At 56.6% G+C, this 62868-nt stretch overlaps 3 protein-coding genes and 1 pseudogene across 7 annotated transcripts; 2 read left to right on the forward strand and 2 right to left on the reverse strand.

The window, feature by feature from the left end:
* Window positions 1–240: 240 nt before the first annotated feature.
* ABCD1 (ATP binding cassette subfamily D member 1) lies at window positions 241–18806 on the reverse strand. The gene is made up of 10 exons (XM_045802414.2): window positions 17470–18806; window positions 14584–14764; window positions 8599–8741; window positions 8346–8514; window positions 7686–7780; window positions 4679–4824; window positions 4202–4347; window positions 1974–2058; window positions 1582–1707; window positions 241–1442 (listed from the first exon to the last, which is right to left on the reverse strand). Exons 1-10 carry the CDS (start codon window positions 18367–18369, stop codon window positions 1232–1234), a joined length of 2202 nt encoding a protein of 733 aa, XP_045658370.1. The 5' UTR covers window positions 18370–18806; the 3' UTR covers window positions 241–1231.
* Window positions 16165–47454, forward strand: BCAP31 (B cell receptor associated protein 31). 4 transcript variants are annotated; one of them, XM_087859703.1, is made up of 8 exons: window positions 16165–16261; window positions 20285–20420; window positions 21940–22040; window positions 27529–27676; window positions 44009–44144; window positions 44983–45106; window positions 45854–45954; window positions 47068–47454. In XM_087859703.1, exons 2-8 carry the CDS (start codon window positions 20329–20331, stop codon window positions 47104–47106), a joined length of 741 nt encoding a protein of 246 aa, XP_087715829.1. In that variant the 5' UTR covers window positions 16165–16261; window positions 20285–20328; the 3' UTR covers window positions 47107–47454. The 4 variants fall into 4 exon arrangements, with proteins under 4 accessions (XP_087715829.1, XP_087715827.1, XP_087715826.1 ...); XM_087859701.1 differs by lacking the exon at window positions 16165–16261 and adding an exon at window positions 18929–19123; XM_087859700.1 differs by lacking the exon at window positions 16165–16261 and adding an exon at window positions 19156–19258.
* Window positions 29525–29674, forward strand: LOC123795587 (U2 spliceosomal RNA; annotated as a pseudogene).
* Window positions 47455–51165: 3711 nt separating the features above from the next.
* On the reverse strand, window positions 51166–60137 carry SLC6A8 (solute carrier family 6 member 8). 2 transcript variants are annotated; one of them, XM_045802416.2, is made up of 13 exons: window positions 59790–60137; window positions 58008–58139; window positions 56720–56969; window positions 56076–56208; window positions 55057–55191; window positions 54864–54967; window positions 54651–54775; window positions 53976–54088; window positions 53726–53863; window positions 53526–53607; window positions 53341–53441; window positions 53090–53260; window positions 51166–52724 (listed from the first exon to the last, which is right to left on the reverse strand). In XM_045802416.2, exons 1-13 carry the CDS (start codon window positions 60049–60051, stop codon window positions 52584–52586), a joined length of 1887 nt encoding a protein of 628 aa, XP_045658372.1. In that variant the 5' UTR covers window positions 60052–60137; the 3' UTR covers window positions 51166–52583. The 2 variants fall into 2 exon arrangements, with proteins under 2 accessions (XP_045658372.1, XP_045658371.1); XM_045802415.2 differs by having other exon boundaries at window positions 53526–53628; window positions 59790–60133.
* Between the last annotated feature and the right edge of the window lie 2731 nt (window positions 60138–62868).

Raw genomic sequence — 62868 nt, forward strand, 5'->3', positions numbered from 1 at the left:
GGAAGCTCTCATGCAGGGACTGGGCATCAGCCCCCTCCTCTCCACCCCAGCACTGGCCCCGAGATTGGTCCAAAGTCCTATTTGTGCTTAGCCAGTATTTTTGTGAGATGTTGTTACATCTACCTCCTCACTACGTCAGCTGGAGAACACACTGAACTGTCTTTGGGTGGGGGCAGGCAACCTGATGCCCCTCCCCATCCCCCCCAAGCCCTGCCAGACAAAGAGGCCAGGAGGCAGGACTGCACCTTCTGGGGGAGGCGTTTACTGAGGGATTGAGGGATGCTCCCCGGCCAGAGGGCTGAGGACCTAGAAAGGCACATGCGGTGGCTGTGGTGGGGTCTCCCTCTTAGGTGGCGGCTGGCTTTGCAGACACGGCTCCCCTGGCTGACCCCTCTTTGGCACTGAGTTGGGCACACAGGTGCCCTCACGCCCGGCAGCCCCAGCACCCGTTTCCCCCTTCAGTGGGCCTGTACCCCCCCACCCCACGGAGGTGGCTGGCAGTGTAGGCTGGTGGGGCAACAGGCGGCTGGGGGCTGGCTCAAGGGCTAGGTCACCTGTGGGAGGACCACGGCCCAGGCCGCCTTCCCTGCTGGCAGGGTGCTCGTGTTGGCAATCGAGATGGCTCCAAACAGGAATCCAATAAGTTAGCTTGTAGAAGGAAAGAAGGCTAGGGGCCAAGAAGGTCAGGGGCTACATTCTTACTATCACTCGCTAAGAAATGCTGTGCAATCCTTCCTCCCTCGGGCTCTTGGAGACTACTGGCAGGGAGAAGGGGTGCACGCAAGGGGCCCTGTCTGGCTGTGGGTCCTGTTTGGCTGTTTCTATGGCAGGAAGGGTGTCCCGTGGGATGGGAGCCTCGGTGGGCCATTTGGGTGGTAGCCATGGATGGTCCGTAGGGTCTCCAAGGGACTGAAGACGAGGGAATAAGAGGGACTGCAGCGTCAGGAGAGCAGGGCTCCCCACATGCAAGACTCCACACAAACTGGCTGGCGGTGGGCTGGGGGCTCACCCCCACCCCTTCCCGCTCCTGGAAGAGAAGAAAAAACCACCTGCCCCAGCCAGGGAAGGGGGCCCAGGGACAGGCATGTGGTTTTGTTGGCAGTCCTCTAGGCAGGGCAGGCCCGTGGCCAGGAGGCCTGGGAAGGAAAGGCATGCAAGGTAGGCCTGCGGCAGGGCTGGGTGTGGGGGTGGGTGGGCAAGTGCTGCTGTCGCCTTCACGTGATCCCAGGGCTCAGGGGGGAGCAGCACCCTGGAGGACCCCGGAGCCTTGGCCCAGGATCTGGCAGAGCTCCTGGAGGCGCCGCTGCATCTTGGGAATGCCTGCCAGCTGCTGCTCAAGCCGCTGCTTCTCCTCAGTCAGGCTCAAGCGAGCGGCGGAGTCTAGCTTCTCGAACTTCCAGCCACCCTCCCCATCGAACTGCAGCAAGTGCGTGTGGTACTTCCTAGGCCAGGAGAGGGACAGGAGCTGTTCAGCGGGAGACACTTGCCGGGCGTCTGACAGCAGCACTGCCCCCTCCCCGGCCGCCAAGCAGGCAGGGTGCTCCGTCCCCTCAACTCCATGCGGGAAGGGCAGGCACCTACCACAGGGAGGGCCGGTGGGTGATGGAAAGCAGGGCAATGCCAGCATCCTTGGCCGCCTGGAAGATCTTGCCTTCCACGTCGATGCTCACAGCGCTGGTGCACTCATCCAGGAGGGCGTACTTGGGCCTTGGAGGTGGGCAAATGCACTAGGCTGTGGACCCTCCTTCGCAGAAGCCTTGGCCTGTGCCACCCCGCCCCCACCGTGGGAACCCCGATCTCCGTACTGATTCTGCTTCTCATGGCTGGGCCCAGGCTGGGGTGAGGCCTCCTAATGGCCGCAGGGCACCTGGCTGTCCTAGTCAGCCCCCTGGGAACACGCAGGCTGCCCTTTTGTCTCTGCTGCTGGCTCAGTGCTTGAGGGAGCCTGCCTGCTGCCCGCCAGCCCGGCTCACCTGTGGTAGAACATGCGGGCCATGCCGATTCTCTGCTTCTCACCCCCTGACAGCACATCCTTCCAGTCGCACACGGCCTCCCAACCTAGGCAAGGGACAAGAGGCTTCTGTTCACTTCGGCAAGGGCAGGGCTGCACCTGCACAGGGCCCAGACCCAGGGGCAGGGGGAGGGGCTGAAGAGACCGGTGAAAGTGGGATACAGGGGCATATGTGACTTTGGAGAAGGCTGGCCCCAGGGTCTACATGCCCTGGATGCTTATCTATCTGGAGATGATACTTTAATAGTCAAAAAAGACTTGCGAGCAGAATTGTGTCCCCTCCAAAATAAGGAATGTGGGCATCCTAGGCCCTAGGGCCTCAGAACGTGACTTTATTTGGAGACACGGCCTTTAGAGAGGGGCAGTTATCACGAGGTCACGAGGGTGGGCCCCAATCCAACAGGACTGTGTCCCTATGTCAAGGGCAAAACTGGAAACAGACGCGCACAGAGGGAAGGCCACGTGAAGACACAGGGAGAAGGCTGCCACCTACATGCCAAGGAGACAGGCCTGGAGCAGCTCCTTCCCTCGCGGCCCTCAGAAGGGACCGACCCTGCCGACTCCTGGCTCTTGCACTTCCCGCCTCCAGAACGGGGACACAAGACATTTCTGTTGCTTGAGCCACTCTGGTACCTTGTTGCGGCAGCCCCAGCAGGCGCCTACAGGACCTAAGAAAGTGCTAACAAAGAGCCAGCCAATGCTTCCATCCGTGGGCAGCAGATGGTCATGGCAGAGCCTCTCCAGAAGGCTTCTCACCTGCAGGGCCTGGGTGCTTGTGTCATTGCCTGGTGCCACTGCCTCAGCAAGTCTGAGCAGAAACGACTCGGTGTGTCCTACCTCTGCTCTGTCTTCCCATGGGACTAGAAGTTTTGTCAAGGCACGTGGTCACCCACAAAAAAGACTCTACTCCTTAGCGTGCTTTGAGGTGAGGTGTATGGACCATGGAACTGAACTCTGGCCAATGTGTGTATAAGTGTGTTCCACACGTGTCAGCTTCTGGAACTTTCTTTAAAAGACAGATGGCAGGTACCCTTGCCCCTTCACCCCTTCCTCACTTTCTCCATTCCATGGCCTGGGATGTGATGTGATACGCAGAGCAGTCATCTTAGATCACAAAGTGACTTTGGGAATGGAGGTCACACATAGCTGAGCGACCTGAGGGGCCTTCACAGAGCTGGGCTGCCTCTGTCAACTGTGGTCTGCTTTCCTCAGGACTTTTGTGTCACAGTAAGATAAACCTGTAAATGATTTGAGCCACTGTTGTGGGGAGGGGGTTCTGTTATTCCCAGCTGAACTCAATGCTAATAGGCTGTGATGGTAGGCCCCAGCGGCCCAGGGCACTTAGGGGTGTCCTGGAAGACAGGAGGAGGGGTGCACTCCCAGGTGCAGGGTGGCTGGTCAAGCTCCCCCTGTGATGGAGGCAGGAAGTTGAACCCTGCTTTTCAGATTTCACTAAAAAAATTGACTCCAGCCCCACCTTGTCCCCCCCACCCCCCGCAGCTGAGCTGCTCTCCCCTCCTCCCCTACTCTGGGCACAGCGGGCATTTGCAGACAAACCTGATAAGCCCCTGACCAATGCCTTCTCTTGCTATTAGCCTTCCCTCCAGTCCTACAGTGTCTTTCCCAGGGGATGTCACCTCCTAGGCTCCAGCCAGAAACCCAAGTGTCCCCTCTGGCTCTGTGCTGCCTCCCATGCTAGAGGCCCTCTGTACATATACCCCGGGCTCACCCTTTCCCCAGCGGCCCTGCTCACGCCCAGGGTCTGTCCCCTTGCTAAAATGTGACACCGACCTGTCACTTCCCTGCTTAGAGCCTTCCAAAAGCTTCCTTCACTGTCAGGGAAAGCCTGGGCTCTCCTCACCTGGCCCACAGGGCCATCCCTGCCACTGAGCCCCAGAGCCTGGAGAGGGTGTCCGAGGCCGGAAGTGAGCACCCCCACTGGATGTCTTCTGCTGTGCCTGGCCTCCCTTGCCTAGTGAGCTCAGGGCTCCCCTGATGGGTGGGGCTTTCCAGGGCACCTAGCACTTTGGACTTCTGGATGTCGGGATTATCTTCATCCCTCGGGGGCCAAGAGGGAGGCAGGGGCAGGGGTGCCAGCAGGCGCCCCAGCTGAGTCTTGGGGCAAAGGGCAATTGATCAATGGCACCCTTCCTGGCGCCAATAGGTGAGATGGGCCACGTCTTCCCCTACCTCCTTCCCGCTGCAGGATGTGGTTCAGGTGCACGATGTCCAGAATGGCTTCCAGGTGCTGCTCCGAATAGCCTTTCCTTCGCATGTCCTCCACGGAGTCAGGGTAGATCACCTGGTCCCGCAAGGAGCCCACAGACATGTAGGGCCTGCAGGAACGCCACGTATCAGGAAGGGCAGGCCAGGCCCTGCTTCCCTGCTGACGCCCTGTGCCTGAGCAGGCTCCGTCACGGGCCCTGGCTGCCAAGGGCAGGGCCAACCCGAAGCCTGCAGATCCCCACCACAAGCCCCCCGCACGCACACCACGCACTGTGCACACACACCCCCCCCGCATGCACAGGTGCATGTGCACGCATCAGGCACACTCACACATGTGCGCGCACACGTCACGGCTACGAGGCTGCTCGGGGGAGCAGAATCTCTCTATCCTCTCCTGACGCCCCAAGCCCTGCCATCTCCGGGCACCCTCCCCCCCCTCACCTCTGAGGGATGTAGAACATGCGTTGTGGCGGGGGCTTGTAGAGCACGCCACCATATGCGGGCCAGAGACCGCCGAGGACCCGGAAGAGAGAACTCTTGCCGCAGCCGTTGGGGCCCGTGATGAGCAGGTGCATGCCCTCCTCCACCTGTGGAGGCAACGGTGGCAGCAGTGGGGCCTGGCAGGGGGCCGCGCGGACCTCCCTCCTCTCGACTGTGGCCCACACTCGGGCTGGTAGGTAGGCCGCTCTTGGTCTCTTGGTAAGGGGCAGCAGGGCCTGAAGGATGAGGTCGAGCATCCAGAGCCCTAACCAGACACCAGAGAGCATGGGGCCAGCACGACGAAGACCCCAGAAAGCCAACGTCGCCCTCTCTCCCCTGCCGTCCCACCTCACTAGGACTCCCAGCGTCTCCGCTTCCCCAGCAGAGTTGCTCTCCCTTGAGGAATTGTCTCAGGAAAGGTGCTTTCTTTCGAGTTTGAGGTGGACAGTACAAACCCCCAACTCTGTCTGTTCCTAATGCCCGGCCAGTCCTCCTGTCCCCGTGGGCCTCTCACTGTCCCCACAGGTACTAGGGCGCTGGGCCTCAGGCTCCCCAGTGAGCAGATTAGATTACATGGTGCCCGCTGGTCTTATGGAAATGCCTGCTGTAGGAAAAAGGCCAGATGAGCTTGGGGGGAGTGTGCAGGCAGGAGGGGGTCAGATGGCAGGGCACCTGGGGCACAGCCCCCCCATCACCATGTTCAGTTCCACTCTCAGTGACACTACTGTGCAGTCCCCACGACGCCTGAGTGAGGCGGCGTTACGGATTGAGCGGTGCCCCCCTACCAGATGCGTGTTCGAGTCCTAACCCCCAAGACCTCAGAATGTGACCTTATTAGGAAAAATAGTCTTTGCAAATGTAATTAGTTAAATTTACAGGAGGTCATCCTGGAGTGCGGTGGGCCCCTAATCCAATGTGACTGGTGTCCTGATCAAAAGGGGTCATTTGGGGGCACCTGGATGCCTCAGTCAGTTAAGCGTCTGCCTTCGGCTCAGGTCATGATCCCAGGGTCCTGGGATCGAGCCCTGCATCAGGCTCCCCGCATCGGGCTCCCTGCTCGGCGGGAAGCCTGCTTCTCCCTCTCCTACTCCCCCTGCTGGTGTTCCCTCTCTCGCTGTGTGTCTCTCTCTGTCAAATAAATAAAATCTTTAAAAAAAAAAGGGGGGGGTCATTTGGACACAGAGACATGTACACAGGGAGAGAAGGCCAAGATTGACATGAGGCTTCTGCAAGCCCAGGAACACCACTGATGGCCAGTAAAGCACCCAAACTGGGAGAGGCCTGGAGCAGACTCTCCCGCAGTTCCCTGAACACCAGGAGAGAAGCCACTTCTGCTGTTTGAGCCCCTCACTTTGTGGTCCTTTATTAGACCATAGAGGCCCTCTCAGGGGGCGGGGGGGACTGGGCCTCCCTCCTCCATGATTGATGTGCAAGGGCCAGTGTGTCAGTCCTGGCTCTCCGCCAGTTAGCACCCCAGCAGCCTCCCTGGTCCCCTTCCCTGGCCTCTCCCTCTTCTGCCAACCTTCTTGCCCCACCACCTAGCCGATCATGACTGGAAACCGCTCCCCTGTCTTCCCCAACATCTCCCAGCCCCAGAGCCCGGCTTCGGCCTTGCCTCCCACCCCTGCTCTTCTGTCCCAGTCATCCCTCCTCACCTGGCCTTGCTCCCTCACCAGCTGTGCCCTGGCGAGCCAGGGCCCCTGGTCTTTGCCTACTTGGCTGCCACGGGGCCTGCAGGGAAATCGTTCGCCTTGGATAAACCAGCCATTGGTGGCTCCCTGCCACACCCCAAGAGTGACCACGGCCACGGGCAACGGGGATCACACCATTGTCCCGTGCTGCTTGGGGTAACGAAATGGTGCCTGGCCTCCAACTGGCTCTCAGGGCCCCTCCCAGCACAGAGGAAAGGAGCCTCCACTGGCACCACCAGACACTGACCCTCCACTTGCCTCTTCCCAGTTACTCCCTGCCTAGTCATGGCTCCAAGTGACCCAGCTCTGCAGCCAGGCACACAAGGCCCCTACGGGACCGGCCCTGAGGTCCCTCAGCTCCATGCTCCTGCTACTTCACTGCCTTTCCTCTGCCCGCCTGCTGGGGGAGCCCTTCTTCCTCTATCTGCCTAGCTACCCTGAGGCTTCTGGGTGAAGCTTCAGGTGATCTCTACTCACCTCAGGGATGGGACCACCCTTCCTGTGGCCCCCACAGGATGCTGGGCAGCTGACTGGGGACCTTTGCAATACTTTAGGGGACCCAGTGTGGGGCCTTCCTGAGGGCAGTGCCCCTCCAACTTACCTCTGGTTCCCAGCGCCCAGCCCAGGGATGAATGAATGATTCCTTCTGGCTTCTGACACTGACCCCGCCCCCACAGGCCTCTCTGTCATTCCATCATTCCTTGACCCTGTCCGAAGCTCTGGGTAGGGACACAGGTGACTGGTGGGGGTTGGCCACCAGGGCTTCCTTTCCCGAGACAGCCTCTGTAGTGGCTGAGAGCCCTCCCAGTGGGCCAGGCTGTACCCAGCACACACCTACAGTGGGGCCTTCTTGAAGCAGATGGGTGGGACCCTAAGCCCAGGTCACTGGAGGAATCTATTCCCCCATAGTTGGAGTTGAACCCGAGTCCCCAAGTCCTGGGCTTCTCGGGGATGGAGGTGGGAGGTGGCAATGATGGGGCCAGGGCCAGGAGCCCTTGGGTGACCCTTGGCCACCCTTGGTAATCTCCAGTCACTTTTATGACTCTACTGTGACAGAACCAACAGTCAGAGACACGTTGGCATTTCACCTGGACCTTAGCCCGTTTGCCAAGTGGATCTGGGGAATGACAACACACGCAGGCCCAGGAGGCTAGATACCAAGGGTTGGGGCCTGCAGATGCAGAAGGCCAAGCCCAGGGTCCTGTAGCTCAGACCAGCCCAGCCAGCACTCCTGGGTCAAGCAACAACCCCCCCCCCCAATCCCCCACTTGACCTACCCTGATATTGAGGCTGGCCACCACCACCTCTCCCGTGGGCGTGATGATGGGGATGTTCTCACAAATAATTCCCTGTTCCACATCTACCACTTGGCCTGGAGAGAGAATGCAATGAAGGAATAGAGGGAGCAGCAGCACCCCTTCTGCCTTCTGGTGGATTCCACGTGCCCCCCCCCCCGCCAACAGCACACCAGTGTGTGGTCCGGGGCCCGTTGGGAATATGATGGGTCTTCCATGAGCCTATTCCCAAAAAGTGTCTGGTGCTGTGCTCTGGGCAGGGGAGGGGCAACATCAATTCTCTGGCTTCTGGAACCTGAGACATGGAGTCCACCCTTGCTCTGTAAAACCCTCGGCTCCTGGCACTACTTTAATGGAGGCTTTGACACTTGGGCCCCTCTTCCATAGTACCCTGGCCCCTGCTGTGGTCTTGAACTTTCTCTTGCTGCCCACATGGGAGAGTGATCCCCTCTACTCAGGGACTGCATCCTTTGCAAACAGAAATAAGAGAAATGTCAGCCAGAACCCTGGGAAGGCACTGGCAAGTGAGGGGGTTGGCTAGCAGCTACTGCTCTGGGAAAGAAGGCTGCAGGGGCCTCCCTGGGGCACAGCTCAAAGATCCTGCCCTCTGGGTGGGGGTGTCTGTGGGGAGGGTGCCCTTACCTCGGATCTGCAGGGGCCCCTCTACACGGACACCAGACCTCGCCACAGCCCCAGGCCCTGCCTGAGTGTCCTCCAGCTCCCCGGGCCTCTTGAAACGGCAGTGCTGGACATCTTCGAATACCTGGAACATCTCATGTACTCGGGCTGTGTAGCCGGCCAGCTCTGTCACCTGCAGGGAGGGTGGCCCTGGTTCAGACGCTGCCAGCGGGGGGGAGGGGAGGCACGGCGGGGGGCAGTGCTGGGCTGGGGGTACCTCCTTGTAGGATGACATGATCCGCTCGATGGCATCTGCGGCAGCCGTGAGGAGGTTGCGGGCAATGGTGAAGGCCTCTGTGCGCTCACTCACGAGCTCTTCCTCCTTCATCTCCAAGGCTGCCTTCTTCACTGCCTCTGAGTCTACAGAGCATAGTGGAAAGGAGGGGACCGGGGAAAATCAAAATGGACTCACTAGGGGAAAGACAAGTCTCTCCAGCAGATGGTGCTGGGACAACTGAGTATCCGCTTGCAAAAGAATGACCCTTACTTCACACCACCTACAAAAACTAACTCATGTAAGAGCTAAGACTATAAAACTCTTACAAGAAAGTGGCCGTAAGTCTTTGTGAGCTAGGATTATGCATGGCTCCTTAAATATTACGCCAAAAGCACAGGCAACAGAAGAAAAACAGATAAATGAGCTTCACCAAAATTAAAACTTTTCGGGCATCCAAGGGAACCATCCAAAAAGCAAAAAGACAACCTACAGACTAGGAGAAAACATCTGCAAATCACATACCCGATAAGGGTCTTGTATCCAGAATATGTAAAAACAACAAAGAGAACCCAATGAAACCATGGGCAAAGGATCGGAATAGACAATTCTACTGTATTTCCTAGATCTCCAAATGGCCAGTAAGCACATGAAAAGACGCTCAATGTTAATAGTCATCAGAGAAACCACAATCAGCTACTGCTTCACATCCACTAGGATGGCTGGTGGGGCTGTAAAATGGAGCAGCCCATGTGGAAACCAGTCTGCCAGTTCCTCAAAAAGTTCAACAGAGTTACCATGGGCCCCAGTAATTCCATTCTTGGGTATGCATCCATGAGAAACAAAAAATACACGTTCACATAAACACTTGGACACAAATGATCATGGCAGCACCATTCATAATCATCAAAAGGTGTAAACGACCCAAATGTCCATCAGTGGACGGATGGATAAAGAGACTGTGGCACGTGTACATAGTGCAGTATTATTTGGCCGTAAATGGTGGTGATGTGCCAATTCATTGTACAACGTGGGTGAACCTTGAAGACGTGACGCTGAGTGAAAGAAGGCCGACACCAAAGGCCACAGATCGTGTGATTCCATTCATGTGAACTGTCCGTGAGAGGCCGATCCACAGCAACAGAAAGATAAGCGGGTGCTGGGAGCCGGGAAGTGCTGGGGAAGGAGTGACTGCTAATGAGTCCAGGGTTTCTTTTTGGGGTGAAGATGATGTTTTGGACTTAGTGGTGATGGTTGCATAATTTCGTCAATATATTAAAAACCACTTAATTGTACACTTTAAAAGGCTGTATGGTATGTTAAGTACATCTCAATAATCTGGATAAGAAAACGAACCATTAGGAATTTGGCTTTCTTTTTTGGCACGAGCAGCTCCTTTCTCCTAAACTGCCCTTGCTCTATATCTTACACTGATGACGGTCCAATGCCCAGAGCTGCTGTACCCCCGAGTCTTTCAACACGAATGTCCGTTTTGGACCTTCACTGCTATCCCCATTTCTCCCTCATCCCATCCCTCGACACTGTATTCTGTGGCCTGAGAACGGCCATGCTTGATGCCCCTCTTTCTCCCTGGGAGCCTGTTTCTGTCTTGACTTGCTTTTCTGTTTCAGTCTAGACCCTGTGGTTGCTCACTTCAATCAACTTCTGTCAGTGGTTTTGACTCCCTTGACCCTTAGAGCTCCGACGAACAGGGCTTTCCCACAAGGAATGCTCTGGAAATGGTGATGGGGAGCAAGGGGGCGGCCGACTCTGAGGGTCTTAAGGTGTGGGAGAGTGAGCAATGCCCACTGGGGTATCCAGGGGAAGCTGAGGCTCCTGGGGCCAAAGTGATAGGAAGGAAGGTCCTGGGAAGGGCCCAAGGACTCTATCCAGGGGCATCTGTTAATTCAAAGTGAAAGCTTTAGGGATATGATGGCAGGGGTGGGGTGGGAAGGGGCAGGAAGCCAGCTCAGGGCAGATGGCCTCCAGGGCAGTACCAGGTGGAAAAGGCATGGGATGGATGGTCTGACTGCCTTGCATTACCTTTTCTTGGGCCTGGCCCAGGAATCCAGGGAACAGGACCAGGGGTGGGGGACGGTAAATCCTGACAGTTTATGGTCCTGGGCTTGCCTTCCCACTGTGCCCACAGGGACATAGCCCCCCCAAAGGCAGGGGGAACATAAGCTGTCCTGACCAGATGTCCTAAAAGCCAGAGAGTGACTGTACACAAAGGGAAAGGGTTTTCAGTTGCTGGGGACATCCTGGCAACAGCTGGCACCTCCCTAGAGACAGAACTGACTGCCTTCTATAGGTTCCCTCAGAGGCTCAGGCAGCTAAGACCAGGGCCCTGCGGCAGGACACCAGGCAGCTGTCCACCACAAGGCAATTCTTCGGCTGGGCCTTCCAGCCTTGCAGCTCCAGCAGGCCAGAAGGGCAAAGGTATCTAAATTTTCCCCAACTGGTAAGTGTCTGCCTCGTCCCATAGGTCCCCAGGGCTCTCATTCTCCTCGAAGCACCCAGAGCCCTCACTAGCCACCGGGTACTGGGGACACAGCAAGGACAAAACAGACAAAAATCCCTGCCTCCATTGAGCACACACAGCCTAAAGTGGCAGAGTGACAATAAACTAAATAGAGAAGTAGAGTAGACAGGATGTTCGGCTTTGGGAAGGGGAAGGGGAAGGGGATGGCAGGGGCAGGGGCGGCAGGGGCAGGAGCGGTGGTCTTGTCAGAGGAAAGAGCATTCCCAGCAGAGCTAGCAGCACTTGCAAAGGCCTGGAGGCAGAAGCATTGCTTCAGGGGAATAACAAGGAGGCCAGTGAGACAGAAGTAGAGTGAGCAAAGGGGGCAGGAGTGTTTCACATTTTCGCAGGTAACTAACTATAAAGGGCCACGTAGCCAGGGACTAGAGCTCATGCTTCTTTGAATTGCCCACACGGTCTGGTGTAGCAGAGGTTCCAGAAAGTCCTAGGCTTTCACAGGAGAGGACTCGGGGACTAGATGGGCCCCAAGGCCAGTTAGGGAGGAAAGTAGCTGCAGGCACTTCCTCACAGAAATCACAAGTAGGTTTCCTCGTGGGTGGATTCCCATGCTCCAGGCCAGGGGTGCTGACTGGGTCTGTCACCTGTGCCTCAATCAAGGCCACCCTTTATGTAAGGCCTTCGAGGTGGAAAGTAATAATCCCCCTCCAGTGAGATCCTTTCCCTTGGGGGCTACCCAGAGAAGGACAGCTGAGGGTACAGAAGTCCCAAGGTAGAGACACAAATAGGGAGAGAATCAGAGAGACTTCAGCTCTGAAACAAGTCAGGCTCTCTCTCTTTATATGCAATTAAAAACCCTGTTACTGGGCTCCTGGGTGGCTCAGTCAGTGAGGCATCTGCCTTTGGCTTGGGTCATGATCCCAGGTTCCTGGGATCGAGTCCCACATTCGGCTCCCTGGCATCGGGGGCTCCTTGCTCAGCGGGGGGACTGCTTCTCCCTCTGCCTGCTGCTTGCCCTGCTTGTGTGCACATGCTCTCCCTCTCTCTCTCTCAAATCAATGAATAAAATCTTAAAAAAATTAAAACCCTCTTACTACCAAATTGCATAAAATATAACACCTTTAATTTTTTTATTTTTTTTTTAAATATATATATATTTTTAAGTAAGCTTGACACCCAGCATGGGGCTCCAACTCAGGACCTGGAGATCAAGAGTCTCATGCTCCACCAACTGAGCAAGTCAGGTGCCCCAAAGTATAACACCTTTTCAAGCAGAGCTGTGCTCCAAGGAAAGCAAGGGAAATTTCCAGGAGCACAAAGAGAAGCTAGCAACCAGGTATCCTGTGAAATCTCCAGACATGGGAGAAGACAGGGAAGTTTCTCTTGTGCAGCTGGGGCTCTAGGCGCACTAAAAAAAAGGTCTCCTTTAAGAATCTGTAATTATGTGTCTGGAGTTCAAATTAATACCGCCTCCAAGTTCAGGAACCCCTCTTCCCCCAGCTGAGAAGCTAAGGTAAAATGGCTTCCAAGTGGTTAATTAACTGGGCGGGCATACGTGGCCCAAACAAAAGCGAATACACACTGCGCTGGGGAATGACCCCTCTAGTTGAGCTACTCAGGGTTCCCAGGAAGCCTCGTTGCAAAACCCACAGGGAAACAATCCACCATGAATGAAGAGCAGCAGATGGAAGATAAAGAATTCTGATAATCAAATAGTTGGCTAGAGACCATGGAGCATAAAAAGGAGCAGTCCAAAAGATGAGAAAATCAGACACTCACGAAAACAGTTTAAAATTCCTATTTGAAAAGAAAAATGTCTGTTTCCACATTTCTTTTTTTTTAAAGATTTTATTTATTTATTTGACAGAGAGAGACAGCCAGCGAGAGAGGGAACACAAGCAGGGGGAGTGGGAGAGGAAGAAGCAGGCTCCCAAGCGGAGGAGCCTGATGTGGGGCTCGATCCCATAACGCCGGGATCACGCCCTGAGCCGAAGGCAGACGCTTAACCGCTGTGCCACCCAGGCGCCCCTGTTTTCACATTTCTGTGCGAAAGAGAAGCAAATAGAACTTACAGAAATAGTAAAAAAAAAAAAAAAAAAGAACCTGTAGAAATAGTCACTGGAATTTTTAAAAAATTTCAAATCAGATGAAGCTGAAGAGAAAACTGAAGGACGAGAGAGCATAAAAGATCTGCAGAGATCGCCCCGAATTCACAGTGCTGGGTGAGAGACAGCCAATTGGTGAAGAATTGCAAAGGGGAGAGTGAGAAGAAAAGAGTAAAAGGACAAAACCGAGGCACTATTTGAAAAGATAACAGCTGAGAATTTTCCAGAACGATGGAAAAAATCTGAATATATGAAGGCCATACAACAAATCTCAAGCAGGACAAACAGAAACCTACAGGTAAACACTTCATAGGAAAACTGCAGGATGCCAGAGAAGAAAGTCTAACCAGAGAGACAATGCAGGCCACCAGGGGCACTGAAGCTGATAACAGATTGTCCAACAGAGACAATGGGATAGTGTCAACGGCTGAGAGGAAGTAACTGTTCACCTGACTCCCACACCCAACTAAACTTTAGTTTGGGAAACGAGTAAAATAAAGATGTTTCAGACAACAAAATAATCTCAAAGTTCCCATGACGAAAGGCTTGCAGAAAGAACTTCTAGAAGATACCTATCTGGAAGAAGGGAACTGGGCTGTGGAAAATGACCCATGAGCAAAAAAACCCAGTAACCAGACGGGTGAATTTAAACACACAGCGACCTGATAAAGCAATAGCCAGGCATAAAAACAGCAAGAAAGCAAACTTGATGCTAAGGTCCATCCAACATCAGCATCGCTGGTCCCTGAGTTAGAATGTTCTAAAGGCTAGGTGGAGGAGGAGCTACTGATTAACAGGGACTCTTCGCCAAGTATGCGTGTTAATCTTGCAGAGGGTGACCACGAAAAGACTACCAGTAGGGGGCCGAAATGGGAATCCTATGTCCCACTAGCTCAAGTGACAGGCAAGGTGGGCTTTCCTGTCTCCACTCACCCCCACCCCAGGCCTTAGGGCCAAGGTCTCTACCTGCTGCAACCTATCAGAGTTGTTGTTTAGGCACAGGAAAGCCAAGGCCCAGGAGATGAAGGAGCTGAAGCTATTTCCCCATCCTCCCAGTCCCAGGTCGCAGGGAACCAAGGCCAGGACGGGGTGGGCGAGGGTGCGTGTGTCTGAGGAAGGGACACAGGGGCTTCCTGACTCCTAGTCCCCAATCTCAGCTGAATGGTACCGAGGAGTGTGAAATGCTGTCAAGGGAAGACACATGCCAAGCAAAGGGCAACCAGGAGCTCTAGGAGACTGTGACATTTGCTGAGCTCAGGAGATCAGGTAAGGGCCTCACGGCCCTAGCAGAAGAGGCAGGCAGGTCAGCCGAACACCAGGGCCACCCAAGCCTACAGCACTCGGTAACCCAGGAGGACAAGAGAGGGTCCCCGCCCCCACCCCCTTGGCGGCCGTGGCTCTCACCTGACTCTGAGTAGCCGGTGGCGGTGATGATGGGCACGGCCACCATGAGCAGGCCCGAGGCACTCCACACATACTTCATGAGGAACTGCTCCAGCATGATGTACCACAGGCGCTCCAACAGGATAAGGTTAATCTGTGAGGCCAAGTCCTGGTAGGAGTGCTGCAGCAGGGCTAGCTCCACCTGTGGGGGGCGAGGGCAACAGAGCAAGACCAAGGGGCCTCGTGGTGACTACTGCGGGGGCTGCAAGAGTCTCCAAGCGCCGCTCACACACGCTATGTCATTTGATGGCCAGGACAAGGTCAAGGGCTGGGGGTTACAACTGGGCCATATTGACTGGGGCCAGTTTTCAAACTTTGGGACTGCCTGATGTCCTAGTACCAGGGGACAGTCACGATGAAGAGGGGACTCACCACCCCCACCTCCCGAGGCCCATTCCCATCCCTTCTTGCCACTACCTCTCTAGTTGGGACACTTACCGTGCCCCTCTCTTTGCCCTGCGCGGCTTCGGGACATCTTTGGGCAACTGCGGAGGGATGCTAGCCTGAACTAAGCAAAGGGCAGCACAGGAAAGCAAAAGGCAATACTTGGTTTTGAGTAACTTGGTTCCAGAGTCTCTACTTTGGCCCCACCTCCCCAGCCTCCCCAAGGTTCCCCTGGATGAGGACCCTACACCGCACTCTCCCACAGAAACCTGCCCTTTCCCCCCATTCCCGCACAGGCCACACCACCTGTGGCCTCAGGCTGTGGACAGCTGGGGAAAGGGGCTCCTGCACGGTCTGGAGAGGGAGACGGCAAAGGGAATGAAGGCACACCAGAGATGTCAGCAACTGGGTCATGGCAAGGTGGCCATTAGGTTGTGGGTTTCTTGGCAAGTTATGGGGAGGGGGGGCGGGGGGCGTGCCCCAGCCCTTCCTACCATCCCCAGCTCAGCGCAGCTGCCCAGCCTGGCACCATCTCCTTTGCCAAGTACTTTCACACCTGACTCTCCGATTGACTCTCATCACATGCAACAGTATGTGTACTCTCACTTCCACGGTACTGGGGACGCCAAAGCCCAAGAGGCAAAGGGACCTGCCCGAGCTCACACGACTTGGAGGTAGCAAGAGGTGTGCAATTTGGACCATCCTAGCAGAGCCACTAGGAGAGAACCAGATTCTCATAAATGACGCTCTGACCTACTAAGAAAGGTTTACCTTGTTCTCAAGCCAGGAAAAGTTTGTATGTATATGTGCGCGCACACGCGTGAATACAATCTAAATCAGCCTTCTCTGTGAGATCTCAATGAGAACAGAACACTGTGTTGTCTGCCCTCCAGCCAGCCAGTCACCTCTGCCCTAACCTGCTGAATGGAGCCTGGGCCAGCGTCCACAGGGACACCGGCTGGTGGAACTGGGGCGAGCCACAGGCCTGCACAGTGTAGGCAATACACCCCCACCCACGAGGGCCCATCACCCCACACCGCTTTCCAGACCTTTAGCCGAGGTCAAAAGGGACAGGCTGTGGACATACACCATGGTCCTCCTGCCCCCACCATCCAGGTCTGGCACATTGATTGGCTCCGCATTGAGTCCAACCCTAGTTCCTGAAGAGAGCACGCCTCCTCTGAGCACCCTGGCAATCCAGGCTCGTGCTGGAAGCTGGCACAAGTGCCAGCCGGGGCTGACAATGTAGCTGCAGGTAAGGTGCCAAGCCCTCACCCAAGGCCGTGGCTGCCTGCCAAGGCCCTGCAGTCCGGCGTGTGGGAGAGGAGATGGGTTGTGGCTGCAGACCAGGCATTTTCTCCCAATCTGGAGCCCGGCCTACACCCGGGATGCCCCCTCTGCAGAGTTTAGGGACAAGCCTTTTTTTAAAAAAAAATCACAGCCTCTGCCCAATGTGCAGCCAATGAGACGAGGTCTGGGGACAAGAGGCCACCTGACAAAGAGAGGACACACAGGCCTTCAGGAGGTGGATACCACTGTGCCCCTCCCTTGAGAAGCCCTCAGGAACCGAAACCGGAGTCGCAGAGAGCAGGGCCGGAGGCAGCTGCAACCCCCGGCATGAGGAAGGGGAGGGGCTGAGGCAAGATAAAGGGAGCATTGGCCCGGAGTAACCTTTCCCAGCGCCAGGCTCCCGGCAGGCCTGGCCCACTGGGGAGCTGCGCGCCTGGAACCCGGGCGGAAGGGCGGCCATGCGGGGGGCAGGGTGGCCGCTGGGCGGGCAGGAAGTGCGTCCTGCCGCGGTGGCGGCCTGGGCCAGGCATCCCCGGCCCCGGGCCTGGGGAGGCAGCTGAGCCGGTAGCCAGGCTGGCCTGTGGGCTCAGGCGGGGAAGGCTTTGACCCCAAGTACCTAGCACTGCCACCGCTGTGGCCGCTGTGCTGGGTGCTGCTCGTTAACCCCCGCTTGGGCTGAGTCATGCCCATAATGCCAGCCTGCCTGGCCCACCAGCTTGGCCAGATGCCGGCCTTCAAAGGGCCCGGGGGAGCCTAGGAGGGGCCAGGCAGCTGGCCGTGTCCCACTGCCCCTGCTTCCAGATATCAGGAGCCGCCTCCTGGCTGGCTGTAGGAGTGGAGCAAGCACAGAGCTCTAGCATCTGAAACCGCTCAGATCCACAGCTCCAAGGCCAGGACAACCACACCGAGAGGGTGAGGAAGCAGAAGTGGCCTGGAGCAAGCCGACAACCGGCCCAGGGCAGTCCCCACCCGGCCTTCCTGCTTCTCCATTTCTGAGCCTAAGTCTGGGCTCTCCCAGGCCCTGCCATCCCCAGCCTTCGTCTTCCATGACCTCCCCACACCCCTGCCATTAGCCCCAGCCAGACCTGGGCTTTCCATGCTGTCCATGGCTGCCTCCCCCTGGCCTCCCAGCCACAAGCTTTCTTCTGTGCCCAGTACCCCGACCTGCCCCACCTCGTGGCCCCCATAGAAGGCGATCTCTTCTGAGTTGGCCACCACTCGAGAGTGCATGTAGCGCAGCTCTCCCTTCCTCCGCGCCTCCTCTGCCACCAGCTCTCCAAACTTGGGTGAGAAGGCTCGCAGCACGTTGGCTGTGAGGAACACAACGAGGCCAGCAATGGCCGAGGGCCAGGCTGTGCCGGCCCCACGGGAGCGGGCTGCTCGAAGCAAGGTGTAGGCGGTCACGGCAACATCCAGGAGCGGCTTGGTGAGGTTGGAGTAGAGGTGGGCCACGGAGGCAGCAAAGGCCACCACGTCCTCCGTCAGGGACTGGTCAGGGTTGCGAAGCCGCCCATCCATGTTGCTGACTCTGTAGTAGGTCTGCTGGGAGAAGTAAAGGCTGTAGGCATGGGCCACTAGACGGCTGCGGAAAGACAGGGCCAGTTGGCCCTCTAGGTACCGGATGGCACTGTTGATGAAGGTGGCAGGGAGAGCGATGAGGAGCCATTGCAGGAGCTGCCAGCCGAAGGCCTGTGGGTCCTTGCGCACGATGCAGCGGGCCAGCCGACCGTCCAGGCGGGCCACATATACTGACAGGAAAGTCCGGCTCACTAGGGAGGCCGAGTGCAGCGCCAGCAGCCCCGTTTCCCGGCACAGGGTCCTGGGGAAGAGCAGCCGCAGGAGCCCCAAGAGCCGCTGTAAGAACACCCGGTTCACGCTAGCCTTAGCCGCTGTGGCCCCAGAGATCTCCTGCGTGGCCTCCCCTGCTGGTACCTGAGGGCCCCTGGTCGCAGCCAGGTATTGCCGCACCAAAGGGTAGATTTTGTGGGCTCCATAGGCTGTGAGGGCCAGGACCAGAGCTGTGCGCTTCAGCGTGGTCACCCGGGAGGACCGGGGGGTGGAGAGTACCGGCATGTCACCTGGGTTGGATGCACAGGGCTGGGACTGGTGCCTGAGGCAGAAGTCGAGGCAGGTGGCTGGAAGGGTTGTTGCTCTGACCCCCAGCTCCTTGTCTAGGCAACTGGAAACCTTGCAGTGGTCCCTGAGACTGTCGCGTTAGGCCACCGGGGCGGTGCTGGGGCCCCTGGTGCGGTGGGCTCAGGGCTCTCCAGGGTAGCGGCCTCTTCAGGCAGCCAAGATGGAGAAACTTGTCAGGCCCCTAGCCCCTGGGGTCAGAGCCTCGGGGTGGGGGGGGGGTGTCAGCAGAGAGGGCGTCTCTTCCTCTCCACCTCCTTCTCCGCCTCCGCCTCCGCCTCCTCCTCCTCTCTTGGTGGCGCCCCTCCCCGGGGCACCAGGCGCGTCCGTCCGCTCCGCAGCCTGGCTGAAGCCGACAGTGACTCCACCACCCACCCCTCCCCAGGGGCGAGTCGGGGGGAAGGGGAGGAGGCGGAGGAGGGGCGGGAGGCGGAGCCCGGGTGCGGCGAGCCCCACCCCGTTCTCGCCCCACGACTGGGCCCCGCCCCTTCCCCGAACCACAGAGACGTGGGAGGACCGCGCGGGCAAGAGAAGCGGGCCCTGGCTTTCCCGCCAAGGCCCCGCCCCTCCTATCAGCGCTCCCGAGGCGCGTCGCCCAGCCTCGAGCCGCCTCTTCACCTCCTGTCCTGGGCCTTTGGAGCCTGGGCTCGGGGGCGGGGCGAAAACGGCCGTGGGCGGAGTCGCCGGGACCTGGGTGCGGTTGGAGGGGGGCGGGGGATGGTGGGTGCTTCCGGTTTCCGGCCGTGGGGGAAGGGGCGGGGCCAGGGCTGCGGTGGGAGCGTTTGGTGGCGGCGGCAGCGGCGCGTGTGCGTTGGCTGTGGGAAGCTCGGTGAGCGTGCTTGCGCGCCCGGCTGGGCTCTGGGGCTACCCAGGTTGCCCGGGCCTTCGACTGGGGGCAGCGGCGGCTAGTGAGGAGAGTGCCCGGGGCAGAGGACCGAGCCGGGAGTACGGGGGTAGGGCTGGGCTGAGGAAAGTCGGGGCGGTGGCTGGAGTTGGGCTCCGGGGGCGTGAGGGCCGGCCGCGGGGGCTAGCGGCCGGGCTGAAGCCCATCGGAAGGGGCCGCTAGGGTGGGGCTCAGGGAAGGCGTGGCGGGCTAGGGCCACGTCGAGGGGCCGCGCGGGGCCCTCGAGCCGGGTGGGCGGCTGTGGCCGACCAGGGCTGTCAGGAGGGACTCCGACTTCTGAAAGACCGCTTTTTCTAGAACTTTCTCTAGATGGGGCCCTGAGGTACTTGACACCCGCATTTGCTCTTGGCCCGGTAGGAGTCGCTCTTGTGGGCTTTCGGAGGTACCCCGAGTTCTCCCACCGCATCGGAGGCAGACAGGGCGGCGTCGGAAGGCTTTTTTTAGCCCTTGCTCTTGCCCCGGAGGGAGGCTGCAGGTTTTCTCTCGGCTCCTTTGGAAAGGCTTGGGAGGGGAGGGCCTCCTGGTTTTCCTGGGAGAGGGGTGTGGGGGGCGCCACGGCTCTTGGAGAAAGTGCGTTACTGAAACACTGTCGCCCCGGGGCCGACTGGGAAAGGAATGGGCCTGATGGATGTCGAGAATTTTCTCCTGTCTGCATAATCTTTATTAACGCTTTCCCAGTTAAGCAGGCATAAGGAGTTTGCTGAACTCAGTCGGGAAAGGAATTCGCCAGAAAGGTGGCTCTTAATGCACGTACTGGAAGGCTGCAAGTAACTCCGTCCTGGCAAACGGGAGTTTGTCAGGCCTTTGAGCACTGTTGGCCAAGTATGCCTGCTGAGTTGAGCCCAGTTTCAGCCAGTGGCTTAAAAAGACTGGAGTAGAGTGCTGGGGTAGAGGGTAAAGAGTGGCCGCCCAGCTCTCACAATGGCTTCTGTCCCTTTTGTGTCCTGTCAGGAAACAAGCTCACATCTCACTGTTGGAAACCTTCTAGCAACACGATGAGTCTGCAGTGGACTGCAGTCGCCACCTTCCTCTATGCAGAGGTCTTTGCTGTGCTACTTCTCTGCATTCCCTTCATTTCTCCCAAAAGGTATGGCCTGTGGAGCAAGCAGGCAAGCAAAAGGGTGATTGTTGCTGAGCCCCATAGCTTCTGCATGCAAAGTTGGTAAGACCCTGGAATTGGGGCCAGATGGAAACAGGTAGAACCTGTCTGGGGTTGAGGTGGCAGGGGTTGTGTTTACTATTGCCAACCTTCCACACAGTTTTGCTTTGTCACATCTTTTTGAATTCCTTTGCTGTGCACTCTGCCTTCTGGTGTTCAGAATGCTCCAAGAGGGAGAAGACTTATCTCTAGTTATGTTTCTGGGAATGCTGCCCTCTGCCTTCCCTTGGGTGCCTAGGGTTCAGGGGATGGCAATATGGCATCTGGAAGACTTGCACCATGGGGTCATGTTGTAGCTGACTTGGTGGCTTCTGTCCTCCCAACCAGTCCCACTGGCATTGCATACTCAGCCTGTGAGAGGTGAAGCCATATTCCTTTTAATGAACAGTGGAGCTGTTCAAAGTTAATTGGAAATTAATTTTTAATTACACATAATATATGAACACATTCTGATTTTAATTAGAAAATTATAAATAAGGCTAAATCTTCATAGATATTTTTTTAAAAACTTTAAAGATAGAAATGTAGATCTTTGATATGATAAAATAGGAAGTATATGATATTATCTAAGAAATGCTCTTGCCAAAAGCCAGATCTGAATCTCTTCACGCTTCATTCCATTCAGAGGAAATGTAGAGACAGAGCTGCAACCTGGGCAGCTTTGTAGGACAAACAACCTGGTTTCTGCAAAAAGTGGATTGGGAAAGAAGACAGAAGAGGGCAAGGAGAGGTTGAAACTACTTACCAACTAAATGCACAGTCAGAACCTTGTGGGTTCAGATTCAAACGAACCAAGTGTTAAAAGAAATTGCAACAATTGGACTTTGGGACTCTGGCTCTGATAACGAGGGATTCTTGTTCATTTTCCTGAGGCCTGGTGATAGCATTGTGATTGCATTAACCATTCCCAAAGGCTCTCTACTGACAGAGTTACATCCTGAAGTATTTACGGAAGGAAATGAAGTCTTGGGTCTGCTTCGTAATAATCCGGGGTGGTGGGGGTCTAGATGAATCCCTATGGGTCATGTGGAGAAACCGTTTAAAGAAATAATGTGTATGTGGCGAGCATTTTGAACATTACATGGAGGAACGCGATGAAAAGTTTTCTGTTTCCCTGCCCCTGAAACTAGTAGTACGCTGTGTGTTAATTATCCTTGAATAATAATAAAAAAGAATGTTTTGTTTCCCTCCTCAGAGTCTATTAGCGTTTTTAAGAGTGTGGTTTTTTTAGAAACTTCTGCACGTGGACAAGCGTATGTGTCACACACCCCCCCCCCCCCCCGCACTCTTGAACAGATGACATAAATTGGAGAACTGCAGGCACTTGAGGCTGAGTCTGTTCGGGATATTCGGCCATTGGAAAAGAGTGCAAGACTGGCTTTCTGTTCTCAGGGCCCTGGGTCCCAAGTAGATGTTTCTTTCTTCAGCCTTTTTGTCTTCTTCACAGATGGCAGAAGATTTTCAAGTCCCGCCTGGTGGAGTTGGTAGTGACTTATGGCAACACCTTCTTTGTAGTCCTCATTGTCATCCTTGTGCTGCTGGTCATTGGTGAGTGAGCCATGGCTGAGGGCAGCTATGTGCCCCAGACCCTTTGCCATGGCATGGCCTCTGCTGCAAAGCCCTGTGCCGTGTTTTACGTGTAGCCTACAGGTTGGGCTTCTCAGAGACGGACCCTTTCAGTGTCTCTGTCTTCTTGGGAAGAGGCTCCCTCATCCCTAAACAGAGTGCTGCTGACTGCTGGCCCGGGCCTTTACTTTGACCAGCAGCCTTTATGCACCCTGTGATGACCACTTCACTTTTCCTGGGCTGGCTCCTCCCATCATTCCAGAACTGAAACCAAGAGGAGCTGACTGGTCCATGTTGATCTTGGTTTAAGCAGCACTGCTCTTCAGTCACGTAGACAGTCTGTGAATAAGGGACTGAGTGACCAAATGGTTAGTTAAAGAGTGGGGCTGGGTAGGAAGTTGCTGTGTCCTGTAGCATAGGGGGGACTGAGAGGATACACTCTGGCAGTGTATCCCAGAGCTCTCTGGATCTGCGTCAGGCTTCAGGTCTTTCTGGGTCCTTCTAGCTGTGAAGTTCTATAAACACCATGTTGAGGTGCACACCAACGGGTCTTGGAAGATAAGGTGGTCCCAGGGCATGCTCAGGGATGGGGCCTGGGGCCTTATGATACTAAGATGGAAGGCAAGCATTTTGTGATGTTGTGGTGGTGGTGTGACTGGAGACCGGAAGAATCAATATAGCTTTCATCTGGCTGTTAAATGTGTGCTGTGCTAAGTGGTCCGTGTCCCTCTCAGTATTGGCTGGGTTCTGCTACGGACAGTGGTCCTATCTCCAAGATGTTGATGCCTGCTTAGGCTCAGAGCAGTCCTCTCTCCTGAGTCTCCAGCAGAAATGTGGCAGTGGCTGGGGGGCCAGAGGGCCATAGTTCGGGGGCAATATGCAAGGCACCATCCACTAGCTGCAGCGTTAGGCATTTTTCCTTCCTAATGTCTTGGCACCTGATGGGATGTGTTCAGGCAGGACTTCCTCTGAACAGGCCAGGTGCAGCCTACCCTTTTCCAACTGTGTAGGGTGGGTACCAGCTGCCCACATATGCATACTGTGCTGTTCTTGAAATACTTGGCAAGGCCCCAAGAAGTAGCTTCCAATCAGGGTTCCTTCCGTCAGCGGTCTCTGAGCCTGGAGGGGGTAGGGAATATGTGTGTCATCCTTTGGGCATTAAAAAACCAGGCTTTAGGGGCGCCTGGGTGGTGCAGTCGTTGAGCGTCTGCCTTCGGCTCAGGGCGTGATCCCGGCGTTCTGGGATCGAGCCCATCAGGCTTCTCCACTAGGGGCCTGCTTCTCCCTCTTCCACTCCCCCTGCTTGTGTTCCCTCTCTCGCTGGCTGTCTCTGTCAAATAAATAAATAAAATCTTAAAAAAAAAAACAAAAACAAAACAAAAAAAACCAGGCTTTAGAGGTTTATAACGGAGTATGTGTGCTTTTGCTTCTGGGTGTAGGGTAGGGGCAAGAATTGGGGTGGGGAGGGACTGTGCTGGGGTGCGGTCTCAGGGCCTTGCCCCTCTGTACAGGCCCCACGAGCTCCCTGTTCCTAGTGTAGCCGATGGACCAGGGAGGCTCTCTGCAGAACCCAGGAGTTAGCAGAGGTGCCATTTTTTTTTTGAGGTCAGGGAAGTGCTTGGAAGTTCTACAGAGACCTCGGCTTTGATGACTGGCTGCTTCCTACCCTAACAGTGAGAAGTATAATCTAGAGAGGTCTGTTGAGATTTCTACAAATATAAATGTTAGCTAGCAGGAAATCCTGGTGAAAGGTGATGGGCATAACTAGCTAGAGCTGCAGCCCTGGCTGGCCCCTAGCCTTCCCTGGGAGGAGTCTGAGGCAGTTCTGAGGGGGTGGTGGGGGAGCGGGCTTGATCAGCATCCAGGGTCCAGGTCCTGGTCCAGAGGCCTGAGATACGGAGGGCAGCACTGTGTTGTGTGACTTGGGCTAGCGTGGCCTAACACCCTCATCCCCAGTGTGCTCCCAGCCATTGGCCAAGGTGGTCCTTAGGGTGGCAGGGTTCCTGGATGCAGATGTGAGGGTGTAGAAAAACATGTTTTTTTTTTAATTTAATTTTTTTATTTTTTAAAGATTTGTTTATTTTAGTGAGAGCGAGCTCTTGAGCTTGGAGGGGTGAGGGGAGAGGGAGGGGAAGAGAGTCTTAAGCAGACTCTGCACTGAGCATGGAACCCGACGTGGGGCTTGGTCTTAGAATCCTGAGATCACGACCTGAGGTGAAACTAAGAGTTGGATGCTTAACTGACTGCACCACCCAGGCATTCCAAATATGTTTGTTTTTAAATCACAAAAATAACACGTTCTTAAAAATTCAGAAATGTAACCCAGAAAGTTAAAGTCCCCCCATAATCCCATGTCTTTTTTTTTTTTTAAGATTTTATTCATTTGACAGCGAAAGAGGGAACACAAGCAGGGGGAGTGGGAGAGGGAGAAGCAGCCTTCCCGCGGAGCAGGGAGGCTGATGCGGGGCTTGATTCCAGGACCTGAGCTGAAGGCAGATGCTTAACAACTGAGCCCCCCAGGCGCCCCCATAATCCCATGTCTTAAAGAAAACCATCATTGATACTTTGTTGTACATGTCCACTGGCACTTTTCTATGCTGACATTTTTACTAAAATACTATGTACTGTTTGGAATTGGACTTAGATAATCGTACACACTGTTGGGGGTTGTATGTTCTCCATTTACAGCAATCAAATCCTTTTTAAACATTGGTATCCTGGGGCACCTGGGTGGCTCTTACGGCTCAGGTCGTGATCTCAGGGTCCTGGGTTTGAGCCTCTTTTTGGGCTCCGAGCATGGTGGGGAGTCTGCTTCTCTCTCTCTTTCTCTCAAAATCTTTAAAAAAAAAGTTGTGTAGTATTGTAACACGTGGTTTTGCTGTAATTCAATTCTTTATAGGCATACTGGTATCATTGCACATTTATGCAAATGTTTAGGATAAATCCATAGAGGTGGAATTGATGAGTCCGAGGGTATGAATGTTATATTTATTTATTTGTTTATTTTAGACTTCTTTAAAGATTTTATTTATTTATTTGAGAGAGCATGCACAAGAGGGAGGGAGGGGCAGTGGGAGAGGGAGAAGCAGACTCCCCGCTGAGTGGGGAGCCCAACGTGGGATTCAATCCCAGGACCCTGGGATCATGACCTGAGCCAAAGGCAGACACACTTAACTGACTGAGCCACCCAGGCACCCGGTACGAACATTTTAAATTTTAGGTCTTACATTGGGCTGCCGTACAAAAATATCATAGACTGTATTACTTAAACAACAGACATTTATTTTTCACATTTGTGGAGACTGGAAGTCTAAGATCAAGGTGCTGACAGATTTGGTGTTTGGTGAGGGCCCAGTTCCTCGTTCATAAAGCCTTCTCGCTTTGTCCTCACATGGCGAAAGGGATGAGAGAGCTCTGTGGGGTCTCTTTTATAAGGGGACTAACCCCATTCATGAGGGCCCTGCTTTCATGACGTAACCCTCCCAGAGGCCCCACCTCATAATACCATTCCATTGGGGGTTAGGTTATCAATATAGGAATCTTGGGGGTTGGGCGGGAACACTTAGTTCCTAACAAATATGCATGTCGTTGGCCTGGTTTGGACCTCTGCTAATAGTGGTGGAGAATGCTTGCTTCATGATATGGATTAACACAAGGACACCAGTAAAGGGAGGCAGATTTTTTTGTAATGTAAGGTCAGCTTAAAAACCAAGCAGTCTCAAACTAAAAATTAACCAAACAATATCTGTATAGTGGTAACCTTGCTTCTCTCCTGTGGGGATCTCTTAAGAGACCTTTCTAGGTAGATCTTTATGTACTGACTTAAAAAGCTGTCTCAGGTAAGGGGGGGGCAGAAAGCAGTAGATGGTTCCATTTCTACGATACAAACAGATGTAAATATACTTGTAAACTGGAGCACTGTATGGCTACCTGTGCCTCTCAGGAGCAGCGGCTGCTCACGATTCAGTTACTTGCATGCCCCCTATGTACCCAGAACTGTGCTAGGTCCTGGATGTAGCAGAAAAGATTTCTGCTCTTGTGGTTTGTAGTCTAATTCAGGCGAGATGGACAATAAGCCTGTAATTAGGGTAATTTCAGTTTAGGGTGTGTATTACAGAGAAAATGGGGTAATGTGGCTCAAGGTGACTGCCTTAGGTAAGATGACCACATGTCCTGTGCTTGCTGGAGGTGCTTATGTCATGGGATTTTTTCTCTTTACACATTTCTGGTATATTTGAATTTTTGATGAGTGTGCATTTGTTTTGTAATCAGAATAAGTCCGTTTTTTTTGTATCGTCTTTGATTTTTTAAAATCTTTTCCCCATTCTGTAGGTTGCCTTTTAGTTTTGTTGATTGCTTCCCTCACTGCAGAAGCTTTGTATTTTGATGTACTCCCAATAATTTGTTGCCCTGTGCCTCAGGACACATTATCTAGAAAAATGTTGCTATAGCGGATGTCAGAGAAATTACCGCCTATGCCCTCTTCAAGGGTTTTTATGAATTCAGGTCTCACATTGAGGTCTTTCATCCATTTTGAGTTTATTTTAGTGTGTGGTGAAAGAAAGTGGTCCAGTTCATTCTTCTGCATGTGGCTGTCCAGTGTTCCGAACACCATTTGTTGAAGAGACTGTCTTTTTCCCATTGGATATCTTTTCCTGCTTTGTCAAAAATTAATTGACCACATAGTTGTGGGTTTGTTTCTGGGTTTTCTGTTCTGTTCCATTGATTTCTGTGCCTGTTTTTATGCTAGTACCATACCATTTTAATTGTTATTGTTTTGTAATATAATTTGAAATCTGTAATTGTGATCCTTCCTGTTTTGTTTTTCAAGATTGCTGTGGCTGTTTGGGGTGTTTTCTGGTTCCCTACAGATTCTAGGATTGTTTGTTCTAGCTCTGAAAAATGCTGTTGGTGTTTTGATAGGGGTGGCATTAAATCGGTAGATTGCTTTGGGTCGTATGGAAATTTTAATGATACTTGTTCTTAGAGTAAGGCTAAATTTAAATAATAAAAGCCATTCTGAAGCTTAGAAATGGAAAAGCTTGTCTTCAGCAGGCAGCCTCCGCATCTGACTCCTAGGCTGCTCATGCCTCCTCTGTGGGGATTTACATGAATAGGACGACCCTTGCCTATCGGTGGGGCAGCTGATAGCCAGCCTGACTTGAGGTAAACAGAACCAGACACTGGGGGCTCCGTGGCTGTTGCCAGCAACACCTCAGACTTGGTTAGCATCTTGATATAGAGCGAGTTTGTGTTCTGGATAGAATGGGACCAGGGAGTGACATGAAAAAAACCAGAGGAGAGTGGGTCTCAGGGCAGAGCTCCTGACAAGGTGTCCCCCCAAGGTGTGTGTAGAAGGGGAGATACCTGGGGTGACAGATCAGAGGGAAGTGAGGTCACCTTGACTCGTGCCGCTTGTCTCCCCTGTCTGAGCAGGAGCTAATGCCCTTGTGTGTCTTCCCTGCTGCAGATGCTGTACGTGAGATTCGGAAGTATGACGACGTGACCGAGAAGGTGAACCTGCAGAACAACCCCGGGGCCGTGGAGCACTTCCACATGAAGCTTTTCCGTGCCCAGAGGAACCTCTACATTGCTGGCTTTTCCTTGCTGCTGTCCTTGTGAGTGAGGCGAGACAAGGAGCTAGGGGTTGGGAAGGGACCTCTGGACTAGCCTGCGATTTTGACTTATTCAGTCTGTGGCCTTGAACTGGAGGCCCTGATTTCCCCAGAGGCCTCTGATTTTCCTTCTGGCCTCCAGAGGCAGTGCGGTGAGTGGGCGGGGTCTGATCGGAACGTCAGAAGACTTGTGTTCTGGCTCTGTTGTAACTTGCCACCTGCTCTTTTAGGGCAAACATGCCCAGCTTGCTTTCCGTATGGAGGGTGAAGTGAGTGATGAGGCATTGTCCTCTGGGAGAGGATCTTTGGAGGCCGACTTAAAGGGATCAGTTGAATAGGGGCTTTTTGGGCATGGGAACCTGACCTGAGAATCGAGTGGGCAGAAGCGGCATGAAGGGGCTGAGGGCATGTCTGTCCCCAGTGTAGACCTGTTGGAGGAGCCCCCTAACTGTTTCTGGTGGGTTTTTTGGTAAGACTGAGTGCGTCAATCAGAGCCGAGGGGGTGGCTAGTTGGGTAAGACTAAAGTTATAGAAGGCACCTGTTTGAATCTGGAGGCAGCTTTGCTGCCTTCTGCTCACAGGGGTTCTCATCAGAGGGGCCTGGCTGCCATTGAGTCTGCTGATTGGCTGGGAGTAAACATTGTACCGAGGCCAAGGGCTTCCAGAGGTGGGCAGGGTAGCATGTGAATTTTCTAGCTGGTCTCTTCTGCCTCTGGTCACTGGGACGTCTTTCTTCAACAGGCATTAGAATGACTGCCTGCCTGGGTTTCAGGTTTTCAGAGGAAAAGTCTGTTGTGCAGGTGACCTTGACCACTCTCAGTCCATGTTTGAGTGTGGCAGGGTTGGAGTTGGGAAGGGCAGTGCTTTTGCAGATGGTCTGTTGGATCACTGAATAAGCCTGCAAGCGTGCTGTCTTCACACTGGAGAGTCAGGCAGTGAGAAGGCTGGGAGAATAGGTACCCTGGAGTTGGAGGGTTTCAGGGAGCTCCAAAAAAGCAGCGTGATTTTTGTGGTCTGAGACTGAAAGGGAGGCAGGTCCAGAGGAGTGAGTGTAACTGTGGGTGAGTCCAAGGGAGGAGGAAGAGTTCACTATGTCTAAAGAGCCCACAGAGGGGTGCCTGGGTCATGCAGTTGGTTGGGTGTCCACCTCTTGGTTTCGGCTCAGGTCGTGATCTCAGGATTTTGTGATCATCAGGCTCCATGCTCAGTGCAGAATCTGCTTCAGATTCTTTCTCTCCCTCCGCCCCTCTTCCTTGCGTGCACGTGCATGTGCATGCGCGCGCGCGCTCTCTCTCTCTCTCTCTCTCTCAAATCTTTAAAAAAAAAAAAGAGCCCATAGAGGCTTGGGGGGTGGGGTGGGAGGGGACTCCCCGGCAAGCTCATGTTTTATCTGAAAGATAGGAAGGACAGAAAGAAAACTATGGACTGATCCAGGAGAGCACACAGAGCTTTAAGGAAAGCAGCGTCAGGAAGATGAAAGCCTGCAGTGGGCTCTGCATCGTGAAACATAGTAAGACCTGGGGGAAAAGTAGTTTCCTTGATGTTCTTCCGTGAGGTAAGGAAAGGGGCAGGAAGTCAAGGGTGAAGGAGGCCCTGGAATGAGAGAATGGAAACCCCAGGTGGGCGATGTAGTTTCCGCTTACACTAATGACATCGTGGCCAGAGGCTCTGGCTGTCTTTTGCTGGTGGAATTGCTGGTCCTTGAGGAGCTGCAGGGTAGGATGGATGCTGGAAGGCTGCAGATGGGCAAACATCCTGATTTCCAAAGGAGGGGGAAGGCTGGCAAAGATAGAACTAGAGTGGGAGGGTCTGACTTTGATCTCAGCCCGTGTTCTAGAAAGAATATCTTGTATCGCTTCTTGGCCTTTCGGCTAAGTGTAGTATCTGATGGTCCTCTATCTGTAAATTGGTTTTCGAGCAGGGAGATGGAGTAGGACCTTGCTCCATGCGCTCCACGCATCATTCTGGTACTGCAGTACCTCTGGGAATGGTGTGCCTCCACCTTAGAAAGCAAGCAAGCAAGAATAGCTTGTATGGTTTCAGAGAAGATAGAGGGGTCGTTGGTGACTGAGTTCATAGAGAACGAGTTCTATCAATCTTACACTGGTCTCCGTCTGTTTCGCATGCGTGGCGTTCCAGCACAGTGTTTGCCAGTCTCCCGTTGGATTTCTAGGGAGTGGATGCTGAAGTGTGGGCAGGGTGCAGGCCTCATGGTGTGTAGTCAGGTGGGATCCTCACTCCCGTGAGTGGCTGTTGCAGGGAGCTGCCCTGTCCGGGTAGAGGCTCCACCCTCAGCCTGCCTGGCACTTCTCTGCTGAGGACACTTGTGGCACGACCTGGTGAGTAGATGCAGGGAGAGGTGCCCAAGGAGGAGTCGAACAGCAGGCGGGTTAGCTACCACCGGGAATCCATGGCTGCTGGACGGGCTCACTGATGGGGATACCTGTGTAAATGCGTGCAGGTTCATAGAGGGCCGCAGAGACAGGGCCTGTCAGGGACTGGGACCTACACCTAGTTCCTGCACCTTGGTAGGAGTTCACAGCAGAAGTGGAGGAGCTCCTAGCGCCCTTTGTGAAAGCTGGGGCTGCCAGGAGGGCGCTGTTAGCCCTGTCGAGCTCCGTGTCGGCCAGTGCTACCTGGAGGGCTGCATTTGGGACCCCACCTTCGGAGAGATGCTGGTAAACGGCAGTTTGCGAATTCATAGGCAGTCACGGTGGTGGATAGAGTGGTGCTTGTTCTGCTATTGTGTGGCTGGGCCGGGGGCAGGGGGTAGCCAGGCATGCCAGGTGAGTGAGCATGTGTTTGACTTAGTCCTCTCTCTGCGACACTGTGCAGCTAGGCATTGCAGTGTCATTCCCACGGTTGAGTTGTTAACACTGACGGATGGTACAGTCACATCCAGTACTAGGAGTCTTTTGACAAATGCAGAGTCAGGTAACGACATCACCACGAGGGTACAGAGCAGTTGGCAGTTTCCTTTGTCACCTGAGGAGACAGCCACAGAGAAAAGCAGTCCTTGTTTATATACCAAGCTGTTCCCAGAAGGGCGCACAGAAGTTAGGAGAAGGGAGTGAAATTTGGGCGTGCCTTTCCAGTCTGTTCTTGCAGTGCCACCCTGTCCTTTGCCCTGCTAGCCGCCTCCCCACTTTGCTGTGACCAGTCCATTTCACAAGCACATAGCACTAGGTTGAATTTTCTTTCAGACAAGTCAGACGTGACAAGTGGCTGGAGTAGCTTCTTGGGCCTGCTTGATTCAGCAGCCACGAATCTCCTACCTCTCTGTAGCTAGAAGATGTTTTGCTATGCCTGCTGCACCCTCCCATGTCCCTGTCCAGTAGTCGATCCAAAAACATGTGAGATTGGTCTCGTGCAACTTCTTAGAAAAGGAAACAGTGACCCCAGGGGTCAGTGTGGATTCATCAGTTGCCCACAAATGATCTGTTGAATCATTTATGGAATTTTCTGGAAATACATACTCCTTCCTAGTCTAGGGCTCAGGTCCTATATGGCAGCTGTGGCCCTTGAGAGACTTCTCTTTTTGCACAACGTTAGCTGTGGAAAGTTCTTGTCCAGACTTGATGTCCGCACAACCTGTACATGGCTTGCAGGAAATACTTTGAATAAAAACAAAATGATAATCTTTGTTGTTCTGATTATAAAGTTATTCCTGCTCATCGTAAAATAAATAAAGGCCCTTAAACTTCAAATAATATAGAAGTGTCAGGCACAAGAGTGAGCGCTTTGTCTCATCCCTGGAGATGGGTAATAAAGGGATGTTTCCGAATTCTTAAAGTCATGTTTTATGTAATGTGTAACTTTTCTTCCACAAGTGCCGTGGGTCTTTTTGTTCTGCTTTGACTTGCCCTTTTCACTCAATGATATGTCTTGGTGATTTTTCCATGACTCATGCAGACTTCTCTTGTTTTTAATGGTCATGTAGTGTGTCATGTGAGGGGACCATTGTGTGTTTAACTGGTTCCCTGTTCTCAGATACGTGAGGTGGCTTGAAATTTTTACTATTAAAAACCACTTTCCCACATCAGTCCTCCCTGGCATTCTGTTCCTTTTTGCCTCGTAATATTTTTAGTCGTTGGAAATGGATCAGTGTGGTGTCCTGCTCCGCTGGCGCTCTGCTGCTCTGACGGCCTGTGGCGCAGTAGCCTCAGTAGGAACTGGAGGCTTGTTGGAAATGCAGCTCCACAGACGGGCCCCCGGCCCCTGGCGAGCAGGCTCCAGGGTGAGCCCCATGCGTGTTCATGCTTGGACAGCGCCACTCCGGCACACGTGCGATGCGAGCTCTTCTGGAGGCCGGCAGCGGATGGCGCTTCTGGCCGTGTCGTGGGCTTTCACTGCCTGGGATAGGATTCCTCTAGCTAGGTCTGGATGCGGTCAGGTGCATTTCAAACACCGGAGCACTGTCTTGCTCTCCTCATTTACCTGCTTGGTTCAGAAACCGTGTATGTCTGCCCTGTAATTTTTTTTTTAAAGATTTTATTTATTTGACGGAGAGAGGAAACACAAGCAGGGGGAGTAGGAGAGGGAGAAGCAGGCTTCCCACCGAGCAGGGAGCCCGATGCGCTTGATCCCAGAACTCCGGGATCATGACCTGAGCCGAAGGCAAACGCTTAACGACTGAGCCACCTAGGTGCCCCCTGCCCTGTAATGTTTGAAGCGCTTTCTCTCTTTCTTCGAAGAATGTCTTCTCTCACCGGTCAGCACATAGTCCTTGCCCTGTGTGGGGAGGGCTCATTCCTTGTTTGTTCTACATGTCTTCGCTTATGTGACTCTCTGAGCTTTTTTTTTTTTAATATTTTTTTATTTTTAAGTAGTCTCTACACCCAACGAGGAACTTGAACTCACAACCCCAAGATCAAGAGTCATGTGCTCTACCGACTGAGCCAGCCAGGAGCCCCTGAACCAGTAACTCTTGGTAGCTGTGTGCAAACTTGTAAAGGAATGAGCAAGAGATGTCTCTTTGTCTTTGCTGGGTCAGGTTTGGTTATATTATGACAATTGTTTTGTGGGGTCCCACTCACAGTCTTAGCTCGACGGACACGTGAGCATTACTCAAAATGAGACGGTGCTGGGTTATTGCCACAGAAGGGAGAAGACAGAGTAGTTGGGGGGGATGTGCACATGAGTAGCCCTCACTGCCCCATGCTGGAGTGATATCAGAGGGGCGCCTGCAGCAGCATGCTGTACAGAACTACACTTAGGAGGGACTCAGATTGGAAGTCAGGAGACTGGCTCCACTAGGTCAGGAGGTGGCTTTGGGTAGGCTCCTCCCCTCTGGTGCTAAGTGTTCCCTCCTGTTTAAGGGCTTATCTCTCAGACTGCAGCCATGTGGCCTCACCTCTGCGTGTGAGTGGTTTGTGTGGGTTCTGGTTCTGTTCAAAGCCAGTAAGAACTTCAGTAACCTGTGTAGTTCTGGGGGGCTTATGAATGGAGAAGGGCAGCCGAAGAAAGATGGAGTGGCCTGAGTCACACAGGCTGTAAGTGGCCATGCCCAGGCTCACGCCTAGTTCCTCTCCCCTGTTCACATACCAGCTTGTCTGCGTCGGTGTGAGCTGCCAGTACTGGGTTGTTGGTTTTCAGCCCACCTCTGACTGTAGACCAGATAGTGGGCTGTTCTGTTCCCTGAGTAGTTACTGCCTGGCTTTTGGTAGAAAGCCTCCTGTGCTATCTGTAAGCTAGAATCTACTTTCCTGCATGTCCTCATCATTAATCTCGGTTTCATGAGTCACGACTCTAATCTCTTAGATGACTCTTTGTCCCTTTTCATACATCTGAAGATGGTCATGGGGTAACATAGTCTTTGGAGGAAGATGAGGCTTGAAATAAGCAAGAAAATAAGTTGTTTGAAATGTTACTGCTACTGTAACTGCTGCTGACGTGTACCTTTGCTGCTTGTCTTTCTACAGGTTTTTACACCTCATAGCAGTTATCTCTTGCTAGATGTTCTATATACTAGGCACAAAATAATTTTTTACAGTAGTTTTGTGCAGAAGAAACGGGCTCAGAGAAGCTCAAAAGCCCTCCCAAGTCCCCAGAGCTGCCTCTTGGCGGAGCCGAGAAATCAAACTTAGAATGATGAGACCTCCATGCCTGGATTCTTTCCCCACAGAGTCTGCCCACTTCTTAGAAACCAGGTCAGGGGGGCGCCTGGGTGGCTAAGTCAGTTAAGCGTCCCGACTCTCGATCGTAGCTCAGGTCTTGATCTCAGGGTCGGGCTGTAGCTGCCATGTGGGAACTTGCATTTTCTTTCTACTGAGTTTATCGTGAGCGTCCTTCTAGGGCAACCGATCTGCCTCTCCAGCATTTTGTGTGTCTAGCCAATTGCCCACTATTGAACATTGAGCCCATCTTTTCCTGTTTTTCTGGTCATAAACAGTGGAAAACCTGCCTCGGTTGCCATTTTGTGCACACCTCAGCTAAGCCAGGTGCCTTGGAGCTCCCGGTCCTGTTTGACACATCTGCCTTTGCTGTTCCTATTTGCACACATTACACTGGCAGGCGCTGGCTCAGTCCCTGAGCTCCAGTAGGTTCCAGCTGAGTGTGGGGAGGGACAGGCCGAACAGGGTGGACGGCTCGGGAGTGGTGGGGTGGAGCGTTTTGAATGCTGGTGCCTTAGTTTGTGCCTGACCTCCATGTGGTAGAGTGCTGACTTGTTCCACGGCACTGCTCCTCGGTCAGAGTTGTGTGTTCATGTTTGACAACAGTCAAAGGTTGGGGTAGAGCAGGAGAGCCCCGACGGAGGGAGACGAAGTTGGAGGTTGCTGGAGCAGGAGAGCTGCTAGTGGCCTGAACCAGGGCATGGTAGTGGTGGGGGGGGGGCGCGAAGGGCAGGGTGGAGGGGTGCTGATGAGAGAAGGGGAGAAGCCAGCAGGAACACCAGGTTTCGAAGGCTGAGGCGCTGGTAGTTCTGCTGGGGGTGCTTACAAGGTGGCAGTGCTGGAAGGACTGTGCACTGGAGGGAAGGGAGTCAGCAAAGCTCACCGAAGGGTGGCTGTTCAGTAGGATGGCAGGGCTGTGGGCTGCAGGCAGCTTCATGAAAGGGTTGACGGATGGGTGAGAGGGAGCTGCTGGTAGCTCCACTTCCCTTGACACGGAGGGGAAAGGAAATGTGCCAGAGGGGACTGGGGTAGAGACCTAGAGACAGCAGGTTAGTGGATGTGCCAAGACTGGGGTAGAGACCTAGAGACAGCAGGTTAGTGGATGTGGGGACCACAGGGGAGGAGAACGATACTCACAAGAGGGACTGGTGGTAGTACTGGTGCCTAGCGGGGCCCACATCAGGAACATATTGGGTGAAGTGGGGTTGAGCAGTCCTCCTAATTGGAGAAGGTGGCCTTGGTCTTGAAGAATGCATCACATCTTTAAACAAGCCTGTGCTTCCCTCTACCAGTTGGCTGCAGGGAGTGGGAGCAGGGTCTGGGCTTTTTGTCCGGTCTCTGCGTGGCAGCCTTGATGTGGGCAGTTTGTTTCCTTCCTGGGTCCTTGTGCTCCTTTCTCTTTAGGCTGGGCCACCGGGTTTGAGAACTGCTGTCCCAACCCAGAAGCCTGGGGGTGCTCTGTCCTTTTTCCTTATCCCATGTGATCTTCCTGTGTGAGTCTTTTTAACTTACGGTAAAATTACACATAATGTCAAATTAACCATCTGAACCATTTTTCAGTGTCCAGGTCAGTACTGTTGAGTCTGTGTGCACTGGTGCACAGCGAAGCTCCAGAACTCTTTTCACCTTATGAAACTGAAACTGTCCCCATTCGACAGCCTAGGGCTCTGACCTCCTGAGCCTGCCTTCCTCCTCGTCCTTGGAACCTCTGCCATGGTGGCGCTGCCATTTTCCCAGCTGGGTTTCCTGATGCCGTCTTGGCTCCCCCAGCCTGTCCCCCTTGCCCCAGACAAGTGACCTTCCTGACATGGAGAACTGGCCCCACTACCTGTGCTTCCAGTGCTTTCCTGGCACTGTGGGCATAAAGACTTGATACCCAAGTCCTTCCAGATGTAATCCCTCCCTGCAGCCCTCTGCCATCTCTCCTCTGGCCTCCCCATGTCATGAACTGGCCACGTGGGTCCCCTTCCCCAACCATTTCTGTGGCCTCTGCTTGGAAACTTGTCCCCCTCCCCTGGTGGCCCAGCTAACATCACCTCTTCATGCCTCTCTGAGGTTTCTCTCCTGAGTCTGCTCTGTGAGGCTGTGCTGTTAGCCAGCCCAGAGGGCTGTCCTCCGAGGCCCCGGGCAGCCTGTGAAGTATGGTGTAGGAACCTGGGCTTGTTCCCTGTAGGCCGATCAGCTCTGTGCCAAGGTTCCAGGCACACACCGAGGGCTGCCTGAACCCTGGGGACTGAATTGGGGGTTGTAGGCAGATAGGGACAGTGTCAGGCCTGCGTCCACACCGCCGTGCCAGACGTTGTAGATTGGAAACCCAGCTCTTCAGGTCTCCTGAGCTCCCACAGTAGGAACCCCAGGGGCATTAGGAAAACATAAGTGTCTGAACCCCCAGAAGGTGCACACTGAGGGCCTCTGGTCTGGGACAGGCTGCCGCCGAGTGCAGGTCTGGGCAGCTGCGGGCTCCGGCCAGTAAATTACTGTTGCACACCTGTTTCCTTGGTTTCCATGTCCCCACTCGGAGCCTGGCAGCTGGCCATCGATCATCCCTCTGGAGTTGCTGGGAGTGTGGCCACACAGCAGCTCCTCCTGTGCTGTTTCGAGTGTTCAGAAGGCCACACTGTTTTCTCTGCTTTTGCTAAAATGTCAGTCAAGGTCAAGACAGTGCTCACCATCCAGACCCAGGAAGGTCCACCCGTCCGTGTATATTAATGACCTGAATTTGATCCGCAGGGATTGCTGCTTTTCTGCCTGTCTCTCCGGGCTGGATGGTGTCACTGCAGTCTGCTCCTGCAGTCAGATGGGGCTGCCCGTGTGCTGCTCTGCCAAGTTCCTTTCCTTCATTGCCAGTGACCTGGGGGCTGGGTTGTCTGTTTGAAGGTGACTGAGTTCCTTTTAACCCACGGGGTAAAATCCATCCAGACCCTGTGAGGCCAGCAAGGGGCTCTGCTTTGCCTTCAGGTCAGTGCTGCTTACCACTGATGTTCAGCTCTGCAGATGGTTGATGCCTATGTCCCTACCAGGGCACGCGCACGTGTGTGCGTGCGCGCATGTGCCAGGCAGGGGCCAGCGGCCAACCTGGGCCCTTGTCATGTCCTGACCCTGGCTGCTTCCCCCTCCCCCCATAATGACCCATGGTGGCCCTGAGAGGCAAGCTGGTGTGACCATAGTGGGATTTGGAATCGGGTCTGGATTTGGATCCTGGGTCTGTTATTGGCAGTTTGGTAACCTTGGGAAAGTCACTTAACTTCCCTGAGCCTTTCCCCGGATCAGTAGAGTGAGGATGGAGATGCCTTTCTTGTGTTCTTGGTGTGAAGACTGAGGTGATTCAGGTGATATTGTCCACATCATTTCTGGCATGTAGGGAGCATTTAGTAAATGGTACCCTGAGTAGTGATAAGAGTTTTCTGGGATTTTCCCCACTGTGTGTGTGGTAGGCTGTGCCAAGCTCAGGCAGGGAGTCAAAGAGAAGGCCCAGTTTTGGCCCTCAGGGTCTTGTGTTCCCGGCCAGGCACGGGGGTGGCGGAGTAGAGTAGGATGGGCCATGCGACAGGAACACAAGGTTGGGGATGGGCATCCTCAGGACACCCAGTTAGATGGTGCCTGGGGGCTCTCAGCACTGGCCAAGCACTGGAATCACCCGGGGCTGCTGCTGGCTTTGTTGATATAGACAACATAACCATTTATAGACGCAGAAAAGAAGAAGAGCACCGCCCCGCCCCCCCGTCCCCCCCCCCCGCCATAACATAACACAGCTTCAGCAGTGGGAGTCTCCTGGCCACTTCCATTTTATCTCCCCACTTTCACTGTCCCCTGGCTGTGGATTATTTTTTAAAAATATTTAATTATTTACTTATGAACGTATTTATTTATTTACGAATGAGAGAGAGCGTGCATGTGCCTAGGCTGGTTGGGGGGGGGGCAGAGGGAGGGAGAAAGAATCTCAAGCAGACTCCACACTGAGCAGAGCCCAATGCATGCTGATCGCAGGACGCTGTGATCGTGATCGGAGATGAAACCAAGGGTCAGATGCTTAACTGACTGAGCCACCTAGGCGCCCCTGGCTGTGGATTATTTTGAAGCAAATCCCAGATATCATGTTTACAGGCAGAACAAGTTCAGTTTATTTCTTTGAAAAGAGAGGGCCTTTTTTTAAAATCATAAGCAACATTAACATCTGATCTGTAAGAACTTTACAGTAACAACTTTGTAACGTAAACTTGTGACTATTCACATTTCCCTGATTACCATGCAGGGTTTGGGTTTGGGTTTTTACAGTTTGTCTGTTTAAATTGGTACCTAGATACAGTAACTAAGGGGTTTTTAAAATCCTGATGCTCAGGCCTACTGGAAGATAGAGTGGTGCGGGTAGAGGCCCTGTCACAGAAGGCCAGGGGTGGGTTTGGCCTTCAGTTCTGCTTGGTCTGTCGCTCCATCTGTTGCTATATCTGGCTGTTGTCGTTTTTTTAAGAGTCCGACTAGAACAGTGCTGCAGATCTAGGCACTGGGTCGGTCTTTTACAGAAGTCCCGTTCCCGCCCTGCCCCAGGTCCACTCACCGCAGTTGCAGCACCATGCGGTGTCCTGTGGGTGTTCAGCCAGGAGGAGCTCTGATGATGGGACAGCAGTAAAGCAGGGTGAGGGGAGTTCTCTACACGTTGTCCAGAAAGGACCATCTGATGTGCATCAGAACAAGCGTCAACTTCTAAAGTACAGATTGTCTGTTCAGCTATTTGATTCGGACTGAAGAATTGTCTTCCTCATGCTCCAAAAGCAAATGGTGAATGACCTCCTTTGGGGCAGGGTGCCAAGCGAGCAGAGATTCCTTCTCCCTGACTCCAAGGTCACTGAAAGCCTGATGTGCTGGGACGGTCCCTTTCTGAGGCAGAGGGTGGGGGAATGGGGAGCAGGGTTCTAGATGGAAAAGCTGCTGGGGCTCCTCCAGCCTGGTACCGTCCTCTACCAGCTGTGTGCAGGCTGGAAGTGCTCAGGCTGCGAAGGAGTGTGCTGGTGTCACTGAGGAGCTGGGCCTCCCATTTAATATCATTTTAATTCATTGAAACTGCAAAGGACACACGTGGCTGGTGGCCTCCACATCGGACAGTGTAGCTGAAGTCTGCTCTTGTCCTTTACTTTGATGCCCTGGTTCAAGCATGTTTCCCAGGCTTTGCACATGGCACATTGCCTGCTGGAGGCACTGCCTTGTTTCCTTTGGACTCTAGTTACTACCATGTTGGGCACACCCAGGGCTGATGGCTCCCTTCCTCCCGCTCCCTCAACTTCTCCAGTCACTAGGTAGGCCACCCGCAGATTTGAGTCCTGTTTGTCTGCCCTCATTCCGTTGCTTTCTGTCCCCCAGGTTACACAAAATCTCTCAGCTGGTTTCAAGAAGGAAACATGACAAAGCCCGAGAAACACAGCTCGCCCCTGTCCCTTGGTTGTCTTTAGCGCTTAGGGGACGGATGGCCACACACTTCCGCTCCAGTCCCCTCTAGCTGGCTTCACTGGCCTCAGGGTGGGCAAGCACCACCTGGCTGTTAACTGGAGTTGCTGCGGGCATTGGCATTTACCCTGGTCCTAGTCCCCCACCTCCCCGTTTTCTATAGCCTTTGTACTTGAGGGCTAAGAGGAAGGCCAAGCCATGTGTGTGAAGATGTTCTCAGGGCAGCCCTTTTGGAAGACTTGCCCTGGATCTTCTCGAGTAAACTCTTTCTGCTGTTTTCTTGCCCTCTTCTTTTCATGATTCCAGACTCTTTAAGGGTGTGTGTTTCCTGGGGTCGCTTCTGCCGTTATCATTCCACTTTGCCCGAAGCCTTTCCTGGGGCATCAGCAGGCTTTTGGTTCCCTGTCAGGGTGGACTTTTCCTCCTCCAGGTTTTTTCCTGGGCAGGTGGGTTGGGTTCACCCAGAATCCCCCAGCAGCCTTGTGGAGCTCTGTCTGGCACAGGGCTGCAGTCAGCCTGGAGAGTCAGCAGGTGGCACTGTGACACTGGCTTGTGCCCACTTGTCCCTGTGGTGGGGTCCTGCTGACTCAGTGACCCAACTCACCTGAGGGCATGGTACCCAGGAGATGCCTGGTAAATGTTAAGTGGGCAGGATCGGCATAGCATCAGGGTGGGGGTGTTGCCAGAACCAAAGAAAATTCTAGTTGGCGCTTGGGAGGACCCTCCCCTTGCTTTTGCCCAACATCCTGTTAAGCCGATGTCTGCCTCCCCTACTTGCCCACAGGAGGGAGATTGGATTGGTGTGAAGCACATATGAGCCCTGTCTTCCCCACTTGATATGGTTGGCACTGTTTCTTTAGTGTCCACATAGAGAGTCTATTTCTCTCTCCTCCTCTTGTTTACTCAATCTTTTATAAAAGCATGAGAGCTCCACTTAGTGTCCAAGAACATCTTATAAGAAAGCTGAATTGAATTCAGGTATTTGGGGATGACCTTTGCCAAGGACACATCTAGATCTTCTTAAGGTTTGTGTGTTGGCTTTTCCCTCTATCACTGGGACCTGGACCCTGGGCCCCTCTGTCAGCCTGGTACCTTTGGGAAATCCCTTTGGCTTGTGGGTTCTCATCTGTTGTCCAGGAATGAATGACTAAGAACAGTTATCAGCATAGTAGAGTAGAGTGTGATGGAGGTTAAGGGGCAGGAGACAGAAAAAAAGGCAGTACATCAGCCTTTTCTCCAGGCTGACATCTTGGAGGCAGGTGCAAGAACTCGGGGCCCCGTATGTGAGGGCCAGTTCCAGAAGACTGGCTCCTCGACTCGCTGCTCTTGGCTTGGCTCTGGGCCCCTAGCGTTGGTGGTGAGTGTTTTTCCACCTACCTCTTAGCTACCACTGCAGTCACAAGCTTGGCTTGCTCGTCAGCACGGTCTTACATGGCACCTCTCTGCTGCTGTTTCTTGTCACCCTGTTGCTACCTGTGTCCTCGTCGGTGTGGCTGGGCCAAGGGAAAGAGTCAGGGAGAACCGGGGCCCCAGGGAACAAATGACGACTTGGAGAGGTAGTAAGGGGGAGCACAGAGTGAGCACATTGCAGCCAGCCACGTGGGGGTGTGCAGAGGTGCTGTGGGAGGATTGAGAAAGGGGGGACCCGGGAGGGTTAGGGAAGGGTTTTTGGGGGAAGGTGTTGATTGAACTGGATCTGAGTTACCAGAAGAGGAGAGGCTGTCACAGACTGGAGTGCAGTGGCATGGAGACCAGGTGAGTGAGAACCCAGTATGTTCCAAGAATGGCCAGCCGTCTGGTGTTACTGGAGCAGAGCACTCCATGGCTGGTGAGGGGAGAAGGCCCAAGGAGGGACTGGCATTGGAGGGTTTAAGCAGAGGGGTGACATGATCAGATGGTCTCAGACAAAGATCACTCTGGCTTGCTTTCGGAGTGTGGATTGCAAAGTTGTATGGTCAGGGGTAGGGAGGAGGCTACTGGGAACTGTTAATCAGCCAGGAAATAAGTACTGAGGCTGTCCCCATTGGCAGTGGGGATGATCTGACCGGGAGATGGTCTGTATGGAGGTGAGAGGGACAGGACTGGACGGGGGCTGGGGGCGGGAGAAGGGCGCAAGGTGGCGTGCCCACAGAGTGCCGGTAGACCAGTGACGCCCTTCAGCACAGTGGGGTGCAGGGACGGTCCACCCACAGACTTGGCTCAGGGACCCGCAGGGGCCAGCCTTTAGTAGACAGGTGTGAGGGTTGTTTAAGTCAGGGGCAGGAGAGAATCATGTGAGGAGGGCGGCTATCAGGTGTGCCAAGTGCTGCCAAGTGAGCACCCCAAGGATTCCAGGGCACTCCTTGGAGCAGGCGGTTCGGCCGGCAGTGGTCCTGCTAGTGACTTGGCTAGGGCAGGTCCTAGATTGGTGTAGGTTGCCAAATGAAGGGAGGGAGGGAGGGAGGATGAGAGGAGCGGCTTGGGCCAGCAGGAGGGAGAGCTCCTTGAGAACAAGATTCCTGGAGGGAAGAATTACCAGCGTTGTCCAGAGCAGGGTTGGAAGAACAGGTCTAACAGGAAGGTAGAGGACTCGGGGGGCCGGGGTGGGTGGGGCTGCTGGAGGGTGCCTGCCCTGGTAGCTCCTGCCCTGTACTGAGGGAGAAATCCTAAGTAAAGGCTGTGAGCCTGGGCTGGGGGGTTGGAGCAGGCTGCGGTTTCGGGATGCTCCCTGCACAGCTCTGGTTCTAGTTTCTGTGTGTTTACCTGTGCTCGTGGTGGAAGCTCTGGCTCTGTATAGCTGGGGATGGGCTGGGAGGGCACTGAGGAGAGCTGGACCCCTGCTGCATTGCCACCGTTGCCACCGCCACCCTGGGGACAGCCTCCCTGGATAACCGGGGGGTGGGGGGGGACAGCCGTGGTCGTTTACACCTCTGCTGGAGTCCTGCTCATGTCAGCCACCTGCCTGGCCTTGTGCCGGGGGGCGGGGTGTCACTCTTGGGCTTACTTGCCCCATCTTTGCCTACTGGGTCCAGCAGGTGGCACACGTGCCCTCCCCTCAGCCTGTCACCATCTAGGAGGAGGGGCCTCTTCCACATCACCAGGACCTGCTCAGAGCTGCCCAAGTACTTGAGCGCTCAGAGCAGAGAGGTTTGGGAGGTTGGGGCTTAGTCAGACTTGCCTTTCTTTCTGGGTCCCTACAGTGACTTCCGCCCTGCTGACATAAGTCAGGTGTGTTGCTTGTCTCTGGTTCCTGGGGTGCTTGGGAGCTTCTTCCACTTCCAGGGCTCCAGCCCGGTGGGGGGCAGGCTGGTATATAGTCAGGGGCTGAGACAGGGAAACCTGAGCCCTGGGCCACGAGGTCTGGCTGCTAATTTTAGAGGACACATGTCATTGGAAACTCTCCCTTCCTGCCAGGAACCAGCAGCCTGGCTTTCCCCATACTGCCAGGGGCCCCTAGAGCCTCTCCGCAAACCAGGCAACATGATGGGCATCTGAGGGCCCCTGTGTGCCCGTCTCCTACCCCTCCCAAGGACTTGTTCCTCACAGGGACTCTGCTAGGGCTCATGCCTGTGGGGGGAGCGCACATTTTTTTCTTGCCCCATGCGCTCAGGCTGTCTGAGCGGCAGGTGTCCACAGGAACCCTGGGAAAGCTGGCCTGGGAGCAGGCATCCAAGGCTGCTTTGTCTCCTCTAAGCAAGCACTTTGTTGTGGAAACACTGCATGAAGCAGAGTCTTTCCCTGTTCCCCAGGGGTGCTTATAAGTGCCTTCCTCATAGCTGTGGCCAGCCCGGGCCTCTGTCTCAGGTGTGTGGGGAAAGTGCCCTCCCTCCTCCCCCACCCCAGTTTTTACTGTTTGAGCTGTGCCTTTGTCCGTTCCTTTCTCCTCCTGTCAGGTAACAGCTCAAGGACAGGGCCAGCTGTGGGGAATGGAGCAGCAGGTCCGCCCCTCCCCCGGCTGCCACCTGCTTTCCCCTCGTGGCTGGTCTGCACCTGAGATGTATGCTTGGGCCCTGGTTCTTCCTTTTCTGCTCTCCTAGCGCCAGAAGAGCTCGTTGCAGCAATGTTATCTAACAGCTGCCTGTAGACTGTGTTTAGGAAGGGGGTTGAGGAGGGAAGAGAAGAGTCATGTCTGTTGTTCTCTCATTTGGTTTGGGAGTGGTTCCCTCCAAATTGAGAATGGGTGGTGGTTGCAAGCCTGGATCTTGGGGTCAGACAGACTGCAGTGGGGATTTGCTGTGGCCATTTTTGGCTCTTGACCTCTACCACTTGCTTTAGCCAGTTTCCCCTCTCTGAAATGGGCAGCGATCATGCCTCTCCTATTGGCTGGGTGTGAGGATTTGGTCCAGAGGTTGGAAGTGCCCCCAGATGCTAGCTGCTCCTGTTTAGCAGGGCAAGCCTGACATCACAGCTAGGAAAATGGTGCTGTGCCTTCTGTGGAATGTCTAGTCCCTCAGCTGGAAAGGGCTAGGTTCGGGGTCCTCCGGCTATAACTAAGCCTGGTCTGGGGTGTCCTGTCATTCTGCTGCTTCCTGTGGCTTTGGGACCGAAGGATAGCCCCAGGGCTTCGGGCAGCTGTTTTGGGGCAGTATTAATCATTCTGGTGGCAGAAGACAGCTCTTAGGCTCCACCTTTTCCCTTCTGTTGCCAGACCCAGGCTGGTGGCGTCTTGCTTGGCTGCCCTGGCAGTCCAAGAGGACAGGTCTAGGCTAGAGGCAGGCTTGGGGCAGGAGCAATCAAGAGAAGTTCATGCCAGCCATTTTCCCTGCTTTCTTCTGCTCAGCTCTCCCTTCTTTTTCAATTGCAGCCTGCTTAGACGCCTGGTGACTCTCATCTCCCAGCAGGCCACGCTGCTGGCGTCCAACGAAGCCTTTAAAAAGCAGGCAGAGAGTGCTAGTGAGGCAGCCAAGAAGTACATGGAAGAGAATGACCAGCTGAAGAAGGTGAGTTCTGCCTGCTGGACTTGGCCACGTGACATTCCCTGTGGGCCACAGTGTCACTGTTGGCCTGTCGGGCTGGGAAATGTGTGACACTGCAGCTGTTGGCAAAGCTGAGGGGTTGGGTAGAAGGTGAATGGGGGGCGGTTCTTGGTGGGAGTGTGTAGGGGAAGGGTCTGGGGGACTCGACAGGGAAAGGGGCACTCTCGTTGCTCCCTTGTCTCTGTGTGCTACACCCAGGCCAGACTTTTGCCTGATAAAGCTGACTCTCTAGTGAGCCGAGCCCTGTGCTGCAAACCATGGGCAGGTTAGCATAGAAGACTGCAGGATAAGGCCTGTGGTCTCCTTAGAATTGTATCAGTTGGGAACAAGGCAGGGACTGGAGGTGGCCAGTCGCAGAAGGCTTATGCGAGGAGGTGAGGTGTGAGCTGAGTTGTAAAGGAGATGGGTAGATGGACTTGGATTCATTCATAGACGGGATAGAGTTGCACGGGCAGGAATGAGTTTGGGGCTCCTGGCCAGAGTGAGCTGTGGAGCCTGGGGAGAGGAATGGAGGTCATTGGTCAGTTGGGGGTCACTGGCAGAAATCTCCAGAAGATAGCAGATTGAGTCATTGGCTGGACTGGTAAACCCCACAGTGCTGCTGAGAGAGGCAGGGCATATGGCCTGTGAATAGCCATTGGTGGCCCTAGTGGCTAGGACCATGTCTGTGCTGACATTTGTGAAGGGGCAAGTGCCCAGGGCAGCTTGAGGAATCACACTGTGTGGGGAAGACAGAGCTGGATTGCCTGCCTGGCTCCCTCCCTCCCTCACAAGTAACCCGTGCCCTTGGCGTTCTGCCTAGGAAGCTGCTGTTGGCGGGGTCAAGTTGGATGGTAGGGATGCCGAGGAGAAGGTGGAAGAAGAGAACAGGAGCCTGAAGGCTGATCTGAAGAAGCTGAAGGACGAGCTGGACATCAACAAGCAAAGTGAGCATTGTCCTCAGGTGTCCCCAGCCCCTGAAAGTCTGGAAGCTCCAGCTGTGGCTACTGCCCCTCTTAGTGCCCTTGGGCTCAGGAGCTGGGTGAGAGCAAACAGGCCTTCTGCTTGTCCCGCTGCTGGGCTCAGTGGTGCGGTGTCTGTCTGGGGGCCTGGGGAGCCCCAGGTGCTCAGAGACTAACTCTGGAGCATCTCGGCCAGGACTAGGCCCGGGGAGCAGTGCTCTACGCAGGTGGCGGCGTCACCAGGGTCTTTGGGGCGGGGATAGAAAGAACTTGGGAAGCTACACCAGACTGCTTGCAGTGTTCCCGAAGAACCTGCTGTGAGTTCATCTGCTCCCTTCCTGAAGGCCCCTCCCAACCCGCCTTTGGCTCTCAGCTTTGAGGATGGGATTCTGCTCCCTGCCTCCTGCTCTCACTTCAACCTTCTCAGACTGTCCTATGCTCTCAGCCTCCCTGAAGTCACCTGTGCCTAGGGCCACTTGGAGTTCCTCTGTCACATGGGCCAGGGGGTTCCTTGGTATTTTCCCACTTCCCACAGCTATGTTGGCTAGCCCTCCCCTGCTCCGGGGGCTCTCACGGTAGCCGGCCAGGGAGCTTTCCGGAGAGGAGCGCTCTCCTAGACAGCCTCAACGGGGACACGTTCAGACCTGTATCTGGTGTCTCCAGCAGCTGGGTTTTTTTCTCCCTAACCCTGTCTTTCTGTTTTCCTTTCCTCCTCATCTACATCATCCCCAGAACTAGAGAAAGCTGAAAACGAGGCTCTGGCCATGCGGAAGCAGTCTGAGGGCCTGACCAAGGAGTACGACCGCCTGTTGGAAGAGCATGCAAAGTTACAGGTCAGCTGCACGTGTGGTCTGCTCTGTTGGATGGGATCAGAGCCCCCCGTCTCCCACAACCTTGCACCCTGAGCAGGCACAGAGCAGGTCCATCCCCAGCCTAGCCTGCCTCAGCAGAGCCTTCAGGAGGCCCCATTGGTGGGCTGGCTGCTTTCATTCCTGCTCCCCCTTTCTTCCTCCATTGCTGCTGACTCTGGGTCTAGAGAAGAGCCTGCCAAGCAGTGCCATTCTGGGCCCAGCAGCTGGAACCCTTTCTCGGCAGGAGGGGTGTGGCTTGGCAGATGGCAGCCGCTTGCTAAAGTGGCCTCAGCAGTGCGATGGGCCCTCTGCACTGTGGCCTGCCCAGCCTCACGCCTGGCGTCACTGTCTTTGAGGAGAGCTCTTTCCCTTACAAGTGCACCTGGTCTTTGGTGCGGGGCCCCTGACTCTAGTTCAAGTCCGTTGCGGGGAGATTCTGCGACGGGCAGCTGGCCTTCTGTACATGGGCTATGGGGGTGATGCAGGGCTGGGGCCACCCTCCTACCCCTTCCCCCCCCAGGACCTGTCTGAGTCCTCAGATTGGCTAAATCTGGAAACTCAGGTGGCCTGGAAATGGGGCCTGAGGGCCTGGTAAACCCCCCTAAGTTCTGACAATTTGCCTTGTCGCTTGGTGGCCCAAATTTGGCCACCACAGTGGCTGAAGAGGAACGGCCCCGGGCCCCAGAGGAGGACTGGTGGCCTCAGTGTAGGGAGGGCGTACTGGCAGGACCCATAAAAGACGTGCAGAACTGGGCAGGGCCTGAGCTGGGACTTGGGAGGGACTTGAATGCCAGGCCTGCTATGGGCCCAGGATGGGGTTGGGGTGGGGCCCTGAGGCTTGAAGAGAAGAGTGATGGCAGAGGCTCCCAGCTGCACCTCCCTGATTGGTGTTAGGGTCACAGCCTTTCCTGGAGTGGGGCCACTCCCACCCTGGCAGGCCTTTGGGTGCTACTGCAGGTGGGGTCCCTTGCTCACCTGGTACCTGTCATTTGGGGAGAAGGCAGCAAGCTGGGCCTTTGGGGTGGAGGGACTAGGGGCTGAAGGGGAGGGGTGCACCCTGTCGACCCCTTGCCTTGTGGTTTCTGTCCCTTCTAGGCAGCGGTAGACGGCCCCACGGACAAGAAGGAGGAGTGAGGCTGCTCCTCCCTGCCTGCCACCTGGCCTGTGCCTGCTGCTGCCTGCAGCCCGGCCTCCCCGGTACTTCAGTTCACCCCCTACCGCTTCCTGTCCCCTTGCGCAGCTTGCAGTTCCACGCTCTCCCAGCACACCACAGGGGACCCAGTTTCTGCCTGCTCAGGATGAGTTTGCTACCGTCCTGGCCGGCCAGGCATGAGGCAAGCATTGCTTCCCACTGGTTGAGCCTTTTTTGTTTTGCGTGTTGTTTGGGGCTCCAGGGCCCCTTGTCTCTGGTCCTGCAGGAGGGTGGATGGAGCAGGCAGAGTAGAGTTTCTCTTGGGGGCAATAAAGGTGGTTGTTATATGACCATGGTTCGTGCGTGTAACTGAGGCCACCTGGAGGCCGCCTCTTTCTCCCATCACTGGAGTGACCAGGAAGGTGGTGGCAGGTAGCTCTGATTGAGAACCCTAGTCTTTGGTCCTGGAGGCCTTCAGGTTATTTTCTTTTAACTTATTCTAACCTCTAAAGGCTCCCTCATCCCATACTAGGCCCAGGCTCACACTTGCTCTCTGTCCCTTTGCGTCCTGCTCCCCAGGCAGGCCCTGTTTTATGACCACTTGGGTGTGTCTGACCTGTTGGGTTGGCCACGGGGTCCAGGGAATTTTGGGAGACTCCGTAAACTGCTTGGGCTTCCAGGTGGCAAAGTTTTCTGCCTCCTCTGAGTCCTGTTCATCACATTTTAGGACAGATAGAACGTGGCAGAATGTCACCAGTTACTCCCTGCCCCACTTCCTTCTGAGGGTTTGTAGGATGACCTCTGACTCATGCCTGCTAAGAGAGGAGATTTGCCCTTGACAGCGACCTATGACTGGCTCAGGGTAGAGCTAGGTGGTGGGGAGGGTGCCCCCTCTGCTGCCTGCAACCCTGGGAACCTGTTGGGTGTGCCTACCTGCTTGGAGAGCCTGCTTTTACAGTGGTCTCCCCCTGGGTGGTTGCCCCTGGTGGCTAGCTTCAGTAGGTGGCCTCTGCTGAGCAGGGTCTAGCATTCAGCAACAAGCCCAAGAGCCCGGGTAGCTGGGGCTGCTGTGGCCCATGTCTCTGATGCAGTGTTCATCCTCTGCTGGCCCTGAGGACTGGGCAGAAGGAGCAGGTTGGAGGTGTTTTCTTTTGGAATTGGGGGGCTCCTGAAGATGTCCACGCTAGTAGCTAGCTTGTACTCATACTCCTCCTAACCTGGCCAGGCCTGGGGCAGTGGCTGCCTTTTCCAGTGTCCCCTCCCCCTCCCCATGTTCTCCTGAGCCGCAAGGTGGTGTCTGATGGGAGGTAGGGGCGGGGGACTATGGGTGAGGCTCTGTGGTTGCTATGCTAAGGCTGAGGGATAGTCCCACTTTTCCAGGAAGTGTTCCCAGACAACCTTGCCCTCCCTTAAGCTCGCCCTTCTGTGAACTGCTAGAGGCCAGAGTCCAAACAGTGTGTCTGTGAGTTCTTCTCTGGCCAGCTTCAGGCAGCCCCTGAACCCCCTTGGTGTCAGGCCCTGGGCCAGGCAGAGAGAAGAAAGCTGCACCATGCTGCTTTTGGTGTGCCCCATCTAGCCAGGGGTTAGGGGTGGGTAAGACGGTGAAGGGGGCAACAGGTCAGCCCTGACTGGAGGGCCACCCACGGAAACTGGCCCCTAGGTTGTTCTAAGTGCTGTTTCCTAGCAGCCTTCTGCTCTTGAGTAGGCCTGTGCCCCTCTTGTGCCCCGCCCCTGGCTGTGGTGGCCCAGTGCGTACCCGATCCTGGGCTGACTGCTTTCCTTACCTGTCTCCCACTAGATGGCCGGACCCCATGTGCTAGGGCCCTGCCACAGGGGCAGATTCCAGAGTAAATGGTGACTACCCACTGCTCTCAGGGCCCCAGCCAAGCAGTCCAACCTCTGTCGACATCTGTTTTTATGATGTTTATGTTTTCTGAGTTTGGTGGCATTGTGGCAGGTGGCTCAGAGGCTATTTGGCAAGAGGTGCTGAGGACCTGAGCCAAGGCATGGCCATAGTTGGGGGAGTGGAGATGGTAAGGAATTGGTGCACGCCCAGGGTGGGGGGGCAGAGCGGGCCTGAGGGTGACCCTAGGCTGCAGCTCCATTCTGTGGGTGCGGAGGCAGGGCTTGTTGCTGGAGGAGCCGACAGGGCGGGGCATGGTGTGGGGGGCCCGGGACATAGCTTGCGTGTCCCGCTGGGGAGGCGCCTCCACATGCCCGCACAGGCCTGGTTTGCATTGCAGTCGGGCCTGCCCAGCCAGTGCTCTTTTCTGAGTTCTGTGGGGACCTGCCCCCTGTCCTGGTTATTGGTGACCCTCACTCAGAGCATGGCCCACCTTTGGCTGTATAGTTGACGGCTAAAGCTCCTCCTCAGGGGGGGGCCGTGCCTTGCTGGAGAGCAGGGACTGGCCTGGGAGGGACTGCGGGGGGCAACAAGCTGGTACTTTTATCTGAGGGGCCACCACACCTCTCCACAGGCTGGCATCCACAGTGAGCGCCAGGCTTGCAAACCTTGACCCACCATCCTGCTCTCTCTCTGAATGTGGCCACTCTGTGTGCCTCACAGAAGTAGACTCCTATAGCGTCTTTGTGTCTCTGCTTCGAGGTTCTTCCATGTTGTAGGTGTCAGAGTTTCCTTTTCTTTAAAGCTTTTGTTTATTTAAGTAATCTCTACCCCCAATGTGGGGCTTGATCTCAAAACCTTGAGATCAAGTCACACATTCTTCCAGCTGAGCCAGCCGGGTGCCCCATTTCTTTCCTTTTTAAGACTACATGGATAGGCCATGTTTTGTTCATCCATTTTCTCCATCAGTGGACACTTGGATTGCTTCTACCCCTTCTTTCTTAAAACCACTCCAGTCAACCTTTGGCATGCACCCACCACACCCGCACCTCTCTTGTGCAGGTGTCCAGGAGCTCGTTGCCAAGCGCAGCGAGCCTGCTGGGGCCTCCCCTCCTCCCTCGGCGGTCAACAGCACCCGGCGGAGCCCATCACTCCCTCCTCCCTGACCACCCCCTCCCCGGTGTGCGCGCATGCATGTGTGCATGCGGCTCATTCCGGTTCCAGGAGGTCGCCCCGCACCTGCGCTCTTGGGGTCCCTCCCAGCCCTCTGGCTGCCCCTCCTCAGTCTCCGCTGCCAGCTCCCTCTCTTCTCTACCACCTCCGAGTGTCCCAGGGCCCCAGGGCTCGGTGCCGTGGGCCGCTTCTCCCCCTGCACCCGCTCTCGGCCGCCCTTGGTGAGCTCATGCAGGCTCAGGGCTTTCAGGGCTGTCTTTATGGGCTGAGAACCTTTAATGTTCTCTACAGTCCGACTTTTTCTGGAACTGCAGACTCCTTGTCCGCCTGCCGACTAGACATTTCCAGTGAGGTGACATCTCTGGTATAGCAGGCCCTTAGTCAAGTGCCACCATCTCCTCCCTCATCCTTCTCTCCCTCATCTTTCTGGGTGCAGGGCCTGGCAATGCCACCCTTCCTGTTGCCCAAGTGCTCAGGGTTAGTCTCAGTCTCACGGGGTCTCCCTGACTCTTCTCTGAACTGCGCATCCCAGCCATCCACAGCTCCGTTGGCTCCACCTTGCAAACAGGTGCCTAATCTGAAGACTTGGCCCCTATGCTGCTAGCATCCTGGTCCCATTGCTGTCCGCCTCCCCAGGCCCTGCTGCAGCCTTCTCACTGGCCACCCAAGCCTCCCATTCACCTGCCCCTCACTGCCTGCGCCTTGGAAGGTTATCTGTTCAGTGCAGCATTTGGGCACCTTTTAGGAATCTCAGCACCCATGACTTCCCACCCACCTTTCCTGCTCTGGCATTCCTCTCCACCATACTGTTATCCTCTCTCCCCAAGTATGTCAGCTCCGTGGGGAAGAGGCTTTCTGCCGGCTTTGGTACCTGCTCTATTCCCAGGTCCTGGCACAAGGCCGGGTGCAGGGACCCTCAGAACAAATGCTTGCCCGAGGAAGCAGCTCGAGGTGGGAGGCCTCCCCACCACCCCTGCAGCCCCAACACCTTCCCTCCCCCCACCACCCCTCCCTCATGACAATCAGAGATGGAGCAGGAGCCAGCTTTGGAAAATGACATGTTTTTATTGCTATGTTTGCAGTGGCTTTTTAGCACAGTAAGAATGTCCCCGCTGGACCCCCGCCCTCACCCAGTCCCACCTCTCCGACCGATGTCGGGGTGGTGTGGGGGGAGCCTTTCTAGGGTCCACTCGGCTGTCTCGGGATCGGACGTGACACACACGTGGGTTAATTAAAGCTGCTACATGGAAGACTTGAGATGTGGGAAGTGCATCAGCTTTAAGCTCACAGGTGGGAGCCATGCCTGGGATCCCTTCCCTGGCTGGTGCCCACCTCAGATCCCTGCAGTCATGCCCAGCCCGGGGGGAGGAGGGGCAGGGTGTGGGCGAGCCTGAGCATGCCAGGTGAGCAGCCCCAGATCCCCGGGGTCACAACACTGCATCTGCTCACCCCGCGGACTTGTCGGCGGAGGGGGTGTGGGGATGCTCCTGGAAGCCTCCCCCTCCGCCCCCCGCCCCCGGCCGTGCACTCTTTCCACCCCAGTCTGGGGCCAGGGACTACACATGCATACCCACACGACAGATTCGCACGCTCAACAGCTTGAAGCTTTTTGCCTATGAAAATTAGATCTATAAATTCACACTCCTTGGCTGGGGCAGAGGACTAGGGGGCTGCTGAAAGGGACAGGGAGTGGCAGGGAGAGGGATGTTGGGCTGTTTCCTCTTTAGAAATATACAAGCAGAAATCTCTTTCCTCAAGTTTTTATAAAATGTGCAAAATACAAGCCTCATTTGCCCACAGGCACAGTTTACACCTGGTATTCACCTTTGCTAAGAGAGATCTAGGTTGACCCTACATACTCACGCACACATGCATTCGTACACAAGCTCACACAATTGATATTGGTGGCGATTGGCGCAGGAACCGGAAGGTCCCATTGCTGGCTGGCTCTCTAAGCTTCTAGAATAGGGACGGTGGGGGGTGGGGTGTCTAGCCCAGCTGAAGTAGTCGCCTTGGTTCTGCTGCCCCTCCCTCGCCTTCCTGCTCCCCTCTCCTGCCCAGTTCCCCCAGCTGCCACTGCTGCCTCTAGGGTGGAGGGGCCACCCGAGGGTGCACGGGGCAGAACCGGGAGAGGCAGGCGTGGTGGGGCTGGGGAAGACACATCTGCAGCGGGCACGAGGGGGAGGGTGGTCGGCAGGGCCTGGGAAGCAGCCTGTGTACCAGCTTGGGGGGTGGGGGGTGGGGAGGCATCTATTCTTGGTGGGTTGTGGTATTTTTGGCGTTTTATTAAAAATGGAAGAAAAAAGATATTTTAGTTAGCACTCGTGGTGCTTCCTCCCCCCCTCCCCAGGCAGACCCCAAAAGTGTCAGGGAAAGGCAAGCCCCCTGGAGGGGTGAGGGGGCTAAAGCAGGGGCTGCTATGGCTACAAGAGGGTGAGCTGGTGATGGGAGCCAGGGTGCCTGTCACATGACGCTCTCTACCACCACCACCTTGCTGCTCTCGGACACCGGGGTCAGGGTGGTCAGGCCCCTGACATCTGAGTCCTGAGCTCTATACTCCAAGTGGTGGAGACCCCACACAGGCTGCGTCAGGTGCTGCCAGCGCTGCAGGAGAGAGGGACACGTTGAGTCCCTGGGCGATGGACGGGAGGGGAGGCCCCTCGGCCTCTCCACTTCCCACCACCTGCCGCCTGCTGGAGACCAGGGCCCCTCCTCCCGTGGGTACTGACCACACCCCACTCGAGGAGGGAAAGGGGTGAGAGGCTACCTCCCCCCATGACCTCAGGCCCTGGAGGGTCGGCATTCCTTCCCTTCCGTCCACCCCCCCCCCCCGTTGCCGAGCTGGCCCAAGACTCCTAGCACGGGGGTCCGTCCTAGTGGGTGGGAGAATGGGCCCTTTGGAGGTGATGCCTTGACCCGGTGCAAGGGAGGAGGGAGTACGTAGTGGAGAGGCGGTACGGGCGACTGACCTCAGCCATGGTCCCCTTGGCCCTGAGGAGGCAGCCCAGGAGGTGGAGGGGCACACACAGCATGGAGGAGAGAGCGAAGCCCCAGCCCATGGCCTCGCCCCACCACGGATACACGTAGGTGTTGTTGTAGACCAGCGGCTTGTAGTACACCACGTTGAAGATGAAGATGCCCTGTGGGTGAGAACCCCTGCTCTCAGCCGGTGGCGGGCCCGCGGCGTCCCTCCCCCTGCTCAGCCTCCCCTGGCCCTTACCATGCAGACCAGTGGGGTGAAGAAGGACCAGCACCATTTCATCCAGGGGCAAGGTCGGTACCCGATCATGCAGGCGACGTCGTCCATGAACCGGTCAGCTCCTGGGGCGGGAGGGCTGGAGCTAGAGACCCCCGCTACCCCTGCACCGGGCCACGCCCCCAGCTCGCCCCTCGACCCAGACCTACCGTACACCCAGGCAACCACCACGCACTCCCAGAAGGCCTGCCAGAGTAGGGTCGTGCCGCTGGCCGAGTAGTAGTCAAATAGCTGGAAGACATACATCCCGCCCTGGGGACAGAGCCGGGTCAGGGAAGGTGGCAGGCGGGTCAGGGAAGGTGGCAGGCGGCTGGAGGCCCGGGGCAGCCCCCACCCCGCCCCCACTCACATCAGTCACCATGGAGAGGTCGATGACAAAGCAGAGGGCACAGCAGAGGGCCACAGAGATCTCCCTTTGGAAACGGAAGTAGTAGGAGGCCGGGAGGAGGTCGAGCAGGCCAGTGATGAAGCCTTCCACACCTACAAACTGTGGCCAGGCGCTGAGGCCACGCCCCTCCCCCTACCCACCGGCCATCTCCCCTCACCCAATGCCCCCTCCCACCCTCTCAGCCCCCTCTGTTCTGTCACCCCCTGCAAACCTGGCTGTCCAGGCCGAGTAGCAGCAGCATGAAGAAAAACAGGGCAGCCCAGAGCGGGGCCACAGGCATCAGCGTGACGGCCCGGGGGTAGGCGATGAAGGCCAGGCCAGGGCCTGAGGGGGGAGGGGCAGGGTTTAGACACAGGCGTGCCCCACCCACGTTCTACTGTCGTCATTGCTTGCCCCCCTCGTCCTCCCCCTCCCAAACGGATGGAGGACACCGGGCCATCCTGTGGCCCAGGGCCCTTCCACTTGGGTCAAGGTGGTGCCGGTGTCACTCAAGCCCGGACGAGTCGGGTGTCTAACTCGGATTCCTGGTCTCTTACTCCATCTGCTGTTGCAGTCACAGGTCACTGGGAACCTCGGCAAGGCCCTGCTTTCCCTCTGCAACCCTCTGGCAAACGTGAGGGGTATACGCCAAGGCCCTGGGGATGGATGGACTGGAGTTCAAAGCTCCTTGTGGCCTGGCCCACGAGGCTCCCAGCTCTGAGCTGGCTGGAACAGCTGTGCCTTGCAGCCGCTCAGCAGGCCTTCCTCTGGCCCAGAGTGACGTGACGAGTTCAGTGAAAGGTTTCTCTCATCTCCCAGAATGTCTGTGTGCGTGTGTGTTCATGAACATGGTACCTCAGGATGGCAGCTGCGGTCTGGGGCCCGGGCTAAGGGGCGGGGTCTTTACCTGATTCCGCCACCTTGGAGATGTGCACACCCTGCTCTGCGGCCATGAAGCCCAAGATGGAGAAGACCACAAAGCCAGCAAAAAAGCTGGTCCCGCTGTTGATGAGTGCCAGGATGATGGCGTCCCTGGGGGCAGAAGGGCCGCGCGGGCCGGTCAGGCTGCCTGTTGCCCACGGGCCAGCGGGCGGGCGGGCGGGCGGGCAGCGGCACCTACTTGTAGCAGTTGTTGTTGAAGCGGTTGTAGCTGCCCAGCGCCGTGAGGGCCCCCAGGCCGATGGCGTAGGAAAAGAAAATCTGGGTCCCAGCATCTATCCACACCTGGGGATGGGCCAGGCAAGGGAGGATGTGAAGGGCCCTGCTGGCCTGGCCCGCCCCCTCATCCCGTCCGCCCCCCACCTCCCCCTCACCTGAGGGGACCCCAGCTTCGACCAGTCAGGCTTGAGATAGTAGATGATGCCATCCAAGGCGCCAGGCAGCAGCACTCCACGCACCAACAGCACAACCAGGACCACGTAGGGGAATGTAGCGGTGAAGTACACGATCTGGGGGTGGGGGGTGGGGGCGGCTGCTCAGAGGGGCCCTGACGCACCCGCCTCCCCCTTAGGGGCCCCCAGCTCGGCAAGACGGCCAAGTGGGCCACGCTGCCCCCACGACAGCATGGTGTGTTCTGAGGTCTAGAGGGAGGCCAGCCAGCAGCCCCCCTTCTACTCCTCAAAGCCTAGGCTCCTCCCAAGGGAAGCTCAGGCTCACTGGAGCATCAGCAGCTGGAGCATGGCAAACAGGTCAGCTGCAGCGGGAGGGGAGAGCCAGGGCCTTCCCCAGGCAGGGAGCGGGAGGGACATCAGACCGGGGGCAGGTCCCGCGCCCCCCCCCCCGACAATAGGTCATTCTCTGCAGAGAGGCAGAGTCTTTAGTAGTCAGAATTAGACGGGACCAGCCAGAGACAGTGGCAACAGCAACATGGACCCCAAAGACTTCTGCCTCCTGTCCACGCTGAGCAGGGCAGGGCAGGCGGGCAAGGGAGAGCCATAGCCCAGATCCCCCCAGGCCAGCAAAAGAGAGAGTGAGTGAGGAATAGAAAGTGGGGCAGTCAGGGATGGCCCGACACGGGCAAGGGGCGGCTGCTGCCTGGGCTTCTCCCCACCTCAGGAGGGAAGGCTCCTGGGTTTGAGTCTGGTGGGGGCGTGGAGGGCTATCCAGGCAAGGGTGGGGGAGTTTGGAGGCGGGGGAGGACTATCCAGGCATGGGTGGGGATCAAATGGTCTGGATTCAAGGACCTGCTCCCTGCTCTGGCCCCGGCACTGGTCACCTCCCGTTGCATCAGTGGTCCTTGGCGGAGACGTCCCTTCTCTCCCCCAGGCCCTATCACGGCCGTGCTGCCCCCAGCCCTGCCATCACCCCCAGCCCTGCCAGCCTCCAGCCGTACCTTTCCTGTCGACTTGACCCCCTTCCAGACACAGAAGTAGACCAGCACCCAGCAGGCCAGCAGACACAGGGTCACCTCCCAGTTGAGGGCCCCTGGCACCTCCAGCCCCCCGGAGAGCCGCAGGACTTTGTTCCTGGGGGAGGGAGAGCCCATGAGGGCTGCGCCAGCAGAGGGTTAAGTGACTGGGAGCTGCCCCAGGGGTGGTGTTCCCCGCCCTGCAGCTCTCAAGTCCAGTTGGGCCCTCCCGGGCACCTGGGCCCAAAGCAAGCCTGCGGCCTGGAGGTATTACCGTGTGTGAGCCTGAAGCCCAGGAGCCCCTGGCCAGAGGCAGTAGGGCTGGTAGCCGGGCCGGGCCCCACGGCACCCCCAGCATGCACAGTGACGATCCCCCCTCCCCGGCTGGCAGGCACAATGGAGTGACAATGCCTGGGACTGAGACACGGTGAAGGAGCAAGGCCCGTCCATTCCAGCTCCTCTAGGGACTGTGCTGGGGGCTCCCTGAAGACAGGCAGGGCCTGGGAGTGACTTCTCCTCTGTGTCCCCTAGGGGCCGGGCCCCAGCACACACAGACTTGCAGACTTGGGCCATGTGGGGAGCCCAGAGAGAGGGACAGGCAGAGACTGGCCCAGAGGTGCCCGACTCACTCCCAGAACTCGATGACAGGGGACCGGCGGTCAGCAAGCTGGTCACATGTGAGGTTGGCCAGGCTGGCATTGGCACAGTCTTCATGGCGGAAGATCTCCACACAGTCGGGAGTGTTCCAGGTATGGCCACACGTGGCCCAGGGCAGCGTGGTGGTGAAGGACTTCACCAGGTAATAGAAGCCCCAGGCCAGCACCATGATGTAGTAGGTGTTGCAGTAGAAGACGATCACCATGGAGGCGTAGCCCAGGCCTAGGGAGGAGAGGAGTTTCTGCGTGGGCTCTTCTCTAGCCACGCCCCACCCCTCCCCCTTGTCTCCCCTACCAGGCTTGGAGAAGTCTCCAGAGCACGACTGAGAAGATCTGGTGGGAGGATAGTGGGGAGTGGGAGGACAGCAGATGCAGAGAGCCCCCTGGACCCTCCCTTGGGCAAGTGTCCCAACACTAGGACAACTCCCCAATCTGTACCTGCCCCCTCCAGCCTCCCTGCTGGGAAAAATATGCCCCTGCCCCTGGCTTCACCTCCTGCATCCTCCCTCGAGCCCTCCCCTCAATCAGAGCATAAAGCCCCGTGAATTCTCTAGCCGCATAGGCCTGTCCCCTTCCTTGGGTCCCACTGCCACCATGGTGGTTGAGGGAGGGCCAAGCCTCCACCTGGGTCCCCAGTGGCCTCCAGTACTCAGCAGCTGGGGACTTTCTGGTGACCTGGGGCCGTATGGGAGACAGTCACCCTCCCAGCCGGCAACCTTGGCCAATCACTTCGCCTCTCTGAAGCCTGGCTTCCCCGGGGTCCCTCCTAGGGCCTTGAGAGATAATGGGGGTACACTACCCGCATGCAGAAGGAGCTCTAAAGTGACCTTTGCCAATAGTTCTTCCCTTCAGACCCTGAACTCCATGGCTCCCGTCCAAGCTCCTTAGGTTGGCTCTCTGGCCTTGGGGGAACAGGTCCTGGGCAGCATCTCCTGCCATCAGCTCTCACCCCTCCACTCAGCCCCGTCCCCAGGGGGCCAAGTGTGCTTGGCAGGACCTGTTCCCAGCCCTGCTAGGCCTGGGCGTCCTGGCCTCAGGGGAGAGGCCAATCCCTGACTCCAGTCCCCATCTGCCCAAGGTCACTGGGTGGTCTGCAGGTCCTCCAGCTTCCCCTCATGACTTGGAGGGCACCAGTGGGACCCTGGCCTGGTGCTGAGATAGGACAAGATTTCTCAAGTGGGTGCCAGCTTTGCCCTAGCAGTGGGAAGGGGGAGGGGTCCCTGAGGGAGAGGATAAGAGGGACCAGCCTGGGGCTGCTCACCTTTGAACAGGGGGCAGATGTTCCAGACGTTGATGCTGCCGGCCTTCATGAACTGGCCCAGCGAGATCTCCAAGAAGAAAATGGGGATTCCTCCAACCAGGGCGATCAGGACATAAGGGATAAGAAATACACCTGGGGGAGGAAGCACAGGGTGGGCAATTGCACGGGGCAGCCCCTTAGCCCCTGGCTGGCCAGTGTGGCTTTCAGAAGCCCTGGGAGGTCAGGGTGGAGCCAGCTCCGGGCCCCACCCTGGCCCCATCAGAAGTTCCCACTGGGTGAATCAGTGCAGGGGTGGCCACTGACTCAGAGGTGCAAGGTGAATAGACTTGTGGGGAGAAGGGGGTTGGAGTGTCGGGAGGGCTGTGGCAGTCTCTGGGCCCTTACAGCCCTGTTTCTTGGGTTGGGGGGGCCCTAGACCCACAAAGCTTCTGGCCCCACAGTCACCTAGGGTGACCTAACAGGCATGGAGGACACATATACCCTCCTGTCGCAGTTCCCTGTTTGCCAGGCAGCACAGGGAAGAACGGTGTGTTCATGTGCGTGCGTGTGCGTGCCATGGCTGACACTCAGGCCTGGGGGACTGTCTGGCTTGGGCAAGGACAGGGAGCCCCGGATTTCCCTGCACACAGGCAGTTGCCTGCAAGTATGAAGGTCCATGGAAGAGAGTGGGTAGGTGGGTGGCAGTCCTTTGCCAGGGGGCACAGGGGGTGTCTGGAGGTGTCGGTTATCAAGGACAGGGGGAGACAAAGTGGGGTACAAAAGCTCTGGTGAGCCCGCCTCTGGAGGCGGCCGGCAAGGCAGGGCCAGAGACCATAGGCCAGAGGTGGGGGGTAAGGGGAGCTGGGCACCAGCAGCCCCTGTCTGCTCCCTTTTCCTCTCCAAGCCCCCTACTGTTGCCCCGGCTCAGCTTTGCACTACTCAGAAGTCAGGCTTGGCCGCAGCTTGCCTGGGTTCTGGTCCCAGCATCCTTCTTGTGTGTGACCTTGGGCCAAGGCCTTCGCTCTGGGCCTCAGTTTCCCACCCATCATCTAGTCGCTGTGGCTTCCTCCCAAGCCCAGTGCTGCTTTGCAGTCGCAGGACACATGGGTGCCTGTGGGTGTTGCTAAGCTGGGCCGGGGCAGGCGGGCATGGGTGTGCATGCAGTGCGTCCAGCAGCGGCGCCAGGCGGCCCAGGCCGCAGGCTACCCGAGCCTGGCTCAGGCACCCAGTGTTCCAGGCCCAGGCTGGACTGGATGGGAGGGGAAGGGAGGGGAGGGGAGGGAGGAGAGGGGAGTGAGGGGAAGAGAAGAGAGGGGAAGGGAAGGGAGGGGAGGAGAGGGCAGGGGGAGGGACAGAGTAGCCCATTGTGTGTGTGTGTGTTCGTGTGTGCACACGTGGGGGCCCCACACAATGTGCCACTTGTGTGCCTGACCAGCGGGGGCAGCCTGGGCTCCTCACCTCTGGGAGCCCCCCAGGGGGCAGGCCTCGCCTTCCCACCTCAGTGGCCAATCACTCCGGGGCCCCTGCACCAGGAGTCTGGGGGGAGGCAGTCCTGGGGCTTCAGCAGGAGGCTCGCCGGCCCCCTCCCCCCACACACTGCCAGGCACATGACCGGCTAGGGGGGTGGAGGCCGCCAGCCTGGGCCACCGAGCGGCAGCGGCCAGCGAGGGGCGGCCTCCGGCACCCCGTACCCCGGACTTCGGCCCAGCGGCCCAGCGCCCCAGTGGGGCCGGCAGCGGGCGGGGGGGAGGCCCCCCCCCCCGGCCAGGAGGCGCGGGGACGCGGCGGGGCGGGGGCGCTCACCTCCGCCGTTCTTGTAGCACAGGTAGGGGAAGCGCCACACGTTGCCCAGGCCCACGGCGAAGCCCACGCACGACATGATGAAGTCCATTTGGCGCGTCCAGGTCTCACGCGGCGGCACGGCCAGGCGCCCGCAGGGCGCCCCCAGGCCCGCGGGGCCGTCGCCCTTGGCCGGGGCCCCGTCGGGCCCGGGCGCGATCAGGGGGCCCTTCTTCTCGTCGCCGGACACGCTGTAGATGCCGTTCTCGGCGCTCTTCTTCGCCATGGCCCCGGCGGGCCGCGCGGCCGGGCCGGGGGGCGCGGCTCCTCGCGGGGGCAGGCGGACGGGCGGCGGGGGGCGCCGGTGGCGCGGGGGGGCCCCGAAGGCGCGGGCCCGCCGGGGGCCGGGGGCGGCCGGGCCGGGGGTCGGGGAGGCGGGGCGGCGCGGTCAGAAGCAGTCCACGAAGCACTTGAAAGTGAGCCTGAAGAATCTCATGTGTGTCGGGGGCCCGGGGGCGCGCGGGCGGCGGCGGGGCCCGGCCGGGCGGCGGCGGTGGCTCCCGAGATTCCTGCCCGCGGCTCGGGCGGCGGCGGCGGCGGCTCGCCGGGCCCGAGATTCAGCCTAGCGGGACGCGGGCGGCATCGGGCGCCCACGGTCTGCAAGCGGCGGCCGGAGCAGGGGCCTGCGGCCCGCGACCCCCGCCCCGGCCCGGGCCGGCGCGGCTGCCCGGCTCGCCCGCGGCTCCGGCGGTGGTGGCGGTGGCGGCGGCGACGGCGGCGGCGACGGCCCGGGCGCTCTCGCCCCTCCTTCCCGGCGGCGGCGGCTCCAGCCGCTCTTGGGGCCGCGGCGGGCTCAGCGACTGGCCACCGCGCTCCGACCGTCCCTCTCTTTCCCGGTCCGATCGGCTGCCGCTTAAGAACCGACTCTGGGGTGATGTCACTGTCGCCCCACCCCCACGACAGGGCTGGTCCCCCTCCCCCTCGTCCCGCCCTCCCCGTCACTCCGCCCACCTCCTCCTTCCCTCCTCCCGAGGAGGAGACGCCACTCCAGCGGGAAGCAGGATGGCTGCTACCTGGGGCGCCGGCTTGTACCTCCTCCCCAGGGACGGGGCCGTGCCTGACCCAAGTTCACCTGGGCCGGGCTGCCGCCCAGATCGCCCCTCCTAATCTGCCCTTCCTGGTTCTAGGAAAGCCACTTCCCTGGCTGTCTTCTAGCCATCCTCGGTCCCCGCTTTCCTCTTCTCCATCCTTCTAGCCCGTCCCATCTCTCTGACCCTTCTCCCGACTCCCAGCGAGGGCCTGGGCCAGTGTTGGGCACCAAGGCCTACAGGTGCCCTGCTCCCTGCACCAGAGGGGCTGCAGGGCGCTTCTGCCTCCTGAGGAACCGTGCTCAGCGGGCCGGCCAAGGAGAGGCTGGAGTGGGGCTCTGCCTCCAGGTGTGCTGGGGCCTTTGCCAGGGGCACCACCCTGCCTCCTGGCATTCAGCGATAGAACCCTGGAAGCTGGAGATCAGAGTCCCAGCTCTTGGGGTGACAGGTCTCAATGAGTCTCCTCAGTGGACAGAGACAAGCCTGCCTGGCAAAGCTACACTTCGTCACCAAGGAGGGGTGGTAGGGATGCTTGCTGCCCCCAATCTCCTGCCAGACTTGGAGAAAATTCTGGCACAAAAGGGGAAGGCTGCCCCCTGGTGCCTGTCAGGTGCACAGACCCTCCCCCAAAGGCCTCAGCTGAGAGGCCCCAGCCCCCCACCTGCAGAGCTTCTCTCCCTAGGACCTTTGGGCCTCCCTAGCAAGGGTGTTCCGCAGCTCCCCCAGAAGCAGGGGAGCAGAGTTAAGAGCAGCCATGGGATGGAGAAGGAAGGGGTCATCGTCCTGGCGTGGATGTGGTGTTCCCCCCACCCCCAACCAGTCCCAGACTTTGATCACCAGGCTGTAGTCCCCAGATGGCTCAATCCGTTAAGCTAAACCCTCTGCCATCCGGCGGCTTTAGGAAGAAAAGCAGTTCTGGCCCGAGCCAGATTGAGCCTGCTGGGTGAGGGAGGGGCAGCTTCTCCACCCAGGATTGTTGGAGGAGCGTCCAGGGGCCTTTGTGGGAGACTGGCAGGGTGGCCTGTGCTTAGGTGGGGTCGGGGCGCAAGAGGCTTGGGGACCCTCAAGGCGGCAGGGCTGCACTACTCATCAGAAGACCCGAACTTGAGTTTTCTCTGGCCCAGTCTCAGACTGAAGCTGGTCTAGAGACAAAGAGCCATGGAGAAGTACCTGACCCATAGAAGGCCTGGAGAAGTGGGGGCCACCAGGGGAGCAAGGGCAGAAGAAAGAGGAGTCAAGGAAGTAGGCTGAGGATCTTGTCCCAGGGGGAGGAGGGGCTGGGAGTGCTTGCAGAAGTGAGGGCGGTAGCTGTGATGGAGAGGTTCGGGCAGAGGTCAGACAGCGCCCTGAGGACTGGGGGGGGAAGTGAGGACGTGGCCAGGTACTGGCGACTCTTTGGAGAATTTAAGATCTTGCTTGTCCAAGGAGCACAGTGGGGAGAGAAGGCGGTGGCTGGAGAAGGATGTGGGCCGGTGGGCAGCACTTTGGGGAAGTAGCTGCAGGGAGGGCATAGTATGAAAAGGGCCAGGCCTCTGGAGCTTGAGAAGGGCCTTCAGGAGCCAAGGGTGGGGACTCTTCTTTCCCCTGGGAGGGGAGGCGGGTTCAAAGGCCAGTGGCAGAACTGTGAGGGCGCTGCCACCGGAGGCCACTGTTGCCTCTGTGAGGTCAGAGGCTGCTGGGGGGGAGGGTGGCTGGGCTGGAGGCTGAGAATGGCCCATGTGAGCTCCAGGACTCCTAGGACCAAGGACCCCACTGCTGCAGGGGGGCCTTCGTGGGGTGTCTGTAGACACATATAGGCCTCCACATCTGGGGGGATGCAGCAGGCCTCCAGACCAGACTTGGCAGGGCTGCACCTTCCCTCCCCCCCCCCAGTCTTCCTCAAGGGGTTAATGATGCCACCCTCGTGGCTCTCCTGGACCCCCCTAGTGGCTTCTTCCTCTCAGCCCGTGCTTCTCTCAGCAGCACACATCTGACCTGTCCCTTGCCATCTGCTCTTCTCTGGGCTTTTCTCTGAG

The sequence above is a fragment of the Ursus americanus genome, chromosome X (assembly GCF_024610735.1).
Source record: "Ursus americanus isolate L20-20 chromosome X, mUrsAme1.1.p, whole genome shotgun sequence".
NCBI classification, from domain to species: Eukaryota; Metazoa; Chordata; class Mammalia; order Carnivora; family Ursidae; genus Ursus; species Ursus americanus.

Excerpts from the sequence above, each read along its gene's own strand:
- ABCD1 (XM_045802414.2), bottom strand. The coding sequence starts at position 18,369 with ATGCCGGTACTCTCCACCCCCCGGTCCTCCCGGGTGACCACGCTGAAG. Across the intron at positions 4,825-7,685 it reads TGGCCAGCCTCAATATCAGG|GTGGAGGAGGGCATGCACCT; the intron begins GTAGGTCAAGTG and ends TTGCCTCCACAG. Across the intron at positions 1,708-1,973 it reads GCCCGCATGTTCTACCACAG|GCCCAAGTACGCCCTCCTGG; the intron begins GTGAGCCGGGCT and ends CCCACCTCCAAG.
- BCAP31 (XM_087859703.1), top strand. The coding sequence starts at position 20,329 with ATGAGTCTGCAGTGGACTGCAGTCGCCACCTTCCTCTATGCAGAGGTC. Across the intron at positions 22,041-27,528 it reads CCTTGTGCTGCTGGTCATTG|ATGCTGTACGTGAGATTCGG; the intron begins GTGAGTGAGCCA and ends TCCCTGCTGCAG. Across the intron at positions 45,107-45,853 it reads GCTGGACATCAACAAGCAAA|AACTAGAGAAAGCTGAAAAC; the intron begins GTGAGCATTGTC and ends CATCATCCCCAG.
- SLC6A8 (XM_045802415.2), bottom strand. The coding sequence starts at position 60,051 with ATGGCGAAGAAGAGCGCCGAGAACGGCATCTACAGCGTGTCCGGCGAC. Across the intron at positions 53,864-53,975 it reads TACTCGGCCTGGACAGCCAG|TTTGTAGGTGTGGAAGGCTT; the intron begins GTTTGCAGGGGG and ends GCCTGGCCACAG. Across the intron at positions 53,261-53,340 it reads TCACCCCACTGGTCTGCATG|GGCATCTTCATCTTCAACGT; the intron begins GTAAGGGCCAGG and ends TCTCACCCACAG.